The sequence below is a fragment of the Pinus tabuliformis genome, chromosome X (assembly GCF_031772625.1).
Source record: "Pinus tabuliformis cultivar Carrire ecotype Pingquan chromosome X, CPIR1, whole genome shotgun sequence".
Classification (NCBI taxonomy): Eukaryota; Viridiplantae; Streptophyta; class Pinopsida; order Pinales; family Pinaceae; genus Pinus; species Pinus tabuliformis.
Window position 1 is genome coordinate 1,724,880,558 of NC_142308.1, and position 72,089 is coordinate 1,724,952,646.

Genomic DNA, 72,089 nt, shown 5'->3' on the forward strand with positions numbered 1-72,089 from the left:
TTACCACATACCTAAGTGAAACACCTTGGCCACAAAAGTGTCCCCTTGAAGCTAAATTGCCTCGATACCAACTGTAGGTTTTAATCTTGTATAGTTAATTATTGCAAATAGATCCTTAATAAAATAGTAAAGATGCAATAACAAACACAACATTAACACAAATATTTTACTGTGAAAATCCAAAGATATTTTTTTAGTGTATTCATATTTACAATATTATATATATATATATATATATATATATATATATATATATATATATATATATATATATATATATCTCTTGTTGCATAAACTACCAATCCATTTACCTTGAATTAGAATACAACTATAATTCCTCAATTGGAATTACAAAACCATGGGATAAACCATCATGTGCCACAAAACTGTTAAAAGTGAAAACCATGTGTTTACAGTTGCAAAAAATGAACATAAACAACTACTCGTTTTTGGGAGTGCTGCCCCTAAACCTTCAAGTAGGGGGGGATTTTCCCCCTTGCGACCACCCAGAACAAGGGAGGCTGCCACACCCCTTGTGACCCACTTGTTTCCCTTGGTGCAATTTATAGTGTGTGGGTGTAATCATGTAAAAAACACAACACACACCAAACATCCTTGAGGATAACATCCTCCACAAATTCCACCTTCTTTTTGACCACATCAAAGAATTTGATTGAAAGATTTGTTTTGCGAGCTTGGCAGCTTTCTCAGCTTTTGTCAAGGAGGGGATAATGGTTTTATGGCTAGAAGGTTGCAAGGCATTCCTTTTCTACCTCCTTAGACCCTTCATGTTGGACTTAGAAACTTTTGCATAGATGTGGTCAACCACGATAGGTAGACGACTATAGGTAGGTGTGTATAGGGTGCACTTAAGTTAGAATAGATGCCAATGGCCAATCTCATAACTAGAGAATGAAAATGAGACATAAAATGAATAGAAGGGCCTAGTGAGTTGCCATGCATATTTGAGAGCTAAGACCTAGTGTGACCTTGAAAAGTCTTAGACCACCAATTATACCACAAACCTAGGCAATCACTAGCATAACATTTGGATTCACTTAAAACCCTAAACCATATAGAACCCAACAGTTGGGGACAGGTAAGTAGAGGGCCCTTCCCCAAAACCACAAACTCAACAAAAAAGCAAGGGCCAAAGTCACGAGAGAATCTCAACAAATGAGAAAAAACTAGAAAACACCATAACTGATCTCATAACAAATCACCTCCATTCGAACGAGGGAGCAAGATTGGAAATCTCTACTTAAGCCGAGACATTATGATTATCCCCAATGCCAACTAGCATAGGCTCCTCACTCCAAATAAAGCATAAGCCACCACTTGAATCCATAACGCCCTATGCAACTATCCACCTAGACTCATCACATAATTGAACTCTTGCTAGACATGCCATTGACACTTTCACTATTTTATCATCATGTCACAATGGAGCTATCACCTTTGGCCCCCGACTCCATAATACCACCCCGCAATTTCACATGATAGCTCCCTCCTAACTCATTTCTTGAAGTGGCATGCAACACCCATCCATCACCGAACTCGAGTATGTGTGGAGGAGATGTTAATTGTTAAAAAAAAACATAAAAATATAAAATATTCTACTATGACCTAGAGTGAAGGAGATATTTAGCCAAACACCAAATTGGTGTATGAAACTCCCTTATCTATGGAACAAAGGACCCATCTTTGCACAATGATTTGACTGCTAAAGTCTAACAGAAGTGTACACACTCCACCCGTCTCAATTTAAACCCTTAACCTCTTACAAGGAAACATGTTCTCAATTATTAAACCTATTCAAACTATACAAAAGAAAATACGCATGACATGAACTTAAATAATAAAAAGATTTACCCTTTAAAAAAATTAATCTTGATATTATTTAATAAACATTAATTTACATTTATAAATGACATAAATATTTCTAATAAAACATAAATAAATCTCAAAACAAAAATTAATAAATCTTAATTTACATTTACAAATGACATAAATTCAAATAATACACTCCTAATAGCACACATAAAAATCTCTAAACAAAACTTAAAAAATTTAATTTTTTAATACATATTAATTTACATTCACAAATAACATAAATTCAATTTCGGTCTAGGTTATGCCTTAAAAGTACTTTTGCTTGGTTAAGAGTTGGTTTTCCTTGTACATAAGGAAACATGTTAAAGACCCAAGACTAACACACATCTCACAAGAATGAAAGCCTACCCTACCCCTTAAGGACCACCAACTAATAGTTTCAAGTGGTGTGATTTTTCTTAAATAACAATGATGACTTAACTTGCATTTGTAAATAGTAACTAATAATAATGATGAAGCTTACATGAGTGAATAGTAACCCATAATAACCATACCAATCTAATTATAATAAATTTTCCCAATTAAAAATAAATAAATAAATTTAAAATTTCAAATTAAACCTCCTCAACTTCCCCGTAAAGAAATTCTCAAACAACAACCTTGTTTTACATTTACAAATGACATAAATTCAGATGATACACTCTAATGATAAATAAATCTCAAAACAAAACCCAATAAAAGTTAATGAAGCTCTAGCCACGTAGATATCACGTCGCCTCTGGCTTTTTCAATTGGCCCCTAAAGTTTTAGTTTTACCCATTTTTCTTTATAGGTCTTCTTTCCGTCCCTTCCATATCTTTGTAGATTGCAGGCACTATAAATTTGGAGATCGAAAATCGAAAGCGGGTTCCTGTAATTCCAGCACGAAAATTCAAAGCGTGATATTGCAGGTCCTGTATCCGTGTGTTCCGTTCTCTCGATCGGTACAGTGTGAAAATGAGCGGGCCAGATGCCTTATTCTCCCTCCGGAACAATTTCTACCTAGGAGCCTACCAGGCAGCCATTAACGAGAGCGATGTCCATGGCCTCACGGAAGAGGAATCCATCGAAAGGGATTGCCTCGTTTACAGATCTTACATCGCCATCGGCAGTTACCAGGTATGCAGTTATTTTATTTTATTTTCATTATGCGGGAATTCTAAGATCTTTATTTTACAAATCACAGATCTTTAATTGCGTTTACCCTAATCTGCATCGGATCTGATGTTTTCTATGCATGTGAAGCTCGTTATCTCCGAGATTAATGACTCGGCAGCAACCCCTTTACAGGCCGTGAAGCTCTTGGCAATGTACTTGGCTGGACCTGAATACAAGGTTTTCCCCGTTTACATTAAAAAACCTTAAATCTCCGTGAACATTGTAATGGTTTTCTTTATATAATTACGATTAGGAATTGCAGGGGAAATTTTTAAGGTCGAAAAATGATTTTATAGTATTTTATTTTGATGAATTTTTTAAATCTAGAAAATGAAGAAAAAATACGACAGGGAAATGCTTAAGAGCGAATTGCGTTAAACTATTACTATGTGAGATCACGTTACTCATAGCTAGTTTTGGCGTTAAATCTTGAAAAACATGGCCGATCTTTCGGGGAAATTTCGAGGTTCAGCAAATGTAAGTAAAACTTGGCTAACTAAGCAAATATTAACTCTTAAACTTTTGAAAATATAGTAAAAGTCAGTAAACATCTGGTTCGCCCAGCCAATGTTAGTTTCATATCTTTCAAAAAAAATAGCCGATCTTTCAAATAAAAACGTTTGCTTTTGGCAGACTGAATGAGAGTTTGGCCATCATAGCGAGTTCGTGCTTAATATTTTTGGAAAATGTCGGATCTTTTGAACAAGCTTGTCTGAAAAGTAAATGTAAGTAATGTCTCGTGGCAGTAGGAAGTTTCTGCGTTATACATGTCTCAACGTACATGTTCAAAGAATGGCGGAAGTTTCCATCATTGGCAGTTTTAGCTTCTGCAAAACAGCTAAATGATCAGTCAAATGGAAATAAATTGGCCACGAGGTCATCAGAATCAAACTCTACTGGATGACTCTCCACTACCAAATCTGATGTTGGATCAATATCTTCTAACACAATGGGATCTGAATCAGGTTTTTTGTTCAACAATTGGTTGCTTCTGAGCGGGAGGTTGTATTGGACATAGACTAGATCATTTAACTGTTTTTGATTCAAACAAGTTCTCTTCTTTGTGTGAATCCTCTCAAAGACAGACCAATTGCGCTCACACCCAATAGCATTGCAAGTTTGACTCAAAATACGAATTGCAAACTTCTGCAATTGAGGACAATGGCTACCAAAAGCCTCCCACCATTGTGCTGCAAAAAACATAGGAGTGTAATGAGTTAGCTTAACAAAATTACAAATTATATCCAACTTTCAAATTATAAACGATTTAAAAAAATAAGTATTAAGAATTTGAAAATTGAATTTTTTGTTTACTTGGCTCATCTGCTTCCCTTGCAATCTTTGCTAGGTTCTTCCCAAAGGTACCTGTGGCTTTGCTGAAGGTTGTGACCTGTCGGTGTATCTCTAGCTGATCACACTCCAATGGGATCATGCAATCAATGCAATCAATCAATCCATCCCCAACCTCCCCTCTCAAATTTCTTGCCGCTAGAGCTTTATAATGATACCGTGGGTTCAAAAAATATCCAGCTGCATGTATTGGGTGATGGAGTTGATTGTTCCATCTTTCATCAATGATTGGCCCAGTGGGCCCATACCTAGCCACTTTATCCTTGTATGCCCTCTTTATTTGCTCTTTTGCTTGATCCATAGCCTCATAAATGAAGCCCATAGCCAATATTTCCCCATCCCCCAACCGCAACACCTTAACCAGTGGCTCAGCGACCTTCACAATCTCTGTTGCTTTTCTCCAAAATATCTTTTCATTAACTTTCTTTTTCAATTCTTTGCCTTCCTGTTTGAGAAACCACTGGCTTTGATTCCATTCATCACTGGAAAAATATCTTTTGCAAGTTTATGTTGTGAAAGCATAGATTGCAATGTCAAAAAATGAGTAGCAAATCTAGTGATGGTAGGCCTAATAATATCCCTGCCCCTTGTGTGTCTTCTCATAAGGCTCAAAATCCATGAATGATTGTAGATAAATTTTGTTATGCTTTTGGCATGATCTGCAATGTTTTTGACCCAATCTAATTTGCCAATATCCTCAAGCATGAGGTCTATGCAATGTGTAGCACATGGGGTCCAAAATATGGTTTTGTGTTTTTCCTCTAACAATTTACCAGCAAGAACATAGTTAGAGGCATTATCTGTGATGACATGAACAACATTAGCCACCCCCACCTCATCAACAACCTCATCTAATCGCTGAAACAACAATTGTCCATCTTTCACCCTATCAAATGCATCAATTGATTAGCCACCCCACCTCCTCAACAACCTTATCTAATAGTTGAAACAACAATTGTCCATCTTTCACCCTATCAGATGCATCAACTGATTTTAAACATGGTTCCCTGTGGGCATAAAATAAGAAAGTTTATGATGGTACGGTTTCTTTGATCAGTCCATCCATCTGACATGATGGTACATCCCATTCTTGCACATGAGTCCTTGAAATCTTTCAAATACTCATTAATGTAGGCAATTTCTTTCTGCAAACGATACCCCCTTATCTCGTGCATAGTAGGGCCTTTGAAGCCTTTTCCAGCAGCATGTATGGCATCAAACATAGGCTCATAATATGGTGAACGGGAAGCATTGAAGGGGATATCAGCATCATACCACCATCTACATATGTAATCACAAGCAGTCTCCCTCAATTCTTTTTTTCCAATGGTCATTTAAAGTGGGCTGCAAAGTTCTACTAGCTTGAGGACCATGTGCATCTGATGGAGAGGAGGGTGTGACAGTGAAATAGCTTTTGATATTCGTATCACCCTTCTTTTTCATTTTACCCTTGCCCTTTTCTTGAATAGACTCCAAAGAGAGAGGAACATATCGGAAGGGGTTCCATGCATCAGTACAAGGGATAGAAGAAGAACCCTCAAAATCAAAATGGGGGTTGGTAGCCATCATTTTTTGTATACTCGTCTTCCTCCCAATTTCAGCATCTATTTTTTTTTGCCTAGCCTTTTCTTCTTTAAACTTCTCAAAGCTATTTAACAAATCCTTCCTAATCTCCCCAATTTTTGATGATTCACATGGAGTAATTTGGTTTCTAATCTCTGCCAAGTGTTGTTTCAGCCTATTAATGCCCCTAGGAGCCTGTTTAATTTTTCCATGGCAAATTTTGTAATGCATTTGACTATCAACCATTTCAGCATATGCCCAAACAACATCTTTCACTCTAGGTGCCATTTTTTCACTTGGAAATCAAAGGAAAAAAATTTGAAAATGAAAACAAAAAAAATAGCATTGCTTCAATGTTCATTTCTTTCATAAAAAACACTTCTTTCAATTTCCAGATTTGCACAAAAAAATAAATAAACAAAAACTGATTTTTAGAAGTGAAAAAAAATACCTCTAGGCACAAACTGCCTATTCAAAGTTGCTCCAACAAACCAACTCCTCAATGCTGCTCCAATGGCTGCCCAAGAAGCTCCTCATTCCTGCTACAATGCTTGCCCAAGACATCTCATTGTTGCTCCAAAAACAAACTTCACAACTCCTCACAAACTCCTCACAAATTCTCACTCAAATGCAATGAGATGGATGTGAGGAAATGAGAGGGGTTGGGTGGGTTTTATAGGGTTTAGGAGAGAGAAATAGACCCCAAAGAACCCAAAGGCACATTAGAGTGGGCTTTGGGGTCCCAAAAAACCAATTCAAAAAAAAAATCGCTGAAATACGTTGACTGCTGCTCTTACCGAGCCGGCCGAGTTGGCTCGGGCTCAGCCGAGTAGGCCGAGTCGATATCCAACTCGGCCGGCTCGGTAACAACCCGGCCGGCCGGTTTGAGTCATTGCCCGTTTCGACCCGGCCACCCTTTGACCCTGATTGACTCGGCCGTTTCGGAGTCGATTTGGCCAGGTCTTAAAACAGAGCTTATGACACAGATTTGGTCTTGTCCGTGGCATGCACTGTTGAAGAATCCCCAGCTCCTATTCTCTAAATCAACAATTTCCCAACTTCTTTGGGCAATCTTGTTTTTATACAAGGTAACCACCTGTGCAAATGTCTGAAAAGTTTGTACAAGCTGATCCTCGAAAATCAACCAATTTTGAGCAAGACAAGTACCCCACATGACCAGATATGGAATAGATATATAAGCTTTCAATTAATGTTTATGGAACCATTGAAATGAGCATTGACCTAAACAGGAGCCCTGCTGTATTTTCCTTAAATTTAACCATTTGCGAACATCTTTATGAATCTGTTGTGTGGATGGAGAGTAAACAAATACATGTGTGACAGACTCTTCATTGTTCACACATAAAATACAAATCCCTGGGCATTGTTTCCATCTTGTCTGAAGAAGCTCACACATTAGTATTTTTATTTGTTAAAGCCAATCACATAAAGACTGGAGTCCCTTTTGGAACTTTAATAATCCAGAACTTGGACCATCACCAAGCGGCTTCCCTGATATTAGCTGACGTCAGTACTTTGTAGCCTTGTCCAGCAGAATAGAAGCCCTGAGAGTTATTTTGCTTTCAATCAATGCTGTCATTGTCAACCCTTATGTGGCCTCTTCTTAAGTCTGCTATAAAATTATTCCAGAAGTTAGCTCAGACACCTTCTAAATCTAACTGTATAGGGGATTTCCATTATTGTTCCCTAATATCAGTAATTGACTCGTCTGCACTTGTTCTAAAAATGCCAGACTTACATCCTGAAAGTGTGAATCAAGTCCAGGGGAAGAAAAATTTTGTTACCACATACTGTTATTGCATCTGCCCTGATTCTGATCTTTGTCCCATCCCTGAGCTTCCACCACAAATGATCACCTAGCACTGGAAAAGCAGAGACAAGGGCCTTCCAACTATTTGAGGCATTCTTGACTAATTATTCTCTGCCCAATCCAGTCCAAAAGTTAGTTTGCACATACATATTTCCGTACAATTGTCCTTCTCCATAAGCAATCTTTTGTAATTGGGTTCCATGGAATTTTGCTTCCAGGGCCTTACCAAAGGTGTGAATATATTTTAAACCCCATGTTGAATTTCCACGACCCTGGTGTCTAGGATAGAATCTTAAAATCTCTGATGCTACCAAACCAAGAATCTCAACAAAGCTACTTAGCACAGAGGAACAATATAATGCAGTAAACCAATCACGTGCACAAGAGGAACAATAACAACAATATAGGTAACCCAACTTTTTTATATTATCAACACATAATACAACAGTCTAGGCTCCCGTAAAAGGTACAAATACAAGATACAAGCATACAGTGACAAACTCACTGCTCTAGTGCACAACCACAGCCTCTACGTCATATCTCGTCCTGCCGGTCCTTTGCTTCCGTTCTGCTCTCTAGCTGCTCCTTACTCCATCAAGAAACAACACATAGAGACTCCAGGAGGGCTGCCACCTATCACTGCTGCAAGTCACTTCTGCTACAATGAACACGGGATCATCAATCTGCTCCTCTAGGCTGGCCAATACCTGAACACCAATCTGCCTTCTTAGTAGCTTCTTTCGTCCATCAAAGAGCTACACATTAGGCTCCAATCTTCACCCAATCATGCAACAGTCAACGCCTTTCTTGTTTGCTGCTCTAGGGCTACTTTGGGCTACCTACACACTGCCCTCCAACAGTCCAAAGGTGCCCAATCCAATCACTGTAGAATCTGCTCCTAGGAGAGGCTTCTAACCACCAAGTCAAGCCCAATTCACTTGGCTTCCACAGGCTGCAATTTGTCCACTCTTGGACACCATCCAATTAGCATCGATCAACCCATGATACCAATATATACCTCTGCATACATCATTCACTGAAGTTTCACTGCTGCAATTTCTGTGACCTTGTTAGGGCATGGCACAGGTCCATGTTGGCTCTACAAAACACACTCACAGACCTCTCTACAGCTGCGGATAGGGTCCTTGTCCTGCCCCAATTCGCTACTGTTCAGGGCTAACAACCAGCCCCAAACTACCCTCACATGACCCCTCTTAGCCCTGTGGCCTCAGGAACAGGGATGGAATTCCCATAAAACCACACCAAAATACCTCCCAAATCTGCCCAGGGAATGTGGCAGCCTCCTGCTCCTCTTTAGGACCTGCAAGTAGTACCCAACCACATGAAATCTGCCCAGCACATCTCTCAGACCCTGTGGCTGTCCATCTACAGCTACTCGGTCTCCAAACAAACTTCAGTACCGTGCTTTGTCCTCTCCTAGATCTTGGCTATCATAGGGATATGTCTCTATGATTTGATGCACATTTTGGGTGATGAAAATGATCCTTCCTCACCTTATATTTATACCAATACAAGGGCTCCACGAATTCCTTGAAGAGACATGTCTTTTTTGGCACATTTCATTTCAAGCCTACATGACTTATATGCCAAATGGCAAAAACCCATCCTTAACCTTCAAAAATTTATATCTCAATGTAGACAGTTCGGAATTCGACGATTCTTGTTGTGTTGGATTCTCCTCAACGCCCTCTATCATCTACATCCATCAGATGTCCAAAATGCTCCATTGTTTTGCTCCAAACATCAATCGGTGCAAAACCCCAACCTTGGGTTCCAAGCCCACAAATGACTTTTGTTGTGCTCCAACCTCCAAACCCCGAACCCTAGGGCTTGGAGTACCTCCCAAGCTACTAAAAAATCAAAATCTTGCTTCAGATCTTTCTTTAGATGATTTCAAAAATCATCAGTCCTTCCTCCTTAGCCCAGCCGTGGCCCTAATTACCTTAGCCATCAGCCCTGAGGGCCTTTTAGGGCTGGCCACAGGCCTTCCCAAGGCCCTAGACCTCCTCTGCTGCCCTTTCTCTTTGAGCCGCAGCCCATATGGGGCTGCTCTCCCTAATCTGCAGCCCTTGGGGGGCTTGCAACAGGCCCTAGTGGCCTCTCTGCCTTGGCCGCAAGCCTTTTCGACCTTTCCCTGCCTTCTGTTGGCCTCTCTGCCTTGGCCGCAGGCCCTTTCGGCCTTCCCCTGCCCTCTGTTGACCTCTCTCCTCATCTTCTCCCTAGGGCCGCAGCCCTTCTTGGGCCTTGAGGCCTCATCCTTCCTTGTCATGGGCCTATTTAGCCTTTCTCTTAGCCGCTGCCCTCCCTTGGCCTTCTAGCCCTCATCCTTGCCTTATTTTGGCCCTCTTTACCTCTTTTCAGTCATTGCATTGGGTTGATAGTTGATTTTTGCCTTTAACTCTTTGTGATTGCAGCAATATTGATGAGATTGTTTTAGCTAACATTGTAGTTGCAGGTGGGCATTTCATTGAAGAATTTTGGGCAAGCTCTTTGAGTCATCTTTTAGGCCTAGAGGCCTATTGGTTTGCTTCATCTAACCCACTTCCTCACTTTTTCACTTACAGCCATATAATTACTTGATAGCAGTGACATATATCTCATTTAAGTGGCATAAAATCACCTAATACATTTCTAAGTCACTTGCATCAGTTGGGCATTTATTATTGGCCTTATTTCATAGTTCTTTGGTGATTGTCTTACTGTTTTTGAAATGCATAACAATGTCTGATATAAAACAGTAACGTAAGCATCTTCTCATTGTTTGCATTTCATCTTAAGTGCTCTCATCTAAATCAAGAGGAATAGATAACTTTGGGACTGTTTTGGCATATTTGGCATGCCGCATAAATTAACTCACTGCTGTTATAAAAGTTCATTTTGCTCATGTTAATTGGAACATAAGTTACCTAAGGTTTCTTGAAGTGTTTAATAGCACATTGTGGAAAGGATAGCTAACATTGGTTCATTGGGTTTTGAAGCAAATCTACCATTGGTTTAGTTGTTACATTTCTCATATTGTTCAAGAGATCTAACATTGTGTTTTCATGTGAGTTTCATAATCACAAAGTTCATAATCTTGCACTTAATATTGATCACCTAGCAATGGAAAAGCAGAGACAAAGGCCTTCCAACAATTTGAGGCATTCTTGACTAATTATTCTCTGTCCAATCCAGTCCAAAAGTTAGTTTGCACGTACATATTTCTGTACATGTAGCTGACTGATGATTTTGATTGTTGAAAAATTTTGTACACTGCTTCCTCAGACTTGTGACAAAATGGGTGCAACACACCCAATTTTTTCCCAAAAGCATTGGATAATGGGTTTGCCCTTTTATCATTGACTATAGCCTACGGGGTTGGATAGGCTACTTCGTCCTCCATTGGGAAATTATTTAGTAGGGGACATTGCATTGCCTTGCTATGCAACTAGAGAATTTCCTTAGGTTTCTTTCCCTCTTTGACAGATCTATTGGAAAAAAGTAAAGCATCATCTAAAAATACAAGATGAATAAAATTGACAGCTCCTATCTTAATTCCATGTGTAAGTTCCTGGTCCTTCTAGGTTCAAGGATGGCCCTACCAAGTCCCTTTGCTACCAATAGGAAGAGGTACAGGGACAGGTGCCATCCTTGTCTCAGTCCCCTGGTGGGCTTGAAGAAAGCAGAAGCAGCTCTATTAACTAGAACAGTAGTCCCACGTCCCATCATTTTACTATTTGTAGGAAGAAACCCACATGAATAAAAATTACTAAATAGTCTAACATGCAACCAACAAGTCCTGTTGAAGGCCTTGGAAAGGTCCAGATTTATCACTATAGCAGACAGTTTTTTCAGTTTGATTGCATGTAGGCCTTCCTGGGCAGCATCCACAGCTTCATGAATCTGCTTGCCCTTTAAGAATCCCAACTGTTCTGGAGAGATAACCCTTTAAAGTAACTTTTTGAGACTTATTGCCACCACCTTGGCAGTTATTTTATTCAGCTCAAAGCTATGAGTGTAGAATTGTAAGGTGCCTAAAATATTCCTTGATATCCTTGCCTCAACCACTTGTTCAAGCCAAATTGCTCTGCTTTTCATCCTCCAATTGCCTTTATTATCCCTTAACAGCTATGTCCTTTTCAGTTCCAGTTCTTTCAGGGTTTGCATCTTGGCTTCATAAAAAATCCCATTGGCATTGTTATTGAAAAGGACTGCAATTCTAAGTTCTGTCGTTTCTCTTTTTTTGTATCTCCACTTCCCACTCTATAACCTTCACTTTCACAGCCTTATATGCATCCACAAATTTCCTTCCAACAGATACTTCCATTGCCTCGTGAAAATACATACACTCTCTTCTAACTCTATAAAATCTGTCTTATCAATTCAGGCTGGATTGAACTTGTAAGGGCTGGATGGCTTTTCATCTCTCATTTCCAATTGAAGGTAAATTATATTATGATCAGAGTCCCCACCTGAGCCTATCCAAGGTCTAAATTTGTCAAACTGATGAAGTAAATGATCTTCCATTAAAAACCTGTCTAATCTTTTTGGCACTCTTGCATTACCAGATCTGTTGTTCCTCCAGGTAGTCCACTTTGACTAATTTTTCCTCCTCCAGATTATGAATAAAAAATTCAGCCCAAACTGAAACACCCCAAACCTCTGAGTGATCACAATAATCAGATGACTGACCTTAAAATCTCCAAATCAGATGACTGACCTTAAAAATCTCCAAAGAGAAGTTTTTCCCAGTAGCATTGTACAGGCCATGCACATTCATCATGGTAGCTTGATGTCCCAAAATCTTGTTTGAATTTTGAGAATAGGTCTGAAAAGATAGAGAAAGTTACTATTATTCAAGATAACATCTGACCTCCACCCTGTAAAATCCCCAGAAAGTACAGAGGAGTATATTGTCAAAAAATCTCTGGTGCCTCTAATAGTCTATAAAGAGCTATTCTTTTGTTTGGGCAGTCCAAATCTATTGCATTTAAAGATAAGATTTTCATTGATGAACAATCTGCTGGGCTTTTTATCTCTAAGAACCCCGGGTAGTGATATTTTGTTTACCTGGATGTATTTCGGCAGCAGCCTTTTCCTGTGCATGTTGCAGATAAGAACTTTGAGCATCAAAATTTCCTGAAGGAATCCTCCCCCTTTAGACTATAAGAGGAGGAGCTAGTTTCAGAAGACGAAATATAAGAGCTCAGATTGCTGCCCTTAATCGCTACAGATTCAGAGATCACATGGTCATTTCTAGGGCCCTTAGAACCCTTCCAATTCTATTTTTTGAAGAAATAATGGTTTTTTCTGTCTCAAACTGGTAACAAAGGAGGAGTTGATGACTCATGATTGTTTGAAGCCCCCTCCAGTTGCTGCAGTTGGAACAGAATTTGAGTTGGTCTCAGTACAAGGTTCTAGAGCTTCAAAAAAGGATATTGGGTTCTTATCTCTTACTATTTCAGCAAAAAACTCAAGCCCAGAATCATCCTTAATATGTGTCGGTACCTCTCCCAGTCCATGAGTTATAATGCTCCCGTTTCCTCGTAATTTAATTGTATATTCATTGACAGTGTTGCATTCCAGTTTGTAGCGATGGACTTGATGAACACCAAAGAGTGTACCTTTTCACCTTCTTGGGTACCTATCCTGAGATAGCTACAGAATCAGATTTTGTACTTTAGAGGTGTAGGGCCTGTCTGCTTCTTTCCCCACACATTCTTAATAAAAGGCTTCAAGCAATTCCCTTTACTATCTATTCTGAGCCCACCTCTCCCCAAAACATGAATCCCAAAAGGATAATTGTTAATTTTAGGTATGTTCTATGCTTAGAGAAATTTATTTCAATTTTCACAGTTAGCTCAATATCTTTTCCAGATTAGCAATCACATCAGCATTAAAGTAAACTGCAGATAGAACATAAACATAAATCGCAGAAGACAAGCCAAGACAAGAGGACACAAGATGTGGCGCTAGCCAGGGACGAACACCAATGCGGGGAAACCCTTGATCAATTCTTCTTATATGTTCTTCAATAGTTCATCAGAGAGAGAGAGAGATAGTACATTTACAACGGAAGTCAACACTTTGACTTATCTAGATAAGAGCATAGATCATCTCTAAGAAGATGATATATGAGATCAGTTGAAGACATGCTACTTCAACTGATTCTCCAAGGTGACTCCTTCACCTATCGTTGTGCTACATTTCGTTATCATGTTGCACCATGCTGCACCCATCATCACTATGTTGCATCTCATCATGCTTCATTAATCATGATTGTACCCATCACTGTACTGTATTATGTGCCATCGCTGCACCATGTTGCCATACTAACCTATGTGCTGGCTGCATATTGCTTGCTTGTTGTCCCTAGCTTGCTTGTTGTCCTTTGCATGCTTGTTGTTGCATGCTAGCTGTAACATTGCATGCTTGGTGTATTTGTTGCTAAGTACCATACAACTGTCCCAATGTTAGTTAGTTGTCCCTTGCATGTTGCTCTCCTCTTGAGATAGATGCTTAGGCTGTTTCGGCAGTTTCGGCAATTTCGGCTCTTCCAGATAGTTCCGGCAGTTTCGGCAGTTCGGCTTCTGCCCTCTGCGTCAGCTTTCCTGGATGTTCCTGTAGTTTCGGCTGTTTCCGACAGTTCCGGCTATTCCCGGCAGTTTTGGCAGTTTCGGCTTTTCCCAACAGTTCCGACAGTTCCGGCAGTTCCCGACAATTTTGACAGTTCCGGCAATTCCGGCTATTCTCGGCTGTTCCGGTTTCTGCCCTCTGGATAAGGGCAACGTTATCCCTTAGGATCTCTCCTCCTACTAAAACCCAAAGACAGGTAGAGAGGAAGAGACCACAAGTGTGTTGAAATGACTTGAAGGCCACCTCTATTTATACTAAAATGTTGAGCACAAGTGGGGCTTATTTGGTTGCTGGCTGACCTTGACAAATTGTCCCATAACACAAATAAATTCATATCTCCATGAATACTTATCAGAATTGGAGGATCTTTAGATCAATCCTACACCTCTTGATGAGAGGGATCCAAGAAAAATATCTTCTTCCATTAATAAGATGAGCCGCATGGAGTTTGGCCCTAGTTGCCAATTTTAACACTCCCTCTCAACTAGGGAGAACTCCATCCGCTGATCCATATGTCCGACTGTACTATCTCTACCATCAGTGCCCTGCACTGCTTTGCTCTGCTCTGCTGAACCATGAAGAAGAAGAATTGACCGAGAATGTCTCATACCATTCTCTACTGACCCGAAGTCAGTTTCATCTGAAGGAGTGTGTCACATCACTCTTACTGGCCCAAAGTCAGTTTTATTGATCCCAGATCAATATCACAAGACAGTGTTTCAAACCACTCATACTGATCCCAGATCAGTTCCATTGATCCCAGATCAATGGAGGTCATCTTAGCATAGGGAGTGCGGTAGATACATTGATGCGTCCATCGATAGTACTACTATGGTCCCTAACCCCATTTCCTTGCTCATTGATCAGATGAGAGGTACTTCCCATGAGTCTTAGACTGCATGGGTAGGATGCCCTGACAGGAGAACTAATCATCCTGTCCACAGGAGAATGGATCATCCTGCTTCACAGTTGCCACGGGAGAACTAATCATCCCGGCCCACAGGAGAACTAATCATCCTGTTCCACAGTTGCCACGGGAGAACTAATCATCCCAGCCCATAGGAGAACTAATCATCCTGTTCCATAGTTGCTACGGGGTATCACAGGGGAAGGTTGAACCTGTCATCTTATACGTAGCGCACCACCAGGGGAGGGTGAGTCGCCCTGTGGTCGTATGTTGCTCCAGTAAGTACCCCAAGCCCCTAGAGCTCCCAGAGCTCAATGCATGCAACATGCAGGACCCTTATAAGAAGGTCTCTCAATGACTCCAAGTCATTCGGGAAAGTCACAGATTTGACCTTTCCCTGGGGCATTGACAAAATGTCTGCGACCTATACATCAGTCTCAATGCGATGGAGCCTCCTCGCTCATCGACTTACCATATCCCAGATAAGGCAGTATCTGATGATTATCTGCTGGAGCAATCATCGAATACGTGATTCCTCAATAATCGAATTGCCCCTCTGGTTGTCACAGAGAATCACAGTGGTATTCATCACGTGTACAAACAGCTCACTTAAGAGTTTTTGTAACCATGTAGCTTCACACGAGATCATACTCGTAGCTATGCATTCGGTCTCGGCGGTGCTTATAGCAACCGACTTTTGCTTCCTGCTCATCCATGATATCGCAGCAAAATCCAAAGAGGACCAACATTCGAATAATCATGCAGTTTCATATTTCCTGCAGTGTGTCTCAATCAATGAGAGATTGTGCCTTGAATATATCTAAGAAGATTCTTGGCACCAATCCAGTGAGGCTCAACCAAATATGAGCTCACCATGCTAATTGCAAAACATATATCTGGACGGAAGTTCACCAAGAACATCAACGCGAATGAGTTTATGAAACTTAGGCATTTCCCAAATCTGGTCCGACATCACTACCATATAACTTCTGAAAGATAAGATCTTCGAGGTAGTCAAAGCCTTGCAGTTTATCGTTCCACATTCAGAATCCAACTCCCTCTTTCTTCTGCAAATGAGAGGGTCTGCACCTGTTAGAAATAGGTCGTCTTCATAAGGTGCTGGTATGAGAGGTCTATCATCCACAACCTTCAAACAATGGTTTGGATCGGCTTCACTCTTAGTGAATCTCAACTTCATCTGATTGCTATCAATCCTCTCATACTACGCTCAGGGAGTCTTGCTTCAAGCCATAGAGGGCTTTCTTCCACCTGCATATGTGAGATTCTTGATGATTGTTGATCTAGATTGTCATTAATGTCAATATGAAGCCAAGGAGCTATCAGAGCAAAGCTATCAAAGCAGAGAAGAGAAGCAAGTGTAAGAGCGGAAGATTGAGGAGGAGCGAGCCATATCGGGAGTATCGCGTGTAATGTATGCCCAAGAAGAACCGAGAGGAAGAATTCATCAAAAGAAGCAAAGAGGAATCATAATGGGTCTTTGAATCCGGTTGAAGAATCAGAGTGAAGCTCAGAGAGAATCAATGATGTATGAATTCGCAGAAGGCAGGCTCAGAGAGAGTTGAGCAGCGGAAAAGTGAAAGGCCAAAACCCTGAAGAAAACCCGAAACCACAGGAAAAACACTGAAGAAATGAATCAAAGTCAAAGTGAGGAGACAGATGAAGATTGAACGCACAGGAACCGTTGGATCTCGGAGATCAACGGACGAGGTCGAAGGAAATGATCGGCCAAGATTAAATCGCGCAGACTGGTGTCAAGAAATGAATGGTGGAGATTGATTTAAGTAGTAGCGGAAGAGGAATTCGGAGAAGGCGTCGCAGCCGTCAATGGTAGAAGATCTACGGTCATCGGGTACAAACAAGCTCGGGCGTTAGTCAACGAAGGAAGGCAGATTTAAAGCTATAAGTGGGATTTCGGGCGAATGAAAAATGGTAAGTGGTATTTAGAGGAGAGAGAAAAACCGCTCATTTTTGGCGGGTAACTCTCGTGCAAGTAGTCCACCCGAAATCGCTGTAGACCGTCGGATTTTGGGGGTTGAAATCTACGGTGGAGAATGGACCCGACTACACCATTGTAATACGCCCTAATGTTATATCGCATCCGGTTCAATCGCAAGTCTTGAAGGAGTGTAACGATATAAACTGCCGATTGCGATAAGGCGATGGACTCGATAGAGTTATTAACCACTGGTTAATAACATAATCGCATCCGCTCCGTCGGTAGCAGGGGAATCGACCATCCATTGACTGTACTATGGGCACGACTTATAAAGACCTCCAGAATGTTGCGATTGTGATTGTGGGTTTAAAGGAATAATTCGGACTGTTCATTAATGTTGCGGTTACCATAAAGAATAAGTCTATTGTTTGAATAATAATAAAGATGTCCTCTTCCTAATTAACGTGTCCTGTGAGTATTGATGAATTCGAAGAGACAAAGGAAGCCGAAGAGTGAGCGTAGAGGAAGCTGAAAGATCAAACGAGCGTTGAGGAAGCCGAAGATCGAGCGAGCAAGGAGGAAGCCAAAGGTCAAGCGTATCAGGCATATAAAACAAAGAACAAGGAAAGTTTAGTGTTGCTGGCGAACTGTAAGAAACAAAGGAAGTCGAAGTTCTGGTAGAAGTGGAAGGAACAGGAGGATAGAAGGAAGTCATAGGTCCAGCAGGGTTGGGAGCAGAGAATTACAACCAAACAGATCCAGACAGTTTACAGCAGAGGGTTCGAGCCCTGGAGGTTGGTGCCCCCGAACTGAAAGGATTGGTGTCCTGGGAGTTGGTGCTCCTAAGTTCAAGGTTGGTGCCTTGACAAGACAGATTTGGTGCTCTAGAGGTTGGAGCCTCACAAAGAGTCCAAGTTGGTGCTTGGCAACAAATTGGAACCAGTGTTGTGAAAAGCGCGATCGGGATTAAATTGGCGCGGGGAATGAATCCGAAAAAATCGGGAAAAAATCGGAAAAAATCGTTTGGTACAAAAATATTCATTTTTTTTTTTTTTTTTTTTTCAAATTTTTAATATCTAAACCATCTCTAAAAATCACACGATTTTTTGAAAAAAGCGCGATTTTTTCAGTAAAAATCGGCAAAAAAAAGTAGGCGATTTTTTCGTATAAAAATCGCGATTTGATCGGCAAGCTGAAAAAATCGCGATTTAATCGCGATTTTCACAACATTGATTGGAACCATATATATATTGTATCTATTTTATTGCAAAGATTATATTAATAAAAGTATTTATTCTTGTTGTTCATCTTATGTTCTGAATATAAATGTTTTAACTGGTAAAATAACAGTTGAAAAGAAATACTTATTCACCCCCCCTCAGTATTTCCAACAATTGGTATCAGAGCCGACTTCTTCATATTAGCTAATCTGATAGTCACCCTATGAGTGATCTCAGTTAAGAATTTATTAAATGAAGGTATTACAGACTCATATGCTGGTGTGTGTTCTGTGTTATTGAAGCAACGGATCGATCATATTGCCAATACACAGACAATTGAATGGAAAGAACACAGAGAAATACAGTAAGCAAATACAAGAACACAAAAAATTAATAAGGAGTTCACCCTATTCTCCAGGGCTATATCTCCAGTCCAGCGTCAGTGGTGGCCTTATTTTATTGTGTTTAAAGCAAAGAATTACAATGCAGGAGCTCAATATGAGTCACCTGAAACAGATTTGCTTGGTAGGGTGGTTCTTGGATTCCCCAAGCCACTGGAGTGCACAGACTTGTTTGCCTACTAGCTTTGTGACCTTCTGGTCTACAATGGAAAGAGCCCAATGTGGTGCTTAGTCCGGACAGATCCTCTTTGGGATGGCTTGAATCCCTCAAGCTCTCTGGTGCTAGATGCTGCCTTTGGTCAGCTCGACCCTTTGTCCTCTTCTGCTTTTGCTTCACTGTCTCCTTCTCCGGTTTCTGTCTCTCTGTGTTTAGTTGTAAAGTTTTGTAGATGTTCTATGCTAAGAGCAATTTCACTTTTCTCACAGCAATCATACAAGTAGATAAGCAAAATGCAGATAGAACATATAAGCAGATCTTACAGAAGACAAATCAGAAACAAGAAAAATGTATGTGTTTGTTTCGGCGGTCAACAGGATGCTTCAACCAGCAAAGTCTCCTTTGGTCAGCCAGCCCAGCATGTGTCACAACAACCCTCCAACCAGTAGATGAGTCAACCCAAGTCAGTTCTACAAAAGTCAACGCTGTCCTGAAAAGTCAACGCAGGGGCAGCAAGCTAAAAGTCAACGCAGCAGCAAAACGGTCAACCCTTTGACCTCGATTTTTGTGCCAGGTAGTATGGCCTTCAAAAATCGAATCTCCCACAAGTTTTCAGCTTGTTTGGACCAAGCGTTGACCAAAGTCAACGCTGGTCAAACTTCTGCGAAACCCTAGCAGCAGAAAAAATCCTCTTCGTCCTTCCCACGTGTGGCTGAAATTCGTCCTCCAGGTAGCTCATACTTTTTAGGATAAGAGAGGAAGATGTGAGTTGTGTTATGATCAAATTCTCTCCAACTTTTCCTGTATATATATATCCATCAATGAGGGTGTGTGACACATCTGTTGGGCATGTGAGCCTACATTACAAAACTGGCTGACCTTTGCACATGTAATTTATTAAGAATAATAAATTCAAAATATAAGTTCTGCTCATCGGATTAAGACTATTTTTATATGGATTTTACACCTCTCAGAAAGAGGAATCCAACAAAAATATTAGCCTCTTAATCTGAGCATCAGAACATGGAGTTTGGACCTAGTTGTCCAAATTTAACACTCCCTCTCAACTAGGGAGAACTCCATCTATTAGTGCAATTAACATCGTGAGTCATCCCGCCGAAACTTGCTTTGCTGGCTTCTTTATTTCAGAACAGAAGTGGGTCAGTCACAAAGACATCATTCCCCGACTGACATAATCAGTCCAGAGGTCCCAGACCTCACAAATCTTGATCCCAGATCAAGTGGTTGGACCATGCCATCCTAGATAGAGAGTACGACAATCTCTGATGCGTCCATCAGTCTTTGCTAATAGTCTCTAGCTTTTCCACACCTCATTGGCCAAATGAGAGGTACTTCCCATGAGCCCTGAACTCAATGGGTAGGATGCATACGGGGCACAGATTAAATGAGTGGCGAACCAGCTCAATAATCACAAGGGTGGGGCAGAAGCATTATGAGTGCTTATAGCTCCGAGAAGCTATCCCCAAAGCCCCCCAGAGCTCCCAGAGCTCATCGTCCAACAGGACCCACATCATATGGTCTTTCCACGACACCAAGACTCTCACGGAAGGTTAGGAACTTGACCTTCCCCAGGGGCTTAGTGAGAATATCTGCGACCTGCTCATCAGTTCCTATATGATCGAGCCTTACGGCGCCTCGCTGTACCATATCCCGGATAAAGTGGTACCTGATATCAATATGCTTGGATCGGTCGTGGAACACAGGATTCTTAGTCATACGAATCCCACTCTGATTATCACAGAGTATTACAATGGTATCTAGCACATGTTGGAACAGCTCACTAAAGAGCTTCCTCAACCAAACTGCTTCACAACAGGCCATACTAGCAGCAATGTATTCGGCCTTCGCGGTGCTCAAAGCCACCGACTTCTGCTTCCTGCTCATCCATGAGATCGAAGCAGAACCAAGATTGAAACAGCATCCAGATGTGCTCTTACGATCCACCACACTGCCAGCCCAATCGGCATCAGTATATCCCCGGAGTATCACACTCCCGGCAGTGTATCTCAGTCCATGGTTTATCGTGCCCCGAAGATATCTCAAAAGATTCTTGGCACCAACCCAGTGAAAATGATGAGGCTCAACCATCTGTTGACTCAAAGTATTCACTGCAAAACATATGTCCGAACGGGTGTTCACTAAGAACATCAAAGCTCCTATGAGTTGACGATACTCAGTAGGATTGGCCAAGATAGGCCCTGCAGCGCTGCCACTCAACTTCTTAAAGTTGAGTTCCATTGGTGTCGACACGGACTTACAGTCCACCATCCCAAATCTTTCCAGAAGCTTCACAATATACTTTCCTTGAGAAAGGAAAATCTCTCCAGGTCTCTGCCAGACCTCCAGGCCTAGGAAATAGTGCATCAGTCCTAGGTCTTTCATCTCGAACTCAGCAGCAAGCTCCCTCTTACATTGATGAATGAGAGGGTCATCACCTGTCAGGAAGAGGTCGTCCACATACAGCACTAGAATGAGAGGCTTTCCTTCCTCAACCTTAAAGTAAAGGTTGGGATCAGCATTGCTTCGAGTGAAGCCCAGCTTCATCAACTATCCATCCTCTCATACCAAGCTCTGGGTGCTTGCTTTAACCCATAGAGGGCTTTCTTCAACCTGCAGACATAAGAGTCTCGATCTTGAACTTCAAATCCCAGAGGTTGTTCTACATACACCTCTTCCTTTATTGCACCATGCAGAAAAGCAGTCTTGACATCCATCTGATGAAGACTCCATCCTTGCGTAGCAGCAAGGGCTATGATGGATCGGATGGTGGTATATCGAGCCACAGGTGCAAATATATCGTCATAGTCAATTCCTTCCTTTTGAGAGAAGCCACGGGCAACAAATCTTGCCTTAAACTTTTCAGCACTCCCATCAGATCCATGTTTAATCTTGTAGAGCCATTTAGCGGTGACAACAGATTTGTCCTTCGGTCTCGGGACCACATCCCAGACATCATTCTTCATAATAGCCTCATATTCTTCATGCATAGCATCCTTCCAGACTTGATGCTTGATGGCTTCTTCAAAAGATCCAGGTTCAGATTGTATAATAGTACTCATGGCAGCTAGATACCCTTGGTATCTACACGGCTTCTTGCTTTCTCGGAATGTTCCCCTTGGGGCAGCATGACCCTCAGCATCTTCGAGGGTGTCCCTGAGCCATGATGGCCTTTTTCCTAGAGAAGGGGAAGGATCAATAGAGTCCATTGGCTCTTCAACATCAGGCATAGTCTCATCCTGGGGTTCTTCCAGATTTCCAGGTCTTTCTTCATGGTTTTCTTCAGATCTAGGAAGATCTACTACTTTCTTCAGGGAAGCATCTTCGTCAAAAGTGACATCATGGCTTATCTCTACTTCCCTTTGACCAGGTACATAGACTCTATATGCCTTAGAAGTCTCACTGTAGCCCACAAACATTCCTTTCTTCCCAGTAGCATCCAGCTTACTTCTCTTTTCTTTCGGCACATGAAAATAGACAGGACATCCAAAAATTCTAAAATGTGAGACATCAGGTTTCTTACCAGAGAAAACCTCTTCGGGAGTTTTGGAGTCCAAAGCGGAATGAGGGCATCGGTTTTGAATGTACACAGCAGTATTTGCAGCTTCTCCCCACAGAAACTTTGGAAGACCCTGGTCACATAGCATGGCACGGGCAGCTTCCACAATAGTCCTATTCTTGCTTTCAGCAACACCATTCTGCTCAGGAGTATATGCAGTGGTAGTCTCCCTCTTAATGCCAGCTTCTCTGCAAAAGTCTTTGAACTCATTTGACTCATATTCAGTGCCATTGTCAGTCCTCAAAATCTTGATCTTCTTTCTGGTCATATTTTCCACCAAGGCTTTGAAGGTACGGAACCACATGAAAGCCTCATCCTTCTTCTTCAAGAAGTATATCCAGGTTTTGCGAGAGAAGTCATCAGTAAATGTCATATAGTAAGAACATCCCCCCAGGGATGTTACAGGCAACATACCGGAAAGATCAGAATGGACCAGTTGCAATATCTCAGATGTCTTTGTGACACTTGAGGGGAAAGGTCCCCTTGTATGTTTTCCTTCAGCACAGCCCTTACATACACCTTTATGTTCCTCTTCCGCCTCTGTCGATTCAGCTTCTGCAGCTGCGCTTGGAGTTCCCTGTTTGACGTCATCATCAACGCTCAGGGAGTGGCCACATGTCCTCCTCTAAACGGCGCCAGCCTGCTTCGTCGGTTCGTTTCTTCAGTTACGTCGTGGATGAAGTCTTTCCTCCACCGTGGCAGTCAAACGGACTCCAAATCTTTCTAAAACGCGGCGTATTCCCTTGTCGATTCCGCTTCCTCCCTCGGGCGCGATCTCAGCTGTCCGATCTGGGTCCCCCAGATCCAACGCCATACGCACGTTTCACACGGTTGACTTGCTCGACCTTTAGCGCGCGATCAACGACAGTTTTCTCTCACCTCCGCTTGCCACGCGTCGATCGATGAATGGAATCGCTCTGCTCTCGTCCGAAACCTCTTACCGTTTGAGGGCACCCCGATCAAAACCGCCGGTTTCCAGAGTGCGGGTCCCGCCTTTGTACTTTCAGCGCTTTCTCCTTTTTGCCCGCGGTTCTTTGCCTTCCCATGTGTCCGTGTGCTCAGGCTTCCTCCTTCACGGCCCTGTTTGCCCAGTGATGCGCGATTAGCGCTGATTGCGCATCAAAAAACACCTCCTTTTCCCGATCCGGGGCTCCCAGGGGCTACTTTGACCTTTCGCGCGGTCTCCATGGGCCTCGGTTAGCGTGCTTTGACAGAGGTCCTCATCGTTCCACGCTGGCTGCCATTTCCATTGGTTCAGGGTGTTTTTGATTGCTGTTTTGGATTCTTTAGAGATTTGTTTCGACCCGATACAATCATGATTCTTTGACAGTCTTCTATGGATCCAATTCCGATCATCAGCTTAACAGCTTGAAGAGGTATTCTTAGTCATGACGAGAAATCAAGAAGTGTCAGGAAGACCTCCTCTGTTCGATGGCACAAATTTTGGTTTCTGGAAAAAGAGAATGTCCTACTACTTAATGTCCCTTGGACCTGAAGTTTGGCATTCGGTCTTAAATGAGTACATAGCTCCTTCCACTCTTCCAACAGATCAAGATGAGAGGAAAGTCTACGTTGCAAATGCAAAAGCCTTAAACTCCATCACTAGTGGAATCACTGATTCTGAATTTACAAAAGTCATGAATTGTAACTCTGCCAAAGAAGTATGGGATAAGCTAATTAGCTTATACAAAGGGGACTCCAAAGTCAAGAAGGCAAAGCTTCAAACTAATAGAAGGCAATTTGAAAGTCTGAAAATGGATGATGAAGAAGATATTGCATCATACTTTCTCTGAGTAGCTGAATTGGTCAATTCCATGTATTTTACCTTTTCACCTTCTTGGGTACCTATCCTGAGATAGCTGCAGAATCAGATTTTGTACTTTAGAGGTGTAGTAACACATTCTTAATAAAAGGCTTCAAACAATTCCCTTTACTATCTATTCTGAGCCCACCTCTCCCCAAAACATGAATCCCAGTCAACCACTGGACATGACGTGAAAAGTAGTATACCCTAATTTTGGAACCCAAATCTCCTTCTACCAGTTTTAAAGTATATTTTCTACAATTTGGACCAAAAAACCTGCCAATAGAAAGCCATGATTTGACTGACCTGAATATCCTCTCCAACCACCAATTTAACTCTCTGATCTGACTTCTTTATCACCTTTCACAGCGCAAAGTCTGACTACCTTTGGTGGGGGCAGGATGTTTAGTGAGCCCAGGCCCTTCCAAACAACCTACGTCAAGGTCCCTGTCCACAAATGCACCTTCTTTTGCTGGATCTGAGTCCAAATCAGAGATTAGAGCACCAGTGCATGCACTTGAAAGAACAGTGCTTGTAGAGGTAAAGTTTAAATATGGCCCTCTCCCAGATACAGTGATAGAATGGAGCCAGATATGTTGATATCTGATGTCCCATTTGCTGCCTGTACCATGTGAATGGTTGTCACTTCATGCCTACCGGTGTAGGTACCATGCAGTTGACTGACAATGCCTGATTATCTTGCAGAGTGACCTTACAACCTTTTTTCATTTGAAAACCTAGGTTTATTGTAGTAGGAGAAAAAGATCCTTGTCTTTACCTGTTGAGTCTTGGCAGAACACTGGGGAGTTCTACACCCCCCTCCATTTTGAACAAGTTCCAAAATATTCAAATTCTCATATCTACTGTGGGTTTCTTGCTGTGGTTGACCGGATGAAGATCTTCCTCTAGCCTAGCTAGGGTTTCTTCGGCTTCATCAATCCCACCTGTGCATTAATCTGCTGAGTCATTGACTATGTGTCTTGAAGTTTTCTTCTCTGTTAGGAATTCATCATCTATTTATTGTTATTATTTGTTTCTGTGTTACTAGAGTCTCCTGAGTATGGGTTGATTCTTCTCTTTGAAGAAACCATGTGGTGTCAGCTCCTATAATTCTGTCTCGGTCTCAAGTGATACTGACAATTTTGACTCACAAATATAACTCGGACATTCAAGTCAAATCCACGTCATTGATTTGGTGAGTCTGATTTGTGAGCCTTGTGAGTCACACCCAACTGTGTGTTTCTAAAGACAGAAAAAATAAAAGGAATCACTCATTTTGCTTGCTTTACTGATAAGCATGAATGGCATTTTGTTGTATGCAGTATGTCTTTGAAATCTAGTGTATTTTTAATTTTAATTTGAGTGCCTGAGTCAACCCCCAAGATTTTCTAGAGACTTAATCAATTCTTACTATTCAGCCTTGCTGAGTCATTCTTTGAATTGAGAATGGTAACTTTGATTTGCATTTATGATTACTATTATTAGCTTTATTTTATTTTTAAAGTGATCTCCAATTGAATTGAAAGTTAATAAAATCTTGAATGTACATATGAATTTGACAATATGGGCAGTTTGTTGTAAATTTCACTGACTAATACAATAGCTTTCATTTTTTTTGTACTTTGGAGATACATTTGGATTTTGATAATATGACAAAGTTATGACTGATCAAGCTATCCAGCCTGGAACTATCACAGCTCATCTAGAATTTTTTTCAAGATTTTATTAACTTTCAATATTCATGCTGCAGGCCAATGCAAATGTCTTTTCCTGTGACAAAAATGTGAGAAATGAATTAATTTGGAAACTTAAAAGTAGAAGTAGGTCCATGTGATTCATGCTGCAGGCCAAGGCAAATGTCTTTTCCTGCTACAAAAATGTGAGAAATGAATTAATTTGGAAACTTAAAAATGGAATTTGGTCCATGGATTCAAGTGTTTGAACATTGTTATGGAAGATAGGTTTTACAGGTATATTGGTGAGAGTAGGTTTCTTTGTGCTTACTTTTTATTTTGCAAGTTACATTTATTACTGTTCTTTTTATTACAGGAAACTGCTCTTTCCAGTCTCAAAGAATGGCTCAGTGATACTGTCATAAGCAACAATCCTGTTTTGAAGCTGATTGCTGGAACCATCTACGTTCATGAACAAGATTACAATGAGGCTCTGAAACACACTCACTCAGGAGGAACACTAGAATTGTGAGTATAAACTATATTCAGTTTCTTTTTCTCATTCATTAGTGACTTGTGAAAAATAGATTCTCATTTGCTACTTTATTTTGAATTTTCTTTCCGTTTTGCAATTTGTTTTCTCAGTAGTTGAATTAGGCTGCCATTTTAGACTATTGTGTCAAGGGTATCTACTACTCAATATAAATAGTGCATGACAATTTTTTAAATATCTGGGAATTTTCATGTACCATTCAATAGAAATATATAAATATGCTTTTCTATAATTTTTTTTCCTCGAAATAGAAATTGTCCCTCTCAAGCCTGTAAGAAAGGATTATACTGCTAGTAACTTGCCACCCCCAACCAACAATTCACTCACAAAGAGCTTTAAACAATAGCTTGCTCACAAAGAGTGCACATGTCACAAGCAGGAATTGAGCCTTGGTGCAGACGATAACATTTCTCCTCCCAACCACTCGGGCTAGATCTAATTGACGACAATGCTTTTCTATTATATGTGACAATTCTGTTAAATATCAGGATTCAGGGATCATAAATTTAAATCTTATACTGGTCTTAGGTATCTTTCTTTTGGTTAGAGTTTGTTCCATGGCTAGTTTCTATCTAAAACATCAGTGACTGGATGACACTAATTTTTGATGTCATACCTTTTGAAGGTTTTCAATGAATATGACAGTTAAATCGACAAAACACTGATTCATAGGTGGTAATATGATTTGACACAACACCCATAAGCTGCAATCAAATTTATTTATGTTTGGGGTGAATGTAGAATTGATTCGTTATGCTGGATCTCCCTAGGATTTTGAATGTTTTCAACTCGAGTAACTGAGAAACCTTAATGGACAAAAATGTTAGTTTTAGGTGATTACCCATTATGGCCAGATCGGATAAAAGATAGACGGAGTACAAGGATAATCAAGAGTATAGCATATATAAAATATTGTAAGTGAAAATATCTGAAATTATAATTTAGGATTGTTTTGAATACAAAATGGTTTCAAATTTCAATCTTGGGGTAATCAGTTTTAAACATACAGCGTTTCTAGATTAATCATTTTTCTACTTATATATCTGCTATATCTACTTGCATATTGCAATATATATTGTCTAACAAGTTTTGTGTTAAAGGCATAAATGATACAGAGAATTTTGATGATTGCCGAAAAGTCTCGAAAAATTGTGATTTTTCAACCACTCGATTTTTCGGCCAAAAAAATTGTGATTTTTTCCTTTGGTGATTTTCCCTGATTTTATTTTTATTTTTATTAATTTTTTTGATTTTTGCCTTTTCTTTTCTGATTTTGAAAAAATGAATATATTTTGTACTTCTTAATGTGCGGTGGTTTGCCCATTTTTGTCGATTTTGTTGCCGATGTTTCCGAGAAGATGTTTTCTGGACCCTTGCCGATTTTTTGCCAGTGTTGATTTTTTCAATGCTGATTTGATCTATTGCTTTGTAATTTCTTATTTCTTGAGTGGTAGGAAGTGATATGTGATTGAGTGTTGTTACCTACTTCCTGTCATATTGATAACAGTGTTTTTATGCAGTGTATACACCTTTGAGTTGACAGTCCACATTGCTGTTGTTTTGTGAGATTTAGATAGTTTTCACTAAGATTTTCTTCCTATGAGGTGTGGTATTTGAGCATGTTATCTGAAATCTTCCAGGATTTGTATATGGATTATGGAGAGGGCTGTTGCCTGTGAGAGGGAGCTGTTGTAGGATTTTAGAGGCTGTGATGACATAGCTTGAGTGATTGAAGCTGATCTGCAATTGAGATAGGTGCTTGAACCTGTGTAGGTTGTTGTAGCTGATATGCTTGTGAGGCTCAAGTGATTAGTGTAGTTTTAGGCCTGATAGAGGGGATCTGCACATGTGACAAGTTGCTGATCTGTTCCAATGGATTTGTTTGTTTGAGGTGTGTTCAGGGGGTTGTAGGAATTGCCACTCGAGGTCTCACAAATTCTAGCCAGTTAGAGGGTGCTTTCAACTTCACACTTTGGAAGTGTAGATTACAAATGTTGTTGAAGGAGGCTGATCTTTTGGTGTTTTGTGGAAGCTAAGGCTACAATGCGTATTTTCATTTTTCATAGGGCTATATTGTTCTTTGCTTTGATAATTGCGTTTCTTCATTAACACATTAAGTTCGCCCTATAACACCATAGCTTTGTTCAGATTTACATCATTATTCATCATCATATGCAACTATGTGGAAAGAACAATATGATCATCATCAATGCAGCAGAACATTAAGGAACAATAGAAGAAAAACATTCACACATAGAGACACCAGGATTGGTCGGAGACCAAGGCAAACCCACTATGGGGAAAACCCTTGCAAATTCTTCTTCTTAGATTGTCATCAAATGATTCAGCAAAAGAGAGTACAATGATCCATATCTTCATCTATGCAACTAACCATCAAAACAACTACAACATCCAAGAAATGAACCCAACAATGTATATACTCAAAATTTGATTCTGAACTCTATCTTGAACTATCACTGTTTGTAGTCAACTGCGGAACACTGCGGTCACTGAGCGAAATCTTTAGAAGGTTGAGATTTCATCTTTTAGGTTCCGGTTGAATGAAGGAGGTGACATGTGAGCGACTATAGCTTTCCCAGTCGCTCCCTTAACCCCGACATGAGAGTGATTGGGGTCAGATTTGGACTGCAGAAACCCTAAACCCCCAGTTGCATGGGTGGAGAGTTGTCTGTGCAATTGGAAAGCTCTAGTCGCACGAATGAGCTTTTGTGTGTGCAATTACAGTCGAATCCTTCCGTTTTTGTGCCTGCGACTGGGGCCTAAAACCCTAAATCAAATGCGAGCTTCGAACCCTGTAATTCCACCTTAGAGCGAAGCTATTCCTCCACGGATGAGCCTCAAACATGTGCGAGCCAAAAACCAAGATAGAAGAGTCTCTCATTATTGTGTCTAAATGAGGTAGAGGTCCCTTGTATTTATAGCTTCTAAGGTGGTCCACTTTGCTTTAGGGCCGACCTTGTCAAATATGCACATGTGGGCTTTTCTTCATAAGTACACTTTCTCTTATCTAGTTTGAGTGATCTTTAAGTCGATTTTGGTCCTCTCGAAAAGAGGAATTCAATGCAATCATTATTTCCATTAGGTGAGCTGTTAAGTGTTGAGAAATTGAGAGGCTTATGATTTAGATTAGATTTCTCTTTTCTTGATAATTGCTTGTGAAGTTGGCTCTTTATTAATCTTTATTATGTTATTTCATCAAACAATTACCAAAACGTAAACATGAAGATCACAAGAAAAACAATGAACACAAGATATAGGCTCCAAGCAAGGGCAAAACCCCTCTAGAGGGAAAACCCTGAAAAATTATCTTCTTATAGAATCAGATCAAAGTGATATATCCAAGACCCATGACTACAAAAAGATTCCAACCTTCTAAATGCCAAGTCAAAACCTCCTTCTGCACAACGAATCCATCAACAACAAGAGACCAACAACAAATATGAGATATAATGAGGCAGAACTTCCACAAACCCTTTTTCAATTTTAGACTTTGGCCCTCCTTCTGCGAAATTTCAGAACCAATCAAGTGAATTGTATGTGTCCAAATGAGCTCAACTCACACTCTATTTATATTGTTCAGAGGGGTTTGAATAGACATGAGCTTTGGGGAAGGGTTGACTTGACATGCAATGTCGACTTGGCATCTAGAGGGGTTTATTGACCAAATTACATATTTAAAAATTATTTTTCCTTTTTCTTTACAATAGGTCCAAATATGACTTTGACTCCTTAATTCATCAAATCCTAGAAGCATGAAGAACATGCTTAACTAATGAAATAATAATTTTTTGAGCATGAAACCCATGCTTGAAAAATAATTTTTTCTTTTTTCTTCTTTTTGTTTTTTACATAAAATATACAATGACATAAGTACAAAGATAATTATGAAGACCAAACCTAGTTACATTTGCTAACAATAAGGACTAATTCATCCCTCACATTGTAGAGAAGAAGTTGGCTAAAGATATATACTATACCTTGATCACTTTGTATCATAGTGAATATTTTTTGCAAGATGATTTTTAAGAACAATCTTACTAGCATGCACACGAGTGATGCCCATGCGATGTGAATTACTTGACGAAGATCATTGAGTTGAGAGATCAACTTGTCGCTATCGAGATGATGGTCATAGATGAAGAGTTGGTGCCCATAGTATGAAAAGTGTTTTCTTCCTGTTGGGGATACTTTGTGTAGGGCGTTTGTGTTGTACACCTTTGAGAAGCTTTGGGGGAAAGAAAAAGGCATGGATGGCATGAAGCATCTATATTTGCTAGACCTTTAGAGTGTGGGGTCTAGTTTTCTCACATGTATACTCCATGATTATGCATAGGCATTGGTCACATATAGATCACCTTCACTTGCTATACCAACTGAAAAATATAATTAAATAGTGAGTAATTTCAAGCTTTGGATGGTTGCATCAAAGAGGAGACAAGGCTAAAGACAATTTGAAGTTTGAACCAAGTGGAGGCTAAAGACAGTTTGAAGTTTTGAACCAAGTGGATTAGCCCAATAGGCTTATATACACTAGATTGTGTAGATGATTCAGTAGGGAGGCTACGAGTCCATGGAATCATTTGGCCTTATCCAATTTACATTTCTCTGGATTGAGAAAGTGGAGTAATATAAACAAATTAAGCATGAAAATGTTAGTAAATATGAGGAAATAATGACTAAATTGTGATTTAGATATGCTAAGGCAATACCTGATAATGGCTTTTGATTATAAAATTGTTGTAGCACATGTATTGTGACTAGCTGATAACTGGCAATGTGACTTTGATTGTGAACTCAAGCTTCTAAACTTGAATTGGGTCTCCTTGCATGCTCGAATTGTGTCTATAAATAGGAGGACAAAGGCATAGGAAAATATAAGTTTTTTTCACAAGGTTTGTGAGCCCAGACAATTCACAACGTCTGTGAGATCATTTTTGATTGCGGACAACGCAAAGATTGTGTCCTAAGGAATAAGAGATCACAAGTGCGCAAGTATTTAGGAGATTGTGCGCAAAGCTTGTGTCCTAAGGAGTAGGAAGTCACAAGTGCGCAAGAGAATAGGAGGAATTGCGCTACAAGATAGGAGCCAAATCTACACAAGGAAATAGGGGCAAATTTGGGCTAGGATTTAGGGGCCTCATGTGCGCTAGGAAATAGGGACCTAGTGAGCAAGGATTTAGGAAGCTTCTAGTGTGCAAAGATCAAGGATAAGAGAGCAAGGTTTGTAGAGCAAGGTGAGGAGGCAATAGAGGAACAATTGCGTGCTAGAGGGCTGAGATCAAGCAGTGATCAAGGCAAGCTGAGATCAATTGTACCCGCTGAGATTTGTGAGAAGAAGCAAAATGCTTTCTCAAAGACAGATTGCTTTGAATAGATTCAATTGCTCGAGAACAATCAATAAAATACTACAACCAAGGAAACATGTTTTCCCTGTTGGGTTTCTAGAGTAGACAAATGTGTCAATTTGTGTGATGTATTTTTTATATTTGGTGTTTTTATTCCGCTACTTAAAAATTGTTAACAAACCTTGTATCTTGGTAAAAGTAAAGTAGGTTTAGTTTTTAGTTATTCATCTAAGTAGTTGCAGAGTTTCATGGAAATTTAACATGGTATTAGAGCAAAGATCAGTATATAGACAACATCAGATTGACTAGTTAGTGGACAATAAAAATCAAGTAGATACCACTGTAGACAATACAAATCAAGTAGATACCACGGTGGCATATGCTGGATACCATCGTGATCTATCGTGACAACCAAAGTGGGATTCGTCTTTTTGAGAATCTCGTGCTTCATGACTACTCCAAGCATATTGATATCAGGTACCACTTTATTCGGGATATGGTACAACGGGGAGCAATAAGGCTCCATCAATTGGGACTGATGAACAGGTCGCAGACATTCTTACAAAGCCCCTGGGGAAGGTCAAATTCTTAACCTTCTGTGAATGACTTGGAGTCGTGGAAAGACACTCTTATGAGGGTCCTGTTTGAGTTGGATATTGAGCTCCGAGGGGCTTGGGGCACTTCTTAGAGCTATGAGCGACCATAGGGTGAGTGGTTCACCTTCCCCTAGTGGTGCCCTATGTACAGGGTGAGTGGTTCACCTTCCCTTGTGATACCTCATGATGGTTGATATATGCATAGGATGAGTGGTTCACCTTCTCTTATGGCATATGAGCAGGATGAGTGGTTCACCTTCTCCTATGGCATATGAGCAGGATGAGTGGTTCACCTTCTTTTGTCGATACATCCTAGCCATGCTGTGAGGGACTCATGGGAAGTACCTCTCATCTGGCCAATGAGTTGGGAAATGAGGATAGGGATAGCGCTACTTATGGACGCATTGTGTACTGCCGTACTCCCTATGCTAGGATGTTTGATATTGATCTGGGATCGAGACTGACTTTGGGTTAGTGGAGAGTGGCAAGGTCTTGTGACTCACTTTCGATCATTTCTTCTTCATTATTTCTTCATGGTTCAGCAGAGCACAGTAGAGATGACAGAGATGGCACAAATTATCAGATGGTTTGGCAAGTGGATTATCGAATGGTATGTTACCCTCGGGTTTGACATCCTTCTCACTAGGGTGTGTTTCAACTGTAGATTGAATCTCCTCGTCAAAGTGCTGCCAAGAGGTTTTCATCATATTTCTGGGGTGATATTAAAGTTGCTACTCGGTTTGGAACCAATGATACTGTCTTTGTTATGTCTATCCTACAGTGGTTTCGAAATACAGACTCAATGACTGAATAAATGAGTCTCTGATGCTTTGAGGCTCTAAATACCACTGGTGAAATAGATGAAGCAGCTTCACGAATAGCGTAAAACATGAATAACTGTCACGAACCCAGATCGTCATGAACCCAAAATTTTCTAGCCAAGAGGGGGCTAAGCTGAAAACTGGGGACTTCCTGGATGGCATCAGCATAAAAGGAAAACAAATGGCTGGGAAAAAATTCAAATGCCAAACTCTCACCAACTCCCTCGGCCTTGGCTTCTCCCTCCGTAAAGAAAACATTTTAAAAGCTGATGAGAAGCTATTGGAACTTGGAAGTACCGAAGCGGCCACCAAACTAACGATGAGCCACCAAACTAACAAAACCCAGAAAATCTTGAGCCAATAAACTAATGATTTTGCGCTCTTGCTGAAGTTACAGGCTGGCCAGGTCCATAACCCCCATCTAACCACAAGTTCAACCCGCTGGGCTTCTCTCCACCGCTGCTGCCACCTGACTGAATAGGGGAACCAGGGTTTTCCTGGTTGGTGCAATTTGTTGGACAAAATTTATCCTTTGGCCAGAAGGGCCAACAAGAGAAACCATGGCTGCAAAATTTTACACCCAGAAAAATATAGAAGCAACTGTAAATTGCAGAAACAAATACAATACACACACACTGCTGCAAATAAACACATAACATTGGAATTCAGACTAAAGTGAGAACAAACTAAACCGCAAACTGTTAACAACACGAAGCTGTTGCAAATACACTGCTACAGAATCTGGATTCTTCATTAACACTGGCAAAATTTACACAATATGCAGCCATCCCTGCCATAGCGGCAAGGAGACTGCGTAACCTTTACACTGTTCTCTCAATCCCAAAACCCTATGCAGAATGCCAATGAGAGACCCCAACTCTAATCCAAGATTCCCAACACACCTCAAAATCCCTAACTCTAAGCCTATCTAAAGCACGGGAGGGAATATTTTAATTTTTCAATGAAAAATATCTACTCACCCCTCTTCCCTCCATTTGAATTACATTCCATCGCATGTCATTTTACATGTGCATTTTGCATTTACATTTACATTTAATCTTCTAATTAACCAAAAATCATGGTTTTAAAAAAAATACATGAAATAATTCATTTTTAATGAAATATAATATATATATTATATTTCATTAAAAATGAATTATTTTATGTATTTTTTTTGAAACCCTTCAGTTTTAAAACTATGTGATGGTTTCAGTTCTAATATTTTGTTTCATAAATACTTTTGATTTTTAAGTTTCAATATATATATATTTTAAACTAGAAATATATTATTGTATTTTTTGTACATGTTGTTCCCCCACCATATCCAGATCCTGGGTTTTCAAAAATCTGGTGGATCTGTATTCGGATTCGTATCTGTTTCTGTTTTGTTGTAACTTAGCCCGCAAGGTAGGGAACCATTGTATAATGATTGTTTATGGAAGGATCAACTCTTGTTCACTTGCTTCTTCAAGGGGTGTAACCCCTTGATGAACTAGGCTCCAATATAGTAAGACATCAATACATTATCAATGAGGACTCTATCCTTATTTATAGTTATAAAGAAAACCCTAACCATAACCAAATGCTACCTACTGCATATGTTAGACCTACTTTATATCATCATATCAATTGAGTGATTATTGATGAGATACTTAATTTTGTATTTACATTTCTCTGTTTTGTATAAAGCATGATGTATCATGATTTCAGTCTTTAGATTTAAAACTATCTGATGGTTTCAGTTCTAATATTTTGATTCATAAATTTTTTTGATTTTTAAGTTTCAATATATATATATTTTTAAATTAGAAATATATTATTGTATTTTTTGTACATGTTGTTCCCCCACCATATCCGGATCTTGGCTTTTCAAAAATCTGGTGGATCCATATTTGGATTCGTATCTGTTTCTGTTTTGTTGTAACTTAGCCCGCAAGGTAGGGAATCATCGTATAGTGATTGTTTATGGAAGGATCAACTCTTGTTCCCTTGCCTCTTCAAGGGTTGTAACCCCTTGATGAACTAGGCTCCAATATGGTAAGACATCAATACACTATCAATGAGGACTCTATCCTTATTTATAGTTATCTAGCAAACCCTACCCATAACCAAATGCTACCTACTGTATATGTTGTTCCCTAGAGTCTTAAGGTGCTTTTTCCCATTCAATCTTTATTTGATACTTTTATAGGTACAGATTATGGGTTGTTTTCCCCCCAGGTGTAATAACTCTATGCAGTAGATCAAATGACAAATGTAAAAGCAAGGTTAACCTAAACATGAACAATGACATGCATTGATTGCTAGAGGTATTTGTATGTTGGAGCTTAGAGTCTCAACAACATTTACTTAAAAAGTAACACGACACGACACGTCCTTGCCCCCCCTCGTGTCACACATTCCACATGTTGGACACGACATGTGGGTGACATGTGTTTGACACGAGTTTGACTCGTGTCTTATTTGTAGGACACGAGTTTGACTGGTGTCGGACACAAGCCCTACTAGTGTCCCAAAAATTAGACACGTGTCCAGTGAAAAAAACATCTTAAAATTGATTTATTGCCTCATTCTCATGCAATTCAGTCACAAGTTTGGAGATCTCAAAGGTTTTGGAGTGCAACTAAGGGTGATTAAGAAATGTTTAGAGGATTCCAAGTGGTGGGAAGTGGATTTTTAACATTACCATTATTGACTCAGGATGTTTGAGAGTGGTTCCGACCTCATCGTATTTCATATGTAGAAATTAGAATTTTAGATCCCACTCAAAATCCATCAGACTTGACAGTGTTCAGGATTTCAAGATTGGGGGATTCATTTTTATTGGAGTTTGTTATGTATGAGCCCGAGGATATCGAACTCATAGTTTTAAAAATTGGAACTGGTGACCGGACCAGTCCACCTATCAAAATGGGACTGGTCAGATCTCAATGAACCGGTCTTTAAAAAAATACATGAAATACTTAGTTTTTAATGAAAAAACTATTTTTAAGATTTAAAACCATGATTTAAAACCAATAGAGATAAAATATGCAAAGTTTGGTCATCTATATACGAGGTAAAGGTGAATATATCAAATTGGCACTGAGTGCAATACATATTAGCAACATAATACATAATCAATGAGGCTCTAAATGGCCTCTAGAGTCTAAAAACAATGTTATAAGCTATGGGGTCACTGGCCTAATACAAGTCTACATATCTGTGATCAGCATGAACACTCCTCATCATGATCAAACTCATCACCACTACTAGACAAGGGATCATCAATATGAGCTACGTAAATAATCTGGCTGAGTGTTTGAGGACTCCTAAAACTTTGCAATCTTAGCAATAGTGGTAGTAGTAGCAACAAAAATAGACATCAAAACTACAAATCACTGATCAACATGATCACTCATGAAACTCATCATTGATTTAGCGCTACTAAAAATGAGATCATCAGCAAGAGATACATAAACATCATCTCGCTCAAAGTCTTCAGACTTGGATTGCTCAACCTTATAATATGATAGAAATTGAAGTTTAACATGCCTAACTAGTGATTTTGGTTTGAGTGAATGGTTCATCTCCTTAGCCTTATAATGTGGTAGAAAATCCCTGACCAATTATTTTCCTTTGAGTGAAGGGTACATTATTGTTAAGGCCATGGTAGAGGAGTACAAAAATCAATGCCACCAACATGAAGGTTCTTAAAGGGCTTCATGTTCTTGATCAAATGCCAATCTCATACCCTCATGCATGATAGAATCAAATGGAAACATTGCAAACCCACAAACCAGGAAATCCTGAAAACCATCAAGTCTGCTAAATTTTGAGTGAACTCTGAAATTCTATTTTCTGCATATGAAATCCAATGAGGTCGAAACCACTCTTGAACATCTTGAGTCATTTCATGGTAATGTTAAAAATTTAAGTCAAAGGATGAAAATCAAAGTGACATTTCCTTTAATATTCATTTTCTTCTATTTACGAATTTAACATTGCCATTTGACATTGATTGCTAGTGTTGCTAGGGTTGATATGTGTGAGGCAAATGAGAGGGGGGGGAGCATGCTTTTCTTAGACGGGTTGTTTTTGGAGGGAAACAATTCCAAATTTCCCTCAAAACAACATCGAAACTCAGAAAATTACATTCTGTGGGGTCTGTAGCTGGCCTGCAATAAACTGGCCGGTTTATGAAGGAACTGGCTGGTTTGGGCCAGCTTTTGTGGTTTTTTGGTGAAATAGGCCCATAAACCGGTTTTTTTGTTCGGTTTGACCCGCCCAATGAACCGGCCGGTTTGACCGGTTTCCGGTTCAAGGCTGTTGGTTTTAAAACAATTATGGAACTAGCATTTAATTAAGAGGACCAAGCCCTCTATGTGTCTTGATGTTGGTGGCATTGATTGTTGAGCTCTTTTGTCATGACCCTAGTAAAAATGTACACATCACTCAAACAAAATTTCAATTTGACATGTTGAGCTGTTTCTATCTTATTTTAATGAGGGTGATATTGATGAGGAGGATCCCAATAGAGGCAATCATTTTGATGAAATGTAATACTAGATATTTGTTGTAGCATGATTTCTTTTGGATTCTACAGAGTCCAGACCATTTTAAGGCCTCTTTGTTGATGTATTTTTGGTTCAGAGATGGATTGCACTTAATGTTATTTTGGTTATATGCATTAGTTATATGATTGGATTTAAATTATTATCATGTAAATGTTTTATATATTTCATATTTTATCTGTAATTCTCTAATTAGTTATAATTTTTTAATATATATTATAGTTTTAAATATATATATATTTCATATTTTATTTGTAATTCTCTAATTAGTTATAATTTTTTAATATATATTATAGTTTTAAATATATAATATATAAGGTGTCCTCCATGTCATGTTCTGGGGGGTCACCATATCACGTGTTGAATACAAATATTTTTGTGTCCTCCGTGTCCCAGTGTCCTTGTGTTATGTGACTCAGCTTAAAAAACATTCAGGGTTGTACAAGCTCTCCCAGAATTAAGTTAAAATGGAGAACAGAGCTCGTAGAAGTAGTATCATCATGGAGAACAAGTGGCGTGGATGAAGCCTACTATAAATTGTTTCAGCTACAGGATGGCAATGTTTTGGTGTTTTATCAGTAGTCTTCGGTTGGCTGTTTCTGGGCTTTTTCTTGTTTCTTATATTTCATTTCATTTCATATTGTTGTATAATTTTATCTAAAACCCTTTCATGTCTAACTTCGATATCCTAAAAATCTTTAGATGTGTTTTCTACAATCCACTGTTATGTCAGTCTATGCCCTTTGATATTGATAATAAAAGTAAACTTAGTTCTCACCATGTTCATCTCTGAAAGCAGGAAATTTAAGGCCCGTATCATGTATGTGGCCTATCACAAATGTTTTGCCTATATGAATATGTCAATACCCTATCTTATTACATCTAGTGCACTTATGTCTTCTATATGGTCTTGTTGATAGAGTCTGCTTGGTCTAGTATGTTGATGTTCTAGCCTAATTGAAATGCTAATTTACCTTTTAATGCCAGCAAATTCAGTTATTCCGTCCAAAGATACCATCACCATCGCTCAGTTTCTGAACAATTTTACCTTGTGCAGGTATGCTCTGAATGTTCAAATATATCTCAAGATGCACAGGTCTGATTATGCAGAGAAGCAGTTGAAATTAATGCAGCAAATTGACGAGGATCATACTCTGGCACAGCTTGCAAATGCTTGGATAAATTTGGCAGTGGTAAGTCTGTTATGGGCTATTTACCTTTCATCTGCATTAGAATGTGAACATTGTACCTGAACTGACCTTTTGAGTTGTATGTTGAATGGTTTTGGCAGGGTGGTTCAAAGGTCCAGGAAGCATATTTAATTTTTCAGGACTTTGGTGACAAGTATCAGCCAACTGTTACTATTCTAAATGGCAAGGCTATTTGCCTTATGCACATGGGAAGATTTGATGAAGCTGAGACAGTGCTTCTAGACGCTTTGAAAAAGGTGTTGTTACTTGCCCCAATTTTCTCCGTGTTGTAAATCCATCTTCTCCTAGCCACTAAAAACAATATAGCACATTCATATAATATGGTGGCAGAAACTGTAAAAACCGAGGTTATTAACTGGTTGCCAACTATATTTATTTTCATTAATGACTTGCTTATTCTTGTCTCAACATTAATGGCATTGTTAAAACGTCTCAAGAAACTGCTAATTTTAGCTGTTATTAAGCTGACGCTTTACAATGGCCCTTTATGTGCAGGATGCCAAAGATGCAGATACTAATGCTAATCTAGTAGTTTGCAATCTTCATCTTGGTAAACCAGCTACACGCTATCTCAGGTAAAATCAAGAATTCCAAACTTGCTTTCTGGCTACAGTGCTCATGGATTTGGAAGCTTTTCTGATATGGATTGCTTTTACCTAAATCTTCATCTAAGCTGTTTCATTTAATTGTGTTTGATTGATACAGTCAGTTGAAATTGTCACATCCAGAGCATACACTCATCAAGCATGTGACTAGTGCAGAAGAGAGTTTTGATAGGGCTTCTCAAGCAGTGGCATAGGATTTCTGTGACCAAATGAATGATATGGTGAATGAGGGAAGGATTATATTGAAGTTTATCATTAGTTTGTTAATTGATGAGCTTTCTTTTGGCTTTGCGTGTCTTGGCCTCGTGTGGTGGCAGCTCCATCTTTCAATGTAGGCCAATGCAGTTTGCTCCATTTCTTGTCCTAGAAATGGCAAGTTGAAGGACGAGTCATCTATTCAACCATATTAGTTTGTTTAAATACATATGTAGCTAGCATAGGTAGAATTTCTTTGAGTTCAGTCTATTTTTTTCTAAATTCTTTTCACACTTTATGTAATTGACTAGGCAATGTTCCTTTCTGAACAAAGAAAAACGGAAAGTATTCCATATTTGAAAAAAATTCCGTCGCACTGTTTTCCGTATGCATTTTTTGGTTGGAGATTCTTTTTCTGTTGAATTTTGACTTCTGTCTCGGTAAGAAGGCAGATTACATGTGGTTTCTCCATGCCTGTGTTGTGTGTAGAGTAACAAAGTAGTATGATATTTGCATAAAGCAAGGAATCATCGCATTTCTCCTGCCAAACCATATGCCCTTGGGAATATGCTTGGTTTTGAAGTGCTATTATATTTTTGTTGTTTAACTGCCTGGATGGTGTGGGCCGAAATGGCGACACTCTACTATTGTTTTTAGAAACTTGTTTGCATTCCTGGACATGCATTGGATTGTTGAAGAAATCTGAATGCTTTCTAATTTTCACCACGTTATTGTGTCAAATTCTTAAAAACGTTTTAAGGTGGTTTGGCTTTTTTATGTTTATCAATATCTCTTTGTTGGGTGTATAAAGGCTTGTAAAGTTCGGTCTAGTGGCTTATTTACATGTATTTTATGCAGATGTTTTGAATTACCAACCACATTATTTTGTATTTAATGTGGACCTGCATTGTATAATCCTTTGTTTGTGACCCTGGAATTTGCAATCTGAGGTAGATTTCATTCACCTTGTGCCATTAACGTTATTTTTTATTTGATTTTCTCATTTGAAATCAATGACATGCGTACCATGATCTATGTTGTATGGTATAATCCTTGTAAGCTGTGGAAGCAGTTTAAAGATAATTGAAATCGTGGGCATGCATGCCATATGCTCGTGGGTCATAGGGCTCGTGTCATACATGTCCACAGTGCCAACAGAGTTGGCAAAGTATTTGTCCTACAAGCCCTCAAATGATAAACCAACCGTCATAAATGGTGAGGCAGTAAGAATTTCAACACCAATTATGTTATGAGTTTATATATAGACATAATCTATCTGTTTGTGTATTTCTATCTTTATTTTTTTAAACCTTGAAGTATGCAACGTAAATAGTGTGAGTGGGCCCAATGGTTAAGAAAGTATGTTTTCTCTTAAGAGTCCTCAGGTTTAAGTCCCGAGCGTGATAAAGAATGTACATTTCTGTAAATTTTAATAGTTAAATTACTGTGTGGAGGGGTCCATTCTCCCACAAACAAAAAGTCCTCATACATCAATTTGGTGTTCTGGCTTGATTGTGACCTTATTATTAAAATATAATTAATATTATTGTAATAAGCTTTGTGAGTTTATGCGCCTTATGCCATAGAAGTGATTGGAAGTCATAGGCTAGAGAGACTCATTGTGTGGATAAATAAACAAAGCGTAAACATATATCAAGAGGATGAATAAACATACTTAAGCATATATTGATTACATACTCGAGGTGTGTCTAAATATGTGAGTACAATTTATATATAAGATCCTTGCTCATAATTTGAATGTGTATAGAATGCCTTGAAGAAACAACATGATATAACAAAGATATCGATTTAGTAATATTTTTTGCAACGAATATTTTGCTACATTTCCCCCCACCTTTGGAATATTTGGATGAAAGACATATCAATTGTCAATCAAAATAGTTGATGACCTAGGAAGACTTAAATATAACCCAAACTAGAAGCAGGGACCTCATGACAAACTTTGCCTTGAAACAGTTTGTCAATCTGATTGAACTGTCTCACAGGGCTAATAATTTGATTTATTGGTATTATTTGTCCAGAGGTTTTTTTATTGGTATTATTTGAGCAATTTTTTTGGTTAATTTTTATATCTCTATAATTATGCCGATAGGTGTACCTATTTCAATTTATGGATGGAGGCTTGAGTTAGTTAGTTAGTTAGTTTTTTTTTTTAATCCCATCCATTGATTTCTTGGTAAATCAATGGATGAGATTGAATGATTCGTATGATAATAGCATGGAGGGCTGTGATTTCACCAAACCCTCTCCTCTTGAACGTTACATATAATTTAATAATAAATAATTTTTTTTATTGAAATTGAAATGGTGACAGTTCAAACTATTTGTTTCCACAACTGTCTATGTGTTTGCACCATGTGGTTGATGACGCCTTCCCATGGGGTGACTTGCAAGGCATTCATACAGAGTGGTCTGTCTGTGTTGGTCAAAGTTGCCATTGATGTCAACATGGCATTATTAGAGATGGCAAATATTCTTGTGACACGTGAATGACCCACCTTATGCAAACCCTAGGAGAAAACTCTAAGCATAAAGATGATGCATATTCAAGTCACATGATGCATATATTCCTAGCTACATTTATATCCCTATCTTGAATGATCTAATAATGCATGATCTAAATGATGAAGCCCTAGATGCCCATGATCTATCTTGAATGATCTAATGATGCATGGATAAATGATTGACAAATAGGATGCCCTAAGCCTTAGCTTTGTTTGAAGATGCCCTAATCCTTATAAATGAAGAACACATGTGAAGAACCCTAGCCCTTGTCCTTGGTGACGATAATAATGGCATGGATGATTGTTGATGGTCACATTTGGAGCTCTAATAAAGAAACTTTAGATGCCCTAATCCTAAAAGCTTGAAGGCCTAAAGTCTACGAAGAAGGAGCCCTAGACATAAAATACGAAAGGCTGCCTTGGATAAAATAATGATGACAATTCACAAACTATAATTTTATTGATGATAAAAAGGCCCTAATTGAAGCTAGAATTGTGTGACTTATAAAGGATATTTTTTCCTTTCTAATGAGCCCTTAGTCTTCTAACTCCTTGTAGATAGAGAGAAAATATTTTTTCAAGACGAAATATTATTGATGCTAGCCGACCTAAGCCTACTTGTGCAAGTCGACCTTACCTCCAAGGGTCATGTCTCTTCATTATAAAGGTCGAAATCAATATATATTGATATCAAAATACTTCATTTGAGCTCATTAGTTCGGTGAAGAATTTAGAGATAAGGTATAGAAGTTGTAAGGAGGTCGAGGAGAATAAAAGGAGATCACTTTTTGGGTGTTTTCGGCTATATTCCATTGCAGCTCGAACCCTGAACAGAACAATATACAAAACTTACTAAAGACTTAGATTTGTGACCTTTTTGGAGCTCGGACTTAGCTTAGATAACATAGATTAATAGCTCAGATTTGACCTCCTTCAAGCTCAAATTTGGTGCATCCCTCGGCTCTGTGGAATGCAGATTGATTGGAAGCCTCAAATTAATGGAAAGAGCTTTGGAAGTGTGGGCAGTGATACCTGAACTAGCTCAGAGATAGCCCAGAACTATGACGTCCTTTGGAAATAGCTCAAAACAGTGACATAGGAGCTTGGCTTTGTGGCAAGAGGACTACACCTCGGACTGCTAGCACCATTTGGAGGCTCTTTTTTGCACCCTTGACACCCACCTGTGCGAGGCCGGAACTGTGGAGATAGTTGTGAGAACAATCATCTCTTCTAGCTTAGAAATAGCCTAAAATTGTAGAAGGATAGCATACCTTAGACAATTGCCTATTGAGTCACCATTAGAGTTCAGATTGTTGACTTTGTGAGCTCAATATTTGTGCCTTGGATTTGTGGTGTGTAGACCACTAAAAAAGCTTGGATTTATAAGAAGCTTGGATCTAGAAGGCTCAGAACTGTGAAAAGTCATTACCAACAACTTAGATCTAGTGACAATGTCTTGTGGAGAACTCGAAACTTTGGGGAAGTTTTTTTCTAAGACAATTTTGGGCTATGATTGATACCTTGAAGAGAAGACTTCTTGTATACCTTTGAAGCATTCCTTCCGGACTTGTTGAAGAAGTAATTTGAAGAACCTTGTTAAGGAACTGTAGTGGAGCAAACCTGGGGTTTGAACTAATTTGAAGTACTCTTGAAGGAGGGTTGATTTTGAATATCTTTTTTTTTTGGAGCAGGCTTAGAGCAGCCTTTGATGACATGCTAGATAATTGGAGCGTTGGAGAACTTTGTGAAGTAGCCTATTGAAGATTTGTGGAGATTATTGAAGACCATGATGCATTCAAGCCATCATTAGGTGACCTTGAAGAAGTTTGTTTGGGTGAAATGAAGAGCTGTGGTGACACCTTCTGAGAAGACAAAGTTGTCATTTGATGAGCTAAGCGCTTTTATTGAGGGCATTGTTGAAGGTGAAGTTTTTGTCAGGGCTTACTGCAAAGGATATTGGGAGCCTTGAAGAATCATTAAACTTATCTTGACGAATTGTAGTGGGTTGTAGCCCTAAAGGATAGGAGTCCTCAAGAAGACTAGGTTGGAGCCTGTACCAGGGACAGGGTTAGAGCCTAGTGGATTGAAGATTGGAGTCTTCATCTAGGGTTGGAGCTCTAATTTATTATTGTACTTGATTCATTGTAAAGAGGATTGGAGTCCTCTTCATTTTTGATTAACACAATTATTAGTATTCTATCATTGTTCATTTTGTGTTCTAATTATAAGTGATCTGAACTGGTAAAAATAACAATTGAAAAGAAATACTGATTCACCGGCCCCCCCCCACAATATTTCCCAGTCTGGTTGTTTTCCTTCTTGATATGCTGTTTTTTTCTCTCAAATAAATTGTTTCTAGATTGTTGTCTCGAGTTTCTGGTGGCACCAACAATAGGGAGCTTATTCATCATGTGATTTCGTTATTCTTCATTGTATATACTAGTGCTGGTTTCAAGCTTTTGAGCGATGGAACTTCGCAAAAGTACTTGCAATTTTCTTTCAAATTTCTTCCTCTCATATATTGTTAATAGATAGATAGATGGTTCTCTACCAGGTTTTCTGTGTTTTGAGAGGGTTAAGTGCATCTTTTCCCTCCTAATGTTATTGGATCATGGCTGCTGCAACAACGAGAAGGTTACTCACCTCCCTCTCAGATTTCGTTATTTTTAATATGAATTTTTTTAGGTGAATTTAAATTTAGATCTATCTTTCCACAAAGAATACATTTGTATTTTTAACATTTTATTGTTAGGTTTATAAGATTGCAACCAAGAAAAAACCTTAGATCAACTTTAAAGTGTAGACCATGTATAGTGCCAATTAAGAAGTGTGACCTGCATTATAATTTAAGTTGAAGATAAATTGATAGTTTAGATTAGAACTTGAAAGGAGCAAGCTAGATATATTGTAGCTTGCTTTTGGTTATGTTGTGAATTGCGAGAGTATCATTAGGTATCCATTGCCTTTTATAGTTCTAAGCAAACAATGGGTTCGAAGGTTTAAAATTTTTTGATCGAAGGTCATAAATTATTACAATTGTCACAATGTGCACTTTTTAAATCTACCCATCTGTCTGAAAAGGTGATACCACACATTAGACCTAAGAACCAATAAAGTTTATTTTGACTCGCAAGTTTGTTTCGACTGATTTGTAGGCATGTTAAAAACCACCGTAAGCCCCTTGTAAAAACATAGTAGTTTTTAATGAGAGCTTTTTGTAATGAACTCCAAAATCTATTTTTGGGTCAAATTTGTATGTCGATCCTCTCAACACTGAGATTCATCTACCCAGTGAGGCGATTCATCTACCAAGTGAGGCTATTCTATTAGGGTTAGGTGTTTGGTTGCATAACATTTGTAGTATTTGTGTTTATATCTATTAGTGAAAATTTGAAGTATTATTATGTATATGCCTATCGACGTATATCAACCACATTTACCAATGTGGTTGTGCCAATTTTTAATTTATATACATTCATTTTACCACACCTTCGCGCATTTAAATCAAAAGTGGGGGTTTGGTCACAGATCTTTCCTCCACATTGGAATTTGTTGATGGAAGACAGACATGTTGTTAGTGGAGACTTGAAGGTCCTGATGAGATTTGATTTTAAGCGCTGTGTAGGCTCACGCAAGAGTATCTATTAATCAAGTCAACCCTTAACCCTTGGGGCTACATAAATCCACAAATATACACAAAACAAATTTATTTATATTTATATTTGGCTTCTACCATGCATTCTTGTGAGCTTACCATGTGGGTGTAGAATGTAAGATCCATGCTAATGTTCATCCCATTTTTAGTGCAAAATTTCTACATTGGAATGAAATGTGCAATGTAAATAATAATTGAAATGAAGTATTATATTGTGTCAATTATTAGACATAGATTTATCTCATTGTAAAGAGCAACCACTTGTATGTAGAAGGGATATTTCCATCCATGTTCTCATCCACCTTGGATTGTGGGTTATTGGGAGTCATGTTATTATGTGCATGGTATTGAAACATTTATAAGGGATAAGCCTTGTAAGTTGTCATGATGTCATTGTTCACACAAAGATGAACATAAAATCATCATTATATAGATGGTGCATAACAATATGTACATGCTTTGAGGAAGTTTAATAATTTAAACAAATAGACTTACAATTGTATTTTTAATGTTAAAGTTCTTATATTTACTATTTCAAGAAGAAACAAAAAAATACATTGTAATGTGCTTGGAAGGAGTTAGAAAATCTCACTCAAAGCAACCAAAAACCCATTCAAAAAATCCAAAAGGTGCTATTGTTCAGCAAGAGCCCTATTTTACATACATCTGAAAAAAGCCATATAGGCTCTCAATAAATGTCTCTTATTTCTAGATATTCTCCATGGATATGATGAGATATTTGATTTTTCAGTGGTCTCTGCTAGTTTTAGATCTTGATGGATGCAGTGAATAAGGTTTTTGATTTTCACCATTACCCACAAATTGTGGCAGACTTAATCATTGAGAGTTAATCATATGGGAATTTGAAGATGGCTTGATGTTGTGATACTGCAACATCCCCCTATTTAATGAAAGTACATCTCTGCAGAGTTAGATCTTGCTTTAAAATCCATTTTCGCTTGGACATGGCTTCCTTATGTATGTGTTGAAAATATGTTGACAATAAATTTTAGAATTTTTTTCCCTCTACAAGTATTTGTCCCTTATCCCAATGAAATGTTAAAACAATTTTTGTCATCTTCTATCAAAAGTAGAACTCTTACTCTGCATTTTCCCAAGGTCTTCTTGACAAGCACAATCAAAGTGACCACATGTATAGGATTTGTCTATATTTAGACATATAATTATCCTTGAAGGGTTTTACCCCTGCATATCAATTCTTATTTGATGGATAATCTGAAAGGGAAGAATGTTGTTGTTTGGGTGAAGAAAATTTTATTTTTAGAAAACCAAAGTGCCTTGTGTGCTCTCATTGCCATGCCCTTAAAACTATTTTCCCAAATACACTGCTACAAAGATTCCTTGCAAGAAACCTAATTGCAACGCTTCCTACCAAACCTCTTGTATGAACAATTTACCAACAAATGGTTTATAGTTTTAGCATTTTTTCATTTGAATAACACTCGTATCTTTGGCCTTATATATATATATATATATATATATATATAGATATATATATCAAACATTTCCCATGTCAAAACGTTGGCTAACCAAAAGAAAAGTTTGATTTTTAAAGGTGGATCTATCTTCTATAGGGCTTCCACCACCAACCTTGTTTCCCTCTACCCTCTAGAACATCACAACATATCTAAATCAGCATTCAACCTCCTCCAATAACTATCTTTGGACAAACTATTTCATTGCCCTCATCACTCAACCTCAAAGCAACATGTTGGAGTCTTTCTATCAAGTAGTTCTAGTTTTTAACCTCCTCTCCTTGAACCCCAAATTGATTACCTTTTTTTGTCCTTGGTTCCAAATGGAAGAGTGATGCGAGTCAGCTACAATTGCCAAACAATGAATGCCATGCATATATATGCTATTGATTAAAGCTTTGGGTAATATATGACTTCTAGTACATCCTATCCATGGTTTCCTCCCTATCCTAACCATGCCCCCATTTCAAACTCTCTATGTTAGTGAATTTTCTAGCTAGTGGAAAAGTTTGACTATTGCCTTTTGAAAAACATATTCCCACTATTTTCGCTAGAAATTTGGTACTCGTGTTCGAAGGATGAGGAGCCAATGTGTATTTGCATGATCACTTGTTTCCATACTCCCTATATTAAAGCCCCTATAATGTTTTAGCTAGTCATAGAATACCTTTGGTTTTGCTATCTTACTACATTTCTATTTCATTGGTGGAATACCTTTTCTTTATCCAATACCATGAGACACTTGAGTGATATTTCCTTATTTTTTAAAGCATACCTTTTGGGATTGCACACTAATGAATGCTAGTGAATAGTGATAGCTTTAAGTATTGATTTCAATCGATTGAATCTTCCTCATGATAACCATATATAACACTAGTTTGAAACACTTTTCTCATCTTTTCAAATAGCTAGTGATTGTGTTTGAAACTATAATCCTCTGGTTTTAGCACAAACCTTAGGTACTTCATCCCATTAGCAAAATAAGCTAGATCAACAAGAACGTATTTGTATTCGTCTTCTTTCTAGTTAATGTACTATTTTATTAAACAAAATAGTGGATTTATGTGAGTTAACCACCATTTTAGTTACTTTGTAATGTAAGCCCAAAATTTCCTTGTATTTCTCTACTTCCCCTATAGTACCAATGCCAGACGTAACAATATAATCTAGAAATGATAAACGAGATATTGTGAGTTGTGTTTATTTTTATCTCTTTTACGATATCTTCTCTTTTATGTTCATTCACTAGCCTTCTTAGGCTTTGACTACTAGTAGAAAAAATAATGGTGACATGGGTTAACCTTGTGAACATGCTTTGATGAGTTAAAAACTTGGATGCATAACTTTAAATTAACATTGCAAATGATAATAATGATAACACATTATACAATTTATCACTTATAGACCATTCCAATATAAAAAACCATCAGTTTTGCTTGTTTTCCATGCATCCAACTTTAGATCCACATGTTTTGAAGTCCTTTTTGATCTACTTCTATTGTGTCATGAATGTCTTTCATGTACAACTTGATGTTGGAAATATTGATAGGGGGGTTGAATTAGTATTTCGTTACTTTTGACAAATTTTCACTTAGTTAATCTTGAAGCTAAATTCACATCACATAATCAATCATCCACATTGTATGAATATAGAGATTAAAGTGCAAATCAAAATCTGAAAAAGACAACAATATTTCTTATATTACGATCTTTTGTGAAGACAACAATCCTCTCTAAGCACCCACTTACAAAAATTATAGGCTCCAACCTATCAAGAAGACGAAGATACAAATCCTCAGTAACACCAACTTCCAGTGATTGTAGGCTCCTACTTGAACTCAACATTTAATCCATTAGAAGTTGAACTTCAGATCAGGTCTCAAGTTGGCATTTAGGACACCAAGACTTGGCCTTCATACCAGGGTTGAACAAGGCCTTCAAATAGCAAAACTCAACCTTCAAATAACCTAACTTGTTTATTGAAACTTGGGCTTCAAAAAATTGTACTTAGCCCTAAAACTTGGCCTTCATAGAGACCGAACTCTGCCCTAAAATGAGAATTGTAGCTATGTAGTATCCCAAACTAGGAAATACAATGAATACCAAAACATGCACTAAGATACAACAAGAAAATACAACCGTGCAAGCATAATTTTTATACAAGCAGAAATAAATCAATAAACCATAGAATAACAACAACAAATCTAAGCCATTTTATTAAAATTTCTTTGGAGCTGAGTACAATAGAGTAGAATGATAGAACTTGGGCTTGCTAATGCAAGAATGCAATACCCAGGTGAAGATCTAAGCAAAAATCTAATTGAAATGTCTCAGTCTATCCCAATGCACTGCTCATAAAATTCCTTTGCTGCTACTAGAGGTGAGTTGTCATTTATGCCATTAGATTTGCTCCAAAAATTATGCAAAATTAACTGCAGGCTTCTCTCACCCAAATCTACCAAACCTAGAAAAATCTTGGACTAATTCTAGCTGACCCGGAAAGCCCCAAAATGTGCAAATTACCCAGAAAACAATGTTGTTATTGCTACTGCTGCTGCTAGAGACAATCTGCAAAATGAACCCTCAAAACTGCTCCAATTTTTTTCAAAAATTAGAGAGGCTCCTCACACCCCAACCAATAAAACCCATAAATATTTTGAGCTAATTCCAATTGACCCAAAATGCTCAAATAGTGTCAAAATCCCAACTAAACCAACAATTCGCGTTGCTCTAAGAATGAGGATGTCGGACGCGAATATCGCCTGGAAAATTCTGAATTTAACCAGAAACTGTCACAAAACCCAAAAAAACCTAAAAAATTCTTGGGTTGAATCCACCAGTCACTGAAACCCCAAAATGTGTAAAAATCTTGATTAATGGACCATTTTGAGCTCCCTCCTCCCTATGATAACCTTAGTATTGAAGAAGCTCTAGATCACCCTGACATCAAGAAATGGATGAGAGGTTGGATTCCTAAATTTAAAGTAAGTCCTAATCAAGATCCCAATGTCCATATTGATGAATTCTCTTCGGCTTTAGCCCTGATAGGGATTAAATAACGAGGACACAATCATGAGATTGTTGGCCTTATCATTTGTAGGCTAAGCTAAATATTGGTATGATAACCTCCCCCATGAGATTGACACTGAATATGAATATTTTGAAGATGTATTCTTAGAAAGATGGGGTGGCACCCCTCATGAAGAATGGATAACTCATAGATACCCCTCTAAGGCAAAGCTACACGATGAAAGGAATAATCTTGAAAAGAGTCTTGGTAAAGGCGTGGAAGATGCCTCAGTTCCCCCTTTAATGTCTGAAGAGAACCCTCCTCCCGTTACTTTGGTAATGGGGGTAATGATCAATGGGGGTTGGTGAAAGCTTGGAAATGGGGGTTGGTGAAAGCTTTGGTAATCTAGGTAATGATCAATCTTTTTTAGGTCTATATGACGAACCAAATGACTTTAAGAACATGTGTGTTGAGAAAAATGAGTCTATGGAAAGTGAAGTTAGGACTAACCTTACCTTTCTCATGGATATTACTCCCGATGATTCTCCTTTCGAGAACCTTGAGGAAGGTGGCCCCATTAGCCCCTTAGAGGATGACATTGAAGATTATTTCCATATTTAAAAGGAGAAATGGGAAGTTGTTGGTCCTCAATTTGATTGTGCTCCTGTTTATGACACCAACAAGGAGGATGAGGTTGAGAGCGGTCCTCCCTTTCTCTTAGGCATTATTTATGAGGACATATCCATCGATACCTTGGTGAAGAAGAATTATCATTTTCCCTTGCATGAAAGGGAGCAATTGGGGATGACTCATTCTCCTTTTTGGGAAGACCCTATTTTTGGTACCAACAATGATAGGATTGATAAGGCCCTTGCTCATACCTACCTTCCTTGTGATTCTGGGAGTATATTCAAATCACTTGGGTCTCTAGAATTGGATTTTCAGAAAAAGGGTCTCACTGAGACTTTACCTTCCCCTTTCCCCTTTTCTATTTTTTATCATCTTGAGTCTTCATTAGGTGATCCCCTCACCCCGTGTCATATGATCTCAAGGAACCATGAGCCAAAGTATAGTGTCGAGGAAGAACCCCTCATTGATTATAATTTACTTGCGTAGACATACCCCTAGGGTTTTAATTACTCCATGACCTCCCCTCTCCAAAGTGACCATCACCTTGAGAATCCCATTTGTTGCACCCCTTCTTTCCCTAACCATGGAAAATTTTAGGGGCAGATTTTCTCCCTTGGGCAAAATTAAGGGGTTTTAAATTTTTATTGGGCGAATATTTGTATCATAATACGTTGTTACAAATCGCCTCAAATTTATTTTATAAAAAAATGAGGTATGGAGGTTAGCCCACCTTATTTTAAGGGAGAGGGCAAAAAAAGTAAATTTAATCCTTGAAATTAGGAGGTACAACCTTCCATTCGCCCTGATTTTCAAGAATAGGTATTTATGATTAGTTATTTGGCCCTCCCAATTTGCTGTAAAACATGTTTTTTTCTTTCATTTGCATGTATTTATGGTAATGGTATTAATTTCGAGAACATAATAATTCATTTTTATTTAAAAATTCAAGTCTCTTATTTTCATGTCTATTTAAAGATTGGTCATAATCATATACGAGGGTTTTTCCCAACGTTGTAGAATTTGAATAGTGGTATAGGGTTGTTCACAAAGTACTAAAACTTGAATTAATAAGTCAAGAATCAATGTACATGAGTACAGGTAAGTTTGTGTTATATATAATTATTAATTTTCTAATATATACTTGTCATTTACAAATATTATTTAGATAATAGATTTTTTGAATTTTCAATCGCGTTAAAATAATTGATGTTTGATTGTTACTTTTTAGCTTCCACCCATCGTTAAGTCCATTTGTGAAAAATTTAGAAATCTCTATCCCAAAAAAATAATTCATTACCTTCCAAAATCGATACAGCCCAAATTCCATCGTTTATGTCAGGCCAAGCAGTAACTCTCCAAAGGCAGAAAAAAACTGATTCGTATATATTCCATAGGTAACCCATTGTTATATACAATAGGGAGTGATTGTTCAGTTCATCTCCCGATGATTGTTCACCTTCCCAATTTATTTATTTACATAAAATTCCCAATCATGAAGATTAGGTGTCAACATTCCCCCCCTTAATCTGAAGGGATGCTGGTGAGTCCAAGCATCATTCTGAATCGTTCAAGCTTTTCGCTTCCAAGTGCTTTGGTGAAGATGTCTGCAATTTGCTCATTTGTGGAACAATGACGGAGATGGATTGTTTTGGCCTCAACATGATGTCGAATCAGATGATATTTAGTATTGATATGCTTTGTTCGATCATGGAACTTTGGGTTCTTGGCCAACTTTATTGCAGAGGTGTTATCAATCATGAGTGGAGTTGATTGTACTTGTTTTACCTGCAAATCTTCAAGAATTTTCCTGAGCCACACAATTTCTTTCGTTGCTTCAGCTGCTGCCACGTATTCTGCTTCTGTTGTGGAATCTGCTGGAACTGATTGTTTGTGTGATCTCCAGGAGACAGCTCCTGATCCAAGACTCATAGCATATCTTGAAGTAGATACCCCAGTTTCTTTATCTCCATCGAAGTATGAATCAGAGTATCCAATCAAGCTGAAGTCGTCCACCTGTGTATACTTGATTCCAAGGTCTTGAGTTCCCTTCAAGTACCTTAGAACTCTTTTTGCAGCAGACCAATGTCCCTCACAAGGCTTTTGCATGAACTTGGAGAGGATTCCAACAGTAAATGAAATGTCTGGTCGGGTAGTAGTGAGGTAGATGAGACTTCCTACAAGCTGTCTATACTTTGTTGCATCCTCAAATTCCTTTCCTTCAATAGATGTGAGCTTTAAGTTTTGTTCCATTGGAGTAGAAAGAGGATTGCACTCTGTCATGCCAAATCTGTTTAACAAATCTCCAATGTATTTTTTTTGAGAAAGAAATATGGATTTTGGATGTTGGGTTACTTCAATGCCAAGATAGTAATGAACATAGCCCAAATCAGTCATTTCAAAACTTTTTCCCAATTCCTTCTTTATGGATGCAATGTAGCTTTCATTGTTCCCTGTCATTAAAACATCATCTACATATACCATAAGATATACAACTGTTTTGCCAACTTTCTTGACAAATAAAGTTGCATCATCAAGATCAAAATGATTGAAGTTGAGTTTCAAAAGATGCTCAGTTAGTTTTTCATACCAGGCTCGCGGTGCTTGTTTGAGGCCATACAAGGACTTCACAAGTTTGCATACTTTTTGTTCATGTCCTTTCACAGCAAATCCTTTAGGCTGGGACATAAAAACATTCTCTTTTAGATCTCCATTCAAGAATGTAGTTTTTACATCCATTTGATGGACTTTCCAACCGTTTTGAGCTGCTAGTGCAAAGAGTGTTCGGATGGTGGCCCATTTTGCTGTGGGGGCAAAAGTTTCCTCATAATCAACCCCTTCCTTTTGTGCAAAACCTTTTGCCACAAGCCTATCTTTGTGCTTGTCAAGTGAGCCATCAGCTTTGTATTTGTTCTTGTAGACCCACTTGTAGCCAATTGGTTTGGTTCCAAATGGAGGATCAACCAGCTTCCATGTGCCATTCTTTATGAGGGCATCATACTCCTTTTTCATCGCTTCTTTCCATTCATCATGATATGCAACTTCTTTGAAGGAAGTTGGTTCAAAATCTGTAGACAAGTTCAATTCACAATCATAAGTAACATTCATATCAACAGGTGAATTAGAGTCATCTACATCACCTCCATTTTGTCGGTTTGAATTTCTGGTTCCTGTTTTTCCAATTTCATCAGGATGAACACTTTCAAGTGTCTTTGTCAGCCATTTTGGGGGACCTTTCTGAGATGGTCCAGGCTGCTCTGTTGATTGAGTTGGGACTGAATCAAGATTGAGTCTCCCAATTCTATCAATTACATCACTTAAAGCATCATCCATTGTTGGAGTTTCATGTAGGGGAGATTGTTCTTCAGAAGAAGATTCCACATGTTGTTCTAGTATAGGAATCCCCCTTCAAGATGTGGAATCTGATTATCAAATTATTGAAATGATTTCGTTTTTGCGAATCTATCCAAGCGATCAAGTTTCCGCTCAACAACATTGTCAGATTTGGATGATTCAAGAAAAATGACATCTCTAGATACAACAAACTTTTTATTTACTTCATCATAGAGGCAGTCTGCTTTAGAGGTGTTTGAATACCCCAGGAAGATACACTTACGACTTCTAGCACCAAGTTTGTTTCTATGTACCTTTGGTATCAAAGCATAACAGGTGGAACTAAAGATCCTAAGATGTTTTACCGAAGGAACATGTCCATACCACAATTCATAAGGAGTCTTGTTTCTTATAGCATTAGATGGACATCTATTCTTTATATATGCAGCACATAGAACAGCATCAACCCAAAACATTATCTTTACATTTTTGAAGAAAAGCATGGATCGTACCATATTCAAGATTGTTCTATTCATTCTTTCTGCTACACCATTCTGTTGGGGATTATAAGGCACAATTGTTTGATGTTTGATCCCATGTTGGCGAAGATAGTTTTCAAATTCATTTGATGTATATTCTTTTCCATTATCAGTGCGAATAGACCCAATATGAGATTGTGCATCATTTTCAATCCATTTATGAAAATTCTTGAATGTTTGAAAAGCATCAGATTTGTTCTTCAATAAATAAACCCAACACATTCTGGTGTAATCATCAATAAATGTCATGATATATTTATTTCCATTTGCAGAAGGAACATGCATTGGACCACATAAATCTGAATGAATGAGTTCAAGCTTCCTATGTGCTCTTGAATGTGAATCATGAAAAGACTGTTTGCTATGCTTTCCTAGAATGCAAGCATCACATTGCTTATGTTTCCTAGGAATTGTAGGCAAACCAGCAACACCATTTTTCTTCAATAAGCGTAGACTGTCATAGTTTAAATGTCCAAATCTAGCATGCCATAATAAGCTTGATGGAAGTGTACCTTCTTCATGATGAGAAATATATGAGAAATGTTGTGCATGAGCAGAGGTTCCTTGCAGTTTGAGAAGCCTTTCTTCTTCTATTCCCCTCATGACAAGTGAGTGGTCAGATGCTTTTCTTACCTCAAGCTTGCCATCAAACATATGAATGGAGTGACCTTGCTGGCGGATGTGGACCAAGGACAACAAGTTTCTCTTGAGTTGTGGGAGATATAGAACATGATCCAGAAGAAAGTCTGGAAGACCAGGCAGTTTAAGCCTGATTGTGCCAAGCCCTGATGGCTTGATTTTTGACTGATCTGCAAAGTATACTGCTCCATCAACATTGTCAGTGAAATCTTCAAAAAAATCTTTTCTATGAGTCATATGACAGGTTGCTCCTGAATCAAGCAACCAATCATTTTTCGAAGAAGCAAGTGAAGCATTAAACAAATCTTCATTTACTCCAATGTTACATTGTGCCTCAATATAGTGAGCGGATTGAGGTGCTTTACCTTTGTCTGTATCATCAGTTTTACCTTTCTGCTGGTTTCTTTTCTGCTCAATTTTTTCCCATGGTAGCTTGCATGTAGAAGCATCATGTGATCCATTTCGTTTGCAGCGAATGCAATGCAGATCTGCCTTTTCTCCTTGAGAATGTCTGCCCCCCCTGCCTTTGAAGTATCTTCCTCTTCCTCTTCGTCCACCTCTTCCTCTTGTAGAATCTTGAGCAGGATGCTTTTCTTTATGAGCAAGGCACACAGTCTCTTCAGAAGATTCAGGAGCTGTCTTCTTTCCAAAGGCTTTCTCTCTTTCAGCAAACTTTTTCACAAGAGAGTCAAAGGTTATATCTTTAAGATTTCCATTTTCTTGTAAAGACTCAAGATAATTGGAGTAGGTAGGATAGAGTGCCTTGAGAAAAGAAATAAGAGGGATATCCAGCTCAACCTTAGTGGATTTAATATCATGCATTATAGACTTTACTTCAGATGCAAGAGCAAGAGGATCATTATTTTTCAGTTCAAGAGTGAAGAGTTTAATCATGAGCTGAACAACTTCAAGTGCAGAATGTGAGTCATAGAGTTCTTTCAGCTTTTGTAAAGCTTCAAAGGCAGTTGAATATGATGAAATATGGCGACTTACTTCTTCATTTACAGATGCTGCGATTAATGCATAGGCTTTGCTGTTCTTGTTTTCCCAAATGACGAGCTCTTTGTCTGATGTAGGCTGCACTGGGTCATTGTCTCCTTCTCTGACACACACTCCCTTCCACAACTCATTGAAGATGAGGGTGTGTTTTATCATCCGTGACCATTCAGGATAGTTCTCCTTGCCAGTGAGAACTATTCCTACCATAGAGATAACCCATCCCGAACTTGGTGGTTAAACTCTACTGCGGTGACGATACTGTAGGGGAAGCCCTGCGGGAAAATAGCTCGGTGCCAGGATGATAAAAAGCTTAATGCCTCTAATGAGAAGAGGCATAATGCATTTTGTAAAAAATCCGAGAGCTGTAAAAATACTTTTGCTGGATTATACCACAGTTATATTAAAAAAACCCAGCAATAACATTCAATGGACAATGCTCAATGTAATAAAAATGGGAAGCGGAGGTGTATGGAAAGTGAAGGTTTGTGAAGGTGTCCGATACAAAGCAGCGTAGAGTGGTAAGTGACATAAAACGCGATACTACAATGACATCAAGAAATATATGTATAGGCAGTATATAATATAAAACGCAGCACTACAGTAGGCCGAGGCTCATGTACTTCACTATGCGGGATTCGTTCTCTCTGGTTGTCGTGGCTTCTGCTCTGTTTGTAATGAAGGCATCGTTTCCTTCTCTTCAGCACTTTCTGGCGGCGATCATTTCGTGGATGCAGGATTTTTTCTCTCGCTGGCTGACTGTCCTATTTGTTTTTGCTGTAAACTGCATCATTCTTGCCATATTTGCCAATTCCGGGGATCTGCACTGGCAAAAAATTCTATTTAAATTTCACGCCCAATCATACTAACGACAAACCTCGGGAGCTGGACTAGCATCGCCATTGAGTAGCTCCAGGACTCGGCCCCAGAAGACAATGACTGTGAAGTAATTGACAGTAGCAGCAGAGAAACGCAACGACCTCTTTGTTGGAAGTGCAAAAACGCACTCAGAAGCAGCGACATGGAAACCAAACATCTATCGGGCAGGTGGACTTGAGCATGGTCCAGATAGACTAGCCTAGAGATTTGTTCCGGTAGGAAAGCACGCAGTTCTTAGGTCCATATACCACCGGACTTAAACCTCGCCGAGCCCAAGATTCACATGAACCTAACAGACAACAAAGAGTGAAAATGTGCAGAAACTATAACAAATAGGAGTCAGCGTTAAATCCAAGGTCTGATAAAACGCAGATTTGAAAAACGCATATGACAGCGTTCACACACTAGCATTCAACATTCACACCAGGTCTCTAGATAGAGGGCCCAGACTTTAAAAACATATACAATATCAAAAAACGTATACCATGTCAGGCCAGGTAACCAGGCAGAATATAGACAGGAAACTGACATTAGGAGTTACACAAAAACTAATTTCGGGAGCTGGCTCTGATACCATGTCAGGCCAGGCAGTAACTCTCCAAAGGCATAAAAAAACTGATTCGTATATATTCCATAGGTAACCCATTGTTATATACAATAGGGAGTGATTGTTCAGTTCATCTCCCGATGACTGTTCACCTTCCCAATTTATTTATTTACATAAAATTCCCAATCATGAAGATTAGGTGTCAACAGTTTATTTTGTTACCTACCCTTTATCTTCAATGTACACTCTATGTAAATTAAGTTTCTATGAAAAATGATAAAGTAGTTGTTATTATTTGAATATAGTCTTACCATTTATCTTCAACGTACACTATGTAAATTACCTTTCTACGAAAAAATGATAAAGTAGTTGTTACTATTTGAATATCAAGGTGTTGACAGTCTTACCCTTTATCTTCAACGTACACTCTATGTAAATTATGTTTCTACGAAAAAATGATAAAGTAGTTGTTACTATTTGAATATCAAGGTGTTGACAATCTTACCCTTTATCTTCAACTTACATTCTATGTAAATTACGTTTCTACGAAAAAATGTTGAAGTAGTTGTTACTATTTGAATATCAAGGTGTTGACCGTTTGAAAAACTCTACCGTAAGACCGTTTGCTCGAAGGCACTCTTAAAAATCAAATTTCGCTAAAATTGTTTAAATTTTATCGATTACGTTTCTACTAGGAATTGATAAAGTAGTAGTTGTTATTCTTGGAATAGTAAGGTGCTTGCGGTTTGAAAAATTCAATTGAAACACAATTGAATGGATGTCAGAAGACACCTTATTAAAAAAAATTAATCAGATATATTTAAAATAGATGTATTATCAAAACAAGGACTGTCATCCAAACTTTGAATAGATGTCTGAAGACATCTTATTAAAAAAATAACCATATATATTTAAAATAGATGTATTATCAAAACAAGGATTGTCATCAAAACTTCCAAGATTGAAACCAAAAAGGTTATATTAAAATGAGAATTTAAGAAAATGAATAATAAATTTGAAACTATTTACTTCAAATAAATTTCATTAGCAAGATGAAGACGGAGGAGAGATTTTGAGAGATTTTATATGCATAGATGCAGTGCAATTTTTATTTATTGGGTAACCATAGACATCAACAATCATTGACATCCTATTCATATATATGGCAGCCATGAAGAGGAGAGAGATTTAACATTTTGAAGACATTAAAAAAATGAAGACATTAAAAAATCACATGTAATGTGTGTGTGTGTATATATAGTTACAAATCTATTAGGTTTCTAGGGGGATTAAATATGTTCTATGCAAAAGTTTTACTCATTTTTTTTAGTGTAAATTTTGAAGACATTGAATCCAGTTTACTTATTCAAAAATACAATTTAAACAATGAAAAATTACACGTGGTATATATATATCTATACATCAATCTTAATTATAGATATATTATGTTTCCCAGAGGGATTAAATCTATTGTGTTCAATTTTTTTAGTCAAAATTTTCACTGTGGCTATGAAAAAATGAATATACATGTTATACTCTTACTCAACCATAAATAAAATATTTCAATGTCCAAATGAACTATCATAATATTATACCAATTGTATAGAGAAATAAAGTAACTAAAAATAATAAAAAAAATGTTATAATTTGAGTACAACAAATTGTATAATTCTTATACTTTTTAAAATTATTTCAATATTGATTGATTGATTATTATTATTTTTAAATATTTTAGTACATGACATTTTTAAATATGCATGTCGAATAATTTATTTCAATCTCAATATGTATTTTATTTAATTATTATTATCAAATTAAAACACAACATTTAAAAAATATATAATTAATAATAAAATATTTAATGTGACTAATAAGTAAAATATTTAATATTCAATGTGGCTAATAAGTAAAATATTTTAATATGGAGGGTTAATTAATATTGAAATATATTCAAAATTATATTAATAACAGAAAAATAAAAATCATTTTAATGTGGAAAATATATTCCATAGATAAAATATTTCAAGAAAATTATTTAAATGTGTATAGATTATATATGATTAAAAAGAACTATATATTCTTTATATAAAGAATTGAAAAAAATGGCTAAAAGATTTTAAGTAGTGTCATTGTGGCCCTTTTTAAGAATATTTTTGGTCAATTTTGTTTGAAATCAAGCAAAGATGTGTTAGAATTGCAAGTTTAAGCCATGTAGTTTACACAATCCAAGTTCTCAAGTAATTTTCATTGAACTCATTTTTTACATTCAAAAGTATATTTTAAACAATGAAAACTTATAGGCCGTCTGTGTGTCTATATATATATATATATATATATATATATACAAATCAATTAGGTGATCTATTCTGTGCAATTATTTTAGTCAAAATTTTCACTGTAAAAGAGGTTTTTCTTGGATCTACAAGATTGTCTTCCTCTGCTGAAAAAATCCTATATACTCTCTCTCCAACATTTAAATCCAATCTAAATCAACACAAGCATGTTAGTTCCAAGTAGTGCAGTTAAGTTTCTAATGATCCTCGTATTCCCCGGATGAAAACGTACATGCAAACAAAAAATCGCTGTGATCACTCTCAATAAGAATTTGAGGCATTGTACATATGGATTTTTATCTAAAATTCTCAAGAAGCACTTGGAGAAAGAAAAATATTCATGGATAGCCTGGTTTTCAAAACCCTAGGGTATAGAGGAACTATGTCTTTTGGAATTTTCCCTTACACAATTATATTTTATATCTAAATTTTTGTTACATTAATTTTAATCAAAAAAATTATTGAAAATGGTCTATATTTGTTTTACCTCTAGTTTGGTGCATAACAAGTGAGTTCTTATTTTAATAAAAAAAATATTACAAGGTAAATGAGTATGATAAGTAGAAGAGGCACAATATATACCTCTAGTTTCATGAATAACATTAGGAAAGAAAGCATATGATCCATCCACAATTCATTATTCCCTAGCATAACATGTTCATCACAAGCTATAACATTATGGACATTTTCATCACAAGCTATAACACTATGGACATTTTGGTCCAAAAATAAATATAGATAATGATACTTAGTAAAAATATTGTACCATCATATAAAATTCCATTTACAAGAATAACATTGGCACATATAACATTGATTTCCCATTATGAAGAAATAGTAAACCTATAGCAATACTCAACATTTAACATTCAAATACTAAAATACTCCAGCAAAGTGCATTATATTAATCAATTGAAGAAACAAACTAAAGGAAAAACTTGTCTATTTGAAAGTTGAAGGCCAACATTAACTTAGGTAGATAAATGTTCCACCCAACCATACACTCTATTGCGTTTATTATTTTTATACTAGGCAACCCAAATTGAGGCTATGATACCACTAAGGAAAATTAGAACATTTTTATTAAAATCATTCTATCTTAGGACAAAAAATTACCTATCCCATTATCTCAACACTAATTTTTTTTCTTAGAATAACACAACTATTTTGGTGACACATTGCTTTCCTTACAAGATAAAGGAGAATACTTTCCTTATCTACTTAATATTCCCTCAAAAGTCTCTAAGCTCTCCCTCTATGTGTGCGTAGATAGTCTAGACGCTGTCCATTAACTCCAACAACATTTACTTAGTTCTTGACCTTTTTCAAGTTTTAAAGGCTTCCTTGCTTTGTCGTTCAACCCACACTATGCTTTCCTCCTTAGATTCTATCCATGGCTTCTCCATCACATAGCTTGATATCTTTCTTGGATCCCTTTCCAACCTAATTTTTGAATCTCTCTATGTTCTCCCTCTCTAGAATTCGCTTATTTTCCAAGGAATTAGCTTCTAACCATTTGAATCTCTTCCTTATCTATTTTCATAATCTATACATATTTATGTAATTCTCATCACATGAATTAAAAATTATCTTTATCCTTCCTTGATCAACCTCCTGGTATGAATCAATACCTCTAAAATTACTTTCATGGATGTTAGCATCAACCAAGAGAGAATGAATTTACCTCTCCATGTATTTCTTTCTCTCTTATAACCTACTTCTCTTCCATATTATTTTCCTTCTCTATTGTGTCTAGCCCCATGCATCTCTCTTCAATATTATTTGCATGAGTTCATAATGGTCACACACCATTCATGTGAATGTGAAATGGCCTCCACCATTCACCTTAGAACCAAAATTAATTATGTCATTTAGGTGATCATTGTATTGTACTATGTTGCTTGTCTTAGTCCAATAATGACCAATAATGAATCATTCCTTCTTCCCTACAACTATTCACATACATGCCTCTAAGACTACATGAATCATTGCCTCTCTATAGTCAATTTCCTACATCCAATCGTGATTTTGTTCCCTCCCCATCAACCACATGTGTGGGGGGTATAATGATGAATGAATGAATAAAAAAATCACCTCGTCCCCAACACCCCACGAGACCTCATTTCCCCCCTTATTGTGGACATGATTTTTTTCAAAGAAAATGTGAGAAAATCTAGGTTTTACCACTCCTCTCACAATTCCCATGATGAAGGTACTTATCTCCTTGATTTCGTAATTGTGGAAGGTGTACATCTCCACAACCACCACATGTGTTCCATGATTGGTAGTTAAGGTTTCTATATTTTTAGTAAGGAACAAGGTGATGAAGGAAATCAAGTAAAGTTTGGAAAAATGGAAAACTAAGGATTATTCGGCATGTAGAACCCACTAGTACCCTCTCAGCTTTCCCATCTCCTGCTATCAAAACCCATTTTTTATGTGCTCCTATCTCAGGTAGCTCTATTATTTTAATAAATTCAAGAAATATAATACTTACATTATTCAATGTACCATAAAATTTCTTCATCATGGTGTAAATAAATCATGGTAATAAAAATATACATGTTAAACAAAATTGGACATTTAATCATAATTAAGTATAGTTAATCAATAGGATTCAATACTAGGACATTCTATCATATCCCCCTTCGAATAACACAATCATAAATATTATATTCTCATTAAAAACACTTATTTTCCTCATTCTTTAGTTGTATTTGCAACTCCATCCTATTCACTATCTTTGTATACCACCAAACTTCAACATTCCAACATATGCCTACATTAGTAATCAAGTAAGAATACATATTATATAAATTATCAAGAAACACATATCTTATGCACAAGATTTCTCAATTCCATGATGTAAGCATCTATTCAAATATATGTATGTATTTTTTATTTAATACTTATCTCTATGGATATGCATATATTCCATATAATGGCTTCCATAAGAAATAATTAATTTCATTATCCTTTCTAACTCACCCACAAGATTCTAGCCACCATCCCACATGAAATTTTAAGTTTCCTCCTCCTTGATACACTCACCCTCTAGGCTTAGATGTCCCCTTCTCTACTAAACAATCCATTAGGTGATCCATCTTGTCATGGATTTCTTGTGTAAGGAGAGCACTAACTTACTACTAGACGTCCACTACTAGTATATAACATGTGGCAATCACAGGGTTCCTTTGTCCTAACAATGGCCTTTCTTCAAGGGTTTCCATCTTCAATATCCATCATCTACCATGTATCATACACATACATTTACCATAGATATATTCATAATAATACAACTTATAAATTCCAAGTCAAATTCATAAATAATATCATATTTCATAAGTATGAGATTCCTTCTCATAGTGTTTGGCTCTTGTATGTTGCAACACCTAATCTTTCTTACAGAATTACACTCAATTTCATATTTGAGACCATTATACCTACAACACAAAATTTTCATTCAACCAAATAAAAGTGAGTATCTATGCATATAACCCTTTCTTTCAATATTTACTACCATCCATGAGGTGTTATTGGAATAATATTAAAAAGCTAATAATTCAATCATTTTTAGTTGTTAATCATACTCAATGAAATGAAACTATGATTCAATGTACATGGGTTACTTAACATACCTACCATTACAAGATGAAACTAAATATTTTTTTCCAATAAACCAATGTGCCAATGCTTATGATCACATCTACTCAATCTGTCTTTGTCGCTTGATATCAAAATACTACATTTCTATACCATGTATTCCACCACCATCAGTTGGAAGGTCTAGCCAACACCTCAACAGATCATCTAGTAACCTCCCATCTATACCTTAGGAATACTACAAGGAACTTCCATTCTCTACTCTATATTACCTTAGGAACCCTCTCCTCTATAGGTGCTCCTCACTATTTTCAAGAGGGTTAAAGTCTACAACACCAACATAAGCAGAGCGACAATTGGACACTTGTGAAATATTACATTGTTCCATATCCATCAACAATATGGTCTCACACATTAGCTCTATTGGAATTCACTTTCATGTGTTATACAAATTCATAACATGATTATGTTACCCATTCACTCATTGTCATGTGACTCAATCATGAGATACTAATTCATGGTTGAATCAAAAGGATTATAACAATCTTGCCATATGAAAAGCTTCTTCCTTCATTATATCCCACCTAGGTATCATTATCATACATGCATTCCATCATAAACAAATAAATGAATATATAAAGTATGCCTAAAGGAATCCTTACTCCAATCATTTCAAGTCATATATGTTGGCATGATTAATTTTCATACTTGGATAGTTTCCTTCAGCATTCCTGATGTTACTTGATTAGTTGATGTCTCGTGGGAACTCACATGATCCCTTAATCAACCTATTGACAAGAATCCTATCATCTTTATCCTTTTCACAAGGTTTTCTATGATACGCCACTTCATCATCAACATTTTCAACGATTGTTGATATTTGTTTTGGAATAAACTATGTTAATATTTGAACCGTCCAATATTCGAGTGGACACTTCACCCATCATCAAAGAAAAAGAAAGAATCGAAATATGAATTGAGTTTAGTAATGAAAAGAGAATATAAAGGTAATGGAAAGGAGTTAACCATGAAAGAAGAAAATGGGTTACAAGGAACAAAAAATATCTTTAAATCATATAAAGAATAATGTAGTCATTACGAGAAATTTGAGCCATAAAAGATGAATTATTTTCTTTATATGTTTTATTATTTAAGGAAAGCCTTCTTTTTCCTTTCTATATTTTCTTTGAAAATACTTATTGTTTGTTAAGAAAGGAAAATGATATATGCTTAGTTAACTGAAGAGAAAAATGCTATATGCACTAGGATCCTATGTGTTCATCATAGGAGTCCTATTATCATGAGATTGAAATTCATCTAATGTAATTATACTTTGATACCAATACAAAAAAACCATCACATGTTATTAGATGAGAATGATACACTATTTAGTGCACTACCACTCTTGAAGTGAAAAATCCCTTGATGATGATTGAAGTTTGTGACATATTTTTCCAAGTAATGAACATGCAGAGACTATTGTTTATATTTTTTAACTCACCAACTGTAGTCTTTTAATGAGTTTGTGTTATTACCTTCTTTCTTTTTTCATCATGTAGGAAATTAAGTTTCAATACATATTTATCTTCCATTCATTTTCATTTTTCATTTTGTGCGATTTCAAATAATTGTTTACCAATTCAACATTATTAGAGTTGTCAATTGTAGAATAAAGTGCAACAACTACTACAATAGTTATGATCCAAAAATTAGGTGAAAAACCTACATATGACAAGGAAGCACCATATTTTAAAGTTGTTGCTTTATTTGAACTCGAGGAATTGGAGAAGTATCTACCTTTTAGAAAAGCGATGTATGAGAAAACAAAATAATTTGATGTAAATATTCATGATTTTGATATAGCTATTCATATACCTTATTTTCATGTGAAGCCTACAAAATATGAATTACATTAAATATGATTGATTTATCTAGATGTATCAAGACTGAGTTTGAGAAAAATAATTTCTTTAGTTTAACATCACATGCCTTTGGGGGTGCCTTTCCAAATAGTTTCCCCTTGGGATGTGATAAGACCTTTGTGGTAAAAGATGATAAAAACATGCAAAAAAAAAATTGCATTAGTGTATAATAAGAACCTAGAGTAACATTACTCGTGATTTTTCTTTTCCAAAACATGGAAAATTAGTATATTATAATTTAACTAAATAATTTTCTTATTATTATATATATATTTATACATTATCAAGGAATCACCAATATTTTACAATGTTTTCTATTTTTTTAGAAGATTAGCCAAGAATTTGCAATACCATATAACTTAGTGAAAAATTCGCCAAGATTTAACAAAATTTTATAATTCAGTGAAAGAATCACCAAAAAATTATATATGTATATTATATCAATGAAAAAATAACCTATACATTTTTCTATACCGTGGGGATTCGCCCATTTATTATACATATAAATTTGGGGGGTTTCTTAAAATTTTCCCTGTCCCTAACCATTCGCTCCCCTCTCATCACAACCTTGTGGCATCTACAAAACATAATATTATAGTCAATGATTGTGATAAGGAGTTCTTGAGAGTGATAATTCATTTCACCATTGTGTACCTAGAAGGAAATCTCGAGACCTCTAGATTGACCTATTCTCTTTCTCGTAGGACTTCCCTTTACCTATGATGGTGATCATATTTTCCCTCCTCCCACCCGCTTCATCCACCACGTGACTATGTCCACATTCGATTTGGGAGTTGCTAAATGCGTAATCATACTGACAAGCATATTCATATTGATGTGATGATATGTTGGTTGCATTGGATTTATGATTACACTTAGTATTACCCTTACTATATGCATATTAGGATAAAATGCATTGCATGCTGATTTCCACATTAGAACTAACATCATATGATTTTTCTCATGGTAGATAGATGCATATTTGCATATTTTATTTTCTGTTGATTTTATGGCCTAACATATAGCATGTGTGATCATGAGATGCCACAAAAACATGCTGCCCCATCTTCTTCCATATATTATATGTGCAGGCGATAGGTCTAAGGTAATTAAGAGATTGTTGGAGTTCTCGTGACCTCTCGTTCGAGCAACTTCTCCCACTTCTTCGAGAGATCATGTCCTAGTTGGAGCTAGATGTTGCCCACCATTTTATGGGTGACATCCTTAGGAATAAGTTTTTTCTCGAAGAGGGTCCTCAGTCGGCGACCAACAACCCCTTGCAGCCACCAGCTAGCTCATTGTGCCATTTCACTGCCACCTGATCTAGCCATGTGGTCCCTCGCTCATTTACCATGATCATATGTTTGAAAGTGGGCTTCCCGAACCTAAAGGCATGCCTTGTCATTTGGTAATTGAGTATTATAGTTTTCTTATCATGGACACTTCTGGGCATGGATTAATGGGGGGATTCGACAAAAGAATGGGTCAGGTCTATTCGCGTGTCCCCTAGACCCCTTTTTGGATATTAACCTTTCATTCTAGTCCTGTGGAATCTCTTTTACTCACCATTTGGCTTTAGGGATGGTATTTCATGGGAAACCACGATTTTGGTTGCGTGGTCCCGCTCCCTTATCCACTCATAATACTACCTTTTCACTCATTATTACCCCGTTCATCATTTCTCCCCACTGTGTCCACATTCCTCCACTTGGTCCAAATTGGGTTAGCTCGCCCCTTCCCCTTTCCCACACCTTAGGTAAGGCTTGGAATGATACCCCGAAGGTTGATGTAGATAAAAAGAAAGATAAAAGCATATTTAGACACATTCAGTAGGAAAATGTACCACAAAATGCAAAATATGGTCGAGAAAAACACATTTAGCACGTGGGTAAAATCCAATACATGAGCTCTACCCCATCATCATGGCCATCATCCTGGTTCCTACAGGTTATATGAGCCTCTTTCATGATATAGGAACCCATGAGTGTCCCAAACCCTGGTGGGAAATGCACTGCCCTACCTTAAAAGGGGGTATTCACTGCTATATCTTATTCATCACACTCTTACCCCTTGAATCCCGAGCAGTTAATCAAAGAAAATCATAAAAAGGCAAAAGGAATATAAACAAGTGTGGAGAAATCAAGGCCAAGGCATCTCATGTATCCCAATTTCTCCCTCCTATACATTATAAACCCAAGTGTGGGCTTCCCTCTTATTAGCTACCCTTGTACCCCAACATGTGACACATGGTTTAGGTTGGTGTACCAGACAAAGCCTGTTTCGATTGGTGTAAGGGATGGAAGCTGTCATGCCAATGTAGTTTGTGGTACCTAGCATGCGCATTGGGCTAGCGACCCAGATGACAGAATCAAAGGCGGTGGAAAGACGACCGCAAGACTTACTATTACTGGAAGAAGATCATGCGCTAGTGAGTTTCCACCAAGAGGCGCAAAAGGACCAAGATGAGGCATGACACGATTAGATGATCAAGGACAATAGACTGTGGCAAATTTATCGGGTTCCTGTACCAAGGACAATGTCCCACTTGCAATGAATAAAATTCCAACAATAAAACCTTTACAATTTGCACAACTCTTAGTTCATAAATCTAACTAGAATTTGCCGCAAGATGAGGAAACACGTCTACAAAGTGAGGCCAACTTCTTGAAAATGCATTGCTAAAAATAATCTGCTGAATATGATGAAGGCCTTTACGAACAATCCAAACAATCCACAATCAGTGAATCAAAACATGATCCCTTTCTTTATTAGTAACCAAAATTTCTTTAATCATCAATCAATATAGAGATTTAACAATTCTACAATTTGACGTTCTCCAAATGATATGTCGACCATCCACTATTGTTAACTGTTCGACAAATCCAACTTTTAAAACAAAATTAATGTATATGGGGCCCAATATGCTTATCATATGATGTGCCACGTATCAAATATGTTCTTTAACTTAATCGACATATAGAACATATGAATTTAATATATCAAATTCACTTAACCCATGCTGGCCGACTTATAAGCGATAGCATGTTTAGAGAGACTCGTACCTGAGACAATGACGTTAGACGTGGTCGTGCCAATACGTGTTACTGCCAGAGAGACCATTGGCAATTCAAATTGGGAGGTTTAATGAGTTAGCTTTAATTTGAATGATCTCAAACGGTTAGCTTGATTGCAATATATATATATCCTTCAGAGACAGGGCCAAAGATCACTGCAGATATCCAATCTACAGAGAAAGATCCCTTTTTGAATCCTTAATGAGTTATTTCCACGACGACTTTAAGAATCATAGACTAAACAAGTTAGAATTGATCCCTCAATAATGATGCACAAGCAACTTGCACACTATCTTTGTCATTGCTATGAATGTAAAAGACAATCAATATTGTAATTCCCTTCCGCTGATTATAAAAATCAGAGATTAATATGTTTTCAAATCATCCTTGTCTCATTCAACAAGCTGCAAATATTCTAGGAGCTTCAAGCACAAATGTCCTTAATACCTTGTGTAGATAATAGAGCCAAAAATAGAGAGAACTGTTCTACTTCGTTGGTCTTGGACAATTCCTCTTAGAGTTTAGATAAGGAAATTATGCAATGCCCAAACATTCCACAAATCCATAATCCATAGAGTTGAGGCAATGATCCTTTCTCAAGACTCAGTCTCTTCCATAATAACTGATTGTGCCTTCGCTGTAGAAGATAAGCCAAAGAAACATTTTTTGACTTGATGTATAACCTCAGAACCTAATGGGGGCCGAAATTATAAACATGAAAAGAGTGACTGCTTCAGATTGAAACCCTTGGCTTGTGAAAATAGATCTTCACTGCTCAGAGAGGCCGCAACCCTTACATACAAAATATAACCCTTAATCAAGCCTTCCTTCAGAACTCGGCCACTCCGTCTGCAATAGACAAAAGCGAATCCAAAACCACAAAAAAATCAAGTGCAAAACCCAACCAAAAGTCTCCTTCCAAGCCTCTCGTCTGATTTGACTCTATACCACAAAGAAGAGATTGATTTCAGAGTACAAAAAATGATTCAAAGATAATCGTTCAAATCATATCTTGGAGGTAGGATGTAGCTCTAATTTATAAACTTTGGAGGGGCTTCCAAAGAGGCAATCGTATGCACATTATGGAGGGAAACCCATGATTTTGGATTTAAATTTTGAAGGAGAAACCCCCTTGTGGGTTTTTAATATATATTGAATTTTAAAATACCTTTTAGACCACAAACCCTTTCTTTAGATTTAAAATGGGTTTGAAATACCTAAAGAATAATCCTTTGCAATTTTATTAGATAGAGAAGTGCCACAATCCTTGACCATTTGATTTGACTAAAGAGGAGTTGCCACATCAACGCCCTCTAGGGTTTTTACCCACAAATTGGGTCCTTCGTATTCTAATAGGCATAACTCACAAAATGTGAAGAACCATGTGGCATGCCACATACCACCAGAATCAAATCAATGAGGAGAATCCAACAAGGATGGTCTAAACACGAACACACATGAATTGCCATGCCATTTTTGCTGAAAAAGGGCAAGGCATCTCCTGGTGATGCTTGGATTTACATTAATGACAACCACATATAAAAAATACCCCCCTTTGGAATTGATGGCAACACACATACTCCCCCTGTGATTACTTCTCCCCCTAACTCCATGCGTAAGATCTTTCTGATCAACTTTCTCTCCCCCTTTGACATCAATAACAAAGGGCTAGGTACCTGTAACCTGCCTTTGCCCCCTATTTGCTTGGCTGAATAGAAAGCAACTCAATGTGAACTTATGAGAATCCCAAGTTTTTGTTGAAGATAATCAAATTTATTATGCGATAATGGTTTGGTGAAGATGTTATATTTTTATTCCTTTGTCCTAATATATTCCACTTTGATGTTCTTCTCTGCAACTTGCTCTCGAACAAAGTGATACTTGATAGGAATGTGTTTTGTTTTTCAATGCATAATAGGATTTTTCGAGATGATAATGGTGCTAGTGTTACCGTAGGACATCAGAATGAGCTCATCAAACTTCACTTGAAGATCCTATAATGTTTGTTTCATCCTGAGGACCTGAGTACAACAAGCTGCTGCTGCTATATATTCTGCTTCCGTTTTTTTATTACTCAACCATGATACAACACAACCACCTAGGTAGAAAGCTGCCTCACTAGTGATTTTATGATCATCAATGCTACATGCCCAATCTGCATCTTTATAAGTTGTGATAGTTAAGTCATTTCCTTGTGGATACCATAACCCAAAATCTGATGTTCCCTTGATATATAGAAATATTATCTTCACTACAACAACATGGGATTCCTTTAGTGCTTCTTGGAAACATGCTACTTTCCCAACTGCTTGCATCACATCTAGCCCAGACAATGTCACATATAGAAGACTGCCAATCATAGATCTATACGTCCTCCTTGGATAAGTCATCCATGCTCAACTTGCAACCTGTCACCATTGGGGAGCTGACTGATTTGAAATCTTCCATTTGAAACCTTTTCAAAATTTCTTTTATATACTTGTTTTGATTGATGAATATGCCATTATCTTCCTGAGATATCTAAAGTCCCAAGAAGAAAGTCAACTCTCCAAGTAGTGACATCTCAAACTCACTCTGCACATCTGTTGCAAATTTATTTCTTAACTTGTCATCATCACTCCCAAAAATAATGTCATCCACATTGACTTCAATGATGGTCAAATTTTCATGCTCAACCTTTACATAAAGGTAGATACCAACATTTCCTCTCTTGAAAACTTGTTTTGCAAGTACCTGTCAAGATGAGCATACCAAGCTCTAGGAGCTTGTTTGAGCCCATATAATGCCTTCTCTAACCTGAAAACATAATATTTCTTGCTAGTAAGAAAAAAGACTTTAGGTTATTCTATGTATATGTCTTCTTCCTATTCTCCATTTGGAAAATATGATTTTATGTCCATCTGAT

The 72,089-nt window shown here is 37.7% G+C and overlaps 1 protein-coding gene across 1 annotated transcript; it reads left to right on the forward strand.

The window, feature by feature from the left end:
- Nucleotides 1–2,670: 2,670 nt before the first annotated feature.
- Nucleotides 2,671–40,207, forward strand: LOC149146670 (coatomer subunit epsilon-1-like). Its single transcript, XM_089447150.1, has 7 exons — nt 2,671–2,991; nt 3,118–3,207; nt 26,483–26,634; nt 39,053–39,188; nt 39,287–39,442; nt 39,702–39,781; nt 39,912–40,207. Exons 1-7 carry the CDS (start codon nt 2,830–2,832, stop codon nt 40,003–40,005), a joined length of 870 nt encoding a protein of 289 aa, XP_089303276.1. The 5' UTR covers nt 2,671–2,829; the 3' UTR covers nt 40,006–40,207.
- The last annotated feature ends 31,882 nt before the right edge of the window (nt 40,208–72,089 follow it).

Excerpts from the sequence above, each read along its gene's own strand:
- LOC149146670 (XM_089447150.1), top strand. The coding sequence starts at position 2,830 with ATGAGCGGGCCAGATGCCTTATTCTCCCTCCGGAACAATTTCTACCTA. Across the intron at positions 39,189-39,286 it reads CTTGGATAAATTTGGCAGTG|GGTGGTTCAAAGGTCCAGGA; the intron begins GTAAGTCTGTTA and ends TGGTTTTGGCAG. Across the intron at positions 39,782-39,911 it reads CCAGCTACACGCTATCTCAG|TCAGTTGAAATTGTCACATC; the intron begins GTAAAATCAAGA and ends TGATTGATACAG.